Here is a 71,779-nt window from a genome sequence, read left to right on the forward strand (position 1 = left end):
GTATTTTACAGTTTGATAATTGTAATTACATGAGGGAATGTTCTTAGGATTTGTAGACTGAAGTATTTAGAGGGAAAAGGTTATGTATCTGTCATATTTACCTAATATAGGTAATGTTATCTATATTATTATAGGTTATATAGATATCTATATATACTTATAACTATTTACTTTCAACCTGTTGACATGGTTATATTATAGATATATCTCTAGTCAATAACAGAGTTGGCCTCTTCAGTTTAAGTGCTGTTTTTCTTTAGTTCTGAGATGTTTTCTATTAGCGCTTTGAGTGTTCTGACTCAGCATTCACTCTGTTCTCTCTTAAAATTCTTATCAAATAGATGCTGGCACTTCAGACTTGTTCCTCCAAATCCCTTGATTTTTCTTCTGAAACTTTATGAATTTTTGTCTTCTTGCCCTGTATCCTGGCAAAATCCTTCACCTTAGTCTTCTAGGCCACTAATTTATGTTACAGCAATGTCTATTTTGCTGTTCAGCCCATTATTAGTTTTTAATTTCAACAATACATTTTTAACATTTCCTAGACATCTAATTGATTATTATTTATAGCTGCACTATTATTTTAGATTTGTCTGAAAATTATAACCATTCTAAAATCTTCTGTTTGCCCTATTAATGCTTTTTCTTAGTATGTTAAATTTGATGTTATTGATCCACTCAAATGTTTGCAAAATCTTGCCCTGATTTCCTATTGGCCTGCCTCTGTGAATATTTTGTCTGTTTGCCATGGGCCCCCAACATGGTTATGCTAAGTGAGGGGGATCTGTTTGTAAGTGGAGTGGACTATAGCCATGCTTCAGGGCTGGAAGTGTTCACAGGGTGTGTTATCAGGCAAGGCATGCCATCTCCTGGACGTGAGTAATTTCCAATAGTACTTTTGGTCACCATCCTTCTGAGTACGGCCCTGCCTCTCCCATCTGGATGCCAGATTAGTTTCTTCTTCTTAGACTTAGACAGTCCTGTTGAGCACCATCTAGCCCTGTGGAGAAGTAGAGGGGAGGAGGAGTCCACAGTTTGACTTGCCTGTTGCAGTACACCGACCAGTGATCCAGAAGTCACTCCACCTAGGTCCACACCTACTCCTATTTTTACCACCTCTAGGCTGTAGGCACCCATTTACAGAAGTTCCCTCCTACATACTTTCTTATGGTACAATTTTATTTTCCTTCCAATCTACTGAAAACACCTCTTCTTGATTTCTAACCTGATTATGTACTTGGTTTTATTTCTCCTATAATTTCTGAGGTGGTGCAGAGGTTAGGAGAAGTTACAGAATATTGTTAAGAGCCTATGTCTTTCTGAATAGACTTTAAAAACTATTTTCAGTTTTGTTCTCAAAGAGCACAGGAAATCGTGTTGCATTTATTTATTACAAGGAGTTATCTTTATATTCCATCAGTGTTATTTTTCAACTCTTTGAAAGCATATTGCATTATAGAGATGCTCTTGTTAGAAGAGAAATCTTTGAAGAACACCAAGGATTCTTTTGGCAGAAATCCACAGTAAACAGAGCTCTGGCTGGAAAAGATCACAATATGCAGTTTCCCGGATAAATGACCATGTAAAAAGAGGCACCATTTTGCTTCTACTAGCATTGTGTGTGTGTATGTGTGTGTGTGTAAGCACATGTGTATGTGCTTGTGTGGGCTCTTAATAGAAAAGTTTTATTTGCAATTTCAGGTTAATCAGTGGCCAGTTATTGGCCAACACAAGAAAATAAATCAAGAAATAAGTGTAATGAGAAAGTATATCTATCCCATGGGGAACTTAGAAAGAAAAAATAAACTATAACTTCTACCTTTTCCTCCACATATAAAATAGTAAATTCAGCACTAAGGTTCTACTATCTTGCATATGAAGTTTAGGTTTCAAAAGAAACCTCTATGGCCATTTACCCTACAGAGCAATAGAGCACTCTCCTCCTGGACTCACTTTCTCTATGGCTAGTGTTCATTTTCATATTCATCATATTAGCCAGTTTTGCTGGTCGATGGACCACCCCCATCTGTTATTTCTCCAAAAATTTGAAGGCATTAAGAAGAAAAATATCACGGGGGAAATTATAGCAAATATATAGTAATTTTTAATTATTAAATAACATGAGATTGGTCAGAAAAATTGAGTTCAAGACCCACTCCACTGTTTGTTTGTTTGTTTGTTTATCAATGTGATTTGGCACCAATGATTTAGCCTTTTTTTAAGGGATTAGATTTTTTTAACATTTTAAATAAAGTGGTTGGATTAGATTATCTCTGAGGCCCCTCTTCTCACTCCATTACTAGTGAAAACAAATTTGACGTAAGATGGATAAAAACAAGCAAATTTATCTGGAAGAATTTACCAAAAAATTCTTCTGAACCCAACAAAATTATTGAATTTCTATTCCAAGAATATGAGCTCTAAGTATCCCAGGCTTGGACTTTTGATACTTAATCCTCAAAGGAAAGCTTTCATCTGCTCTCAAACTTTCTTCTACCTGTCCGCTCAGTCTTTGGCCAGATTCCCCATGAAGTGGTCAAACCAATGGATTTGAGTTTCACCGTCTTGCCTTGCCCTGCTGCTCTCCCATCCTAGATGAACTTTGATCTCATCGAGGCAGACTGTGTCTTATAGCTTCTTTTTTATTCCTACTAGTTAGTAGAGAATCACATGTCAATCACCAATAAACATTGGTTGGATGAATTGAATAAAATCGAGCTGATTTTCCACACTGGGCAGAAGAAGAATATGTTTCTTCAAGGACTATAACCACGTATGTTTTGGGGAAATGGAAACCAGTGGAGGCTGAACCCCTAGCCCAAATTAAAGGTTTTCTACCTTCAACGACAAAGTGATTTGATTTGCTATGGTTTTGATAGGGGAAAAGTACTTTGCTCTGTAAGATGGAAGAAGCCTTGCCTTCTCCAGGACACATATCAGAGAGTCCCTTCTGTTTGGAATAGAAGAAGGTGGTCAGGAAATGAAACTTCAGCCGCTGCCTGGGCATCACTGATGTGGAACATTAAAGGCACTTGAACAGCTCTTTCAGGTTGAGCTTAGAACTGGTGCAGCCCTCCCAGCAGCAGGGAGGAAACCCATGCCTGCAGCCCTGTTGTCTGCATGTGTGTGCTGCAGCCCTTCTTCCACTAACAGAGTGAGAGCCAGAAGGGACTCAGGGAGGGAAACAGCTCCATCAGATTCACTCTAGAAAACCAGCATTTGGACAATCAGCAGGTGATCAGAGATTTTTCTTAGAAAGTCATTGACTTTCCATCCAAGGTCTGTCATTATTCTGTCCGGGGTTTTGGAAGGATTGAAAACAGAAGATAGAAATAGGCAAACTCATACTGGACTATAGGATTTTGTCCATTTAACTTACATAAGCAACAAGACATTGGTAGCAAAGAAAAAATCCTTGTCATTTTCACTGATCCCCAGAACTATTAAATTTAATGCAAGATAACTTATTGATCAGGCCAGTGAAATAGGTACTAGAAATCAGTCTTACAGGGGAAAAAAAAACACCTGATTTGGTAAAAATTACATTCCAGAGATTCATGTTCATTCTAAACCTTAAAGTGTAACTAGTAATGAAAAATTGAGGCCCTACGCTTCTGATTAATATTGATTTACGTGTGGTCTTCCCCAAAGCCAAGGAAATTCAATAGCAATCTTCATTACCTCTCTTGCATGGTTGTTCTCCAATTAATTAATTAACCCTTAATTGTTCCACATAATACTCCTGTGGCCAAGGAACCTGGTGAAGTAGTGCTCTCTTAATGAGAAGAAACACGATGCGATGAGATGTAAAATGATCTCTTAAGTATTAGAAATCAGCACAGGATGCAGGTCCCCACCCCCCCCAGCTGCTTCTAGGCAGAGGGGCTTCTCCTAGACAGGCAGGTGGCTACTCTTCATTCTTCACCAAGTGCAGCCTCTTAAGTGTGAGGGGGTTAGACTCTGCACCAAATCATCTACAGCTTTTCAGACAAGCAGCTACAATTCCATGTAGGCATGGGGTTTCCAAGTCTTGAATATTTACAAAGAGTTTGAAAGGAGAGAGAAAAATGGTGATGGAGAAATATACAATGATTTATCTCCTTATGACAGGCTGCATCTGAACTGCTTATTTCCCTGCTTTCTAAAGGGATCTAGAAATTTCAAGTTGGGAACACACTTTCAGAGTATTGTTCAGGCAATGCATTGTGATTGCTCAGCCACATTCACAGTCTTTTTAAATATTTTTAAAAGGTTCTTCCAAACCATCTTGAGGGGCTGAAGTGAATGAACGTTTTGGTGGATCTAATGCACCGCTGCATCTGAAAGCTCTTTATTTGAAGATTAAGAAGACTAAGAGAAATTATAATCAGAATAAATCTGGGAAACTGGAAGGAGAAGGTGCTCTTAATAAGTTGACAGACAGACTGTGAAATCCCATCTGAAGAGCAAGAACAACTTGGCTTCAGAGCATTACCTTCATTCAAATTCATGGGAGAATAAATCACAGTGTTTGAAGTGCCTCAGAGCAAGTAGGAATGTGACAAGCACAGGAAAAATTCCTGAAGGCCTGACCCCAGCTTTGTGTAGCAGGGTTACTGAAATCCACTTTGTTCACATTCAGGGGAAGAAAAGAAAGAAAATATAGTCTAAGCAGATGTTTCCTGTTCAGTGTTTTAGCAAACATCTGGCCAGCTGGACGCAGCAGCTTCCTTTGGTCCTCATAAGCCATCCTTGTTCTGCAGTTGGTAGACTCGTGGATAACTAACAGTGTGAGGAGACTGCTCAGGGTAGTTCCTTCATTGCCTGCACTGGCATCCGGAGTTCAGACCTTGCTGTGAATCTTCCTGTTGCCGGGGAAAAGGGACCTTCCAGCTCCAGCTTAGAGGGATGAAGTTAAGGTCCCATGATCTTGACCAAGGAATCAAATTGTCTTCCCAGCAATTATGAGCTGAATCGTGTCCACCCCCCACCCCCACCTCCCTTCATCTCTTGAAGCCCTAACACCCTTACCTCAGAATGTAACTATTCAGAGATGGGACATTTGAAGAGGTGATGAACTTAAAATAACCCCCCAACCCCCAGAGTGGGACCTGATACAGTCTGACTGGACTGAGTGGACTAAGACACCAGTTCCCCTTCTACCTGCTGCCCAGCACTCACCTGCAGCTGAGCAGACCTCCTGTGTCGACGTGCAGGAGGAGCTCAAAGTATTTGTCGAATGAATGAATAAATGAAATGGGCATCCCTCTCTGTCAGCTGCCTTGCTTCTCTAAGTCAGGCATGGTTACAGGGTCGTGGTTGGAAGCACCTGTCAAGTTGTGCCGGCACGTGGTAAACCCCATAAACATGTCTGCTCTTAAGATGCTTACTATTAAACTTTGTATTAATTTCAGCTTTTGGTGGTTTTATAGACAAGTCCTTAAACAAGCAGTGAGATGCATTCTTGAGCACCAGGAGTATTTTACTTCACGCAGTTCCAATACAACTTAGGTTATTTTTCTACATACATCTGATGGGTTTTCAGACTAGAAAGTCACAGAAGTTAGAAATTGGTAAGAACAGTCCCATCACATTTGGCTCATCCTTTAATAATGGGGCTGGGTTGTCTTAGTTGTGAGCTCACACGACTGTCTGCTGTTTAATCTCGGGGATGGAAATGGAGGGTAGAAATAGAAGAAACACATCTTCTTTACCTCCTGCTCTCCCACCTCTGGAGTCCTAGCAAATGCAGGCAGGACTTAGATGCAGGCTGTGCACTGGGGGCTGGGGGGAAAGAGGCCAGGTTCCTACAAAATTGCTTTAAGTACAATAAGCAACAGACCTTTCATGACTTTTGTCAATGACTCTTCCACTATTGACTAGATTTCCCATCTCCTTGCTCAGGTTTCCTTAGCTTCAGTGATTCCTTTTAGTTATTTCCCCTCCCTCAGAAAGAATCTTCCACATGAAAAGCCCCCAGGTAGAGCGAGCAGCACCAACTTTCGTGCTCTCTGTATTTCACAATGATGAAGCCAGCCTGCTGCATGCTCCATTAATCTCTCAAACCAGCCTCAGACTTGGACTGTACTGGAAGTGTTTCCAATTTTAACCTGTCTGCTTTCTATGAGGCTTTGTTTATGTCACTGACACTGTCTTGGAGAGCCCCACACCCCCTTTTGTGTTGCTGTGTCATTTCCATTTCATCACGGCATTATTATTAGAGACTTCATTATTGGTTACCTGTGCATTTGCTCACATCCTGCATGGGGGCACACCAGGCATTGTTTGCATATCTTGCAACCTGTCCCTATGTGTGAGCAGAGAGTGCTTAATAACTTAGAGAGGGGATGGGAGGTGCTGGTCACATGCCCATTTCTACTTTTGATCCTTCTGCCCATCTGTGGCACCTCAATTCTTTATCTTCTCCCCTTGATTATTTTTTCTGAGCAGTCAGCATAGTGTAGCACATCAAAATTAACAAGCATGCCATTAAGAAGTAAGGCAGAGATGGAGAATGTTGTAAGTTTTTAATTTTGAAAAGCTGTGTGCCAGATTAAGCAGTATTGGGTGGCATTGGAGGGAGACACAGCACATAAAGGATGTGTGAGCTCACAGCAGTAGGATTGTATAGAGAATGGAGACAGATGCCAACAGGGAAAAAGAAAAAGAGGTGCTTCTCCAAGCCATCTGTCAGCCCTGAAAGCCAAGTGTGTCAGCCAGAGAAGGTTCTGAGGTGGTAAGACAGAGGAAGATGGAGAACAAGGTTAGGAAGAAATCTGGCCTCACCCCCATACACACCCTACAATCAGTAAAGGATGCTCTGCCCTGCCACATGCTGATTGTCCTCTAGGATTGGGACACACAGATCATAAGCTCAGGCACAGAGGGCCAGCTGGCCCCAGGGCTTCCTCTCTGGCAGTTAGAATTTTCCTAAAGTCAAAGAATTTTTCTTCTAGTCTTCCCAGTGGGCTTTTAATAGAATCATAGAACCATACAATATTAGGGCTACAAGCCAGTTTGGAGATTTTCTTATAAGCCCCTCATTTTACAGAGCCCAGCAGCACACAGGGAAGCTGGGATAGGTGCTCACCTGCTCTATGCCAACCACACAGCTTGCCATTTCTGTATTTGTTTCTAGCATACTTCTTATTTGTTGAAATAAAACATACTCAGAAAAACGCCCAGATCATAAGTGTAAATCTCAGGTTGTGTTTCGCAAAATGAACACACCATACCCATGTAACCAGCACCCAGATGAAGAAATACAACATTCCTAACACCCCAGAAGCCCTCGTTGTTCCTCTTTCCAAGGCAGCCCCTTCCCACTTCAGGTAACCTCTACTCTGATTTCTAATAGGATAGACTAGCTTGCCTGTCTTTGAAAGTAAAACCACACAGTAAGGCCTACTGTATGTTTAGCTTCTTTCTCTCAACATTTTATTTGTGAGATTTATCTCTGTTGCATAGATAGTTTGTTCATTTTTGTTGTGGAATATTCCACTGTGTGAATATGCACTTTATTCAAGCTCTTTATCCATTATACTGATGAAAGACATAAGGGTAGTTTCCAGTTTGGGGCTATTATAAATAGTGCTCTGACCATTCCAGTATATGTTTGTTGTTTTATTGTTGATTTTGCATATATATATGCATTTCTATTCAGTATTTAACTCAGAGTGGAGTTGCTGGGTCAAAAAATATGCCTATGTTCAACTTTAGTAGATACAGTCAAGCAGTTTTCCAATTTCAATCTTTCCACATTTGGTATTGTCTGTCTTTTCATGTTAGTTATTCTGGAATGTGTGTTACAGTTTGCTTTTGAGATTCAAAGACCTGGAGTAAGTGTTTTTTCTTTCCTTAGTGGAAACATCCAATGAACTGATTCGTATACGTTCCACTGGTTTCTGATGCCTAGTGCTAGAGCAATCTACAGGACTCTATCAGCCTGGAAATAATTAATGCCTACAATGAAAGGATACAAAAAAGCATGAGGCCCTTAAAGAGATCATACACACCTTGGACAGGTAAGAATTCTATATATGACACTCACAGGCCACAATTAAGGACTTAAGTGTTTGGTACCAATGTTAAATGTTCTCTTAGTGTTTGTTGCATGTGGGGTAGTAATTACTAAAAACAAACAGTAGAATCAGTCCCTGAGTGAGAGAGGGGAGGGATGCAGAGCACTAATCCTGGGCAAAGCTTCAGGGATGAAAATGGTATTAAAGCTGGCCCCTTAAGTGTAAGACGTTGGCAGGTGGAAAGGAACTAGAAAAGCATTCCATGACATTTTCAGTGTGGATGGGTGCACACATGCATACCTAAGACTGAGCAAGTATCTTAATATCGACAATATCTAAATTTCCAGCATCTCAAGAGAGTCATGATTATGTCAAAAACACAAGGTGCAAAGATAAGCTCACTGAATGTTTCAAAGAGGTAATGTCCTCCCTGAAGTTTCAAATTGCCCTCTAATATTTTACATTAGCTGTGATTTCAGTCATTTAGACGAAAAAAGCAAAATGTGCTTTGAAGTCAGGCAGAGGTTTCAAACATAATCTCTATGCTGTTGTCAACTGTTTAGAGTAGGGAAACAGACCCTACAAAAATCTATTTTCTACCTTGGATTTTGAAATATTTAAGTAAATCTCTCATTTCTTGTAGGCATTTAAAAAGAAAGAATGTTACCACAATTATCTGTCACTAGAAAGGTCTTCATGATACATTTAACTTGGTGTGGATTTTTTTCTCTCTTAAGTAGGAAATTTGACAGAGAAGACAAATACTAATCTTCAATTTTTGTCTTTAGAAAAAACCTCAGGCACTATCTTCTGCTAAGAAACTGCATTTCCCAACATGGTGTGTAACTAGGTAAGCTCATATAACTAAGTTCTGTCCAAAGAAATATCAATACAAGATAATTTAAGACTTCTGAGAAGCCTACCTAAACGGCAATGGGATACACCTTCTTCTTTCTTCCCTCCTGCTGCCTGGAATGTGGACATAATTGCTGGAATTCCAGCAGCCACCTTGGACCATCAGGTGACCTTCTGAATGGAAATGGAAAAACAGAGAAAGAAAATAGAGCAGAACAATAGAGAGAAATTTGATCCATGAAGACTTTGTGGAACTGCCCTAGCTTGCTGATTTTCTAGGGGTAGAGGAATTCCTATAATAAACCTTTGTTAGCTTAAGCCACTGCAAATTAATCTCTGTTGCTGTTAGTTAGACATGCAGATGGATAGAAACGTACAATCCACCCTTTCCCAGCCTATAGATTGAGGCTGATTAGGAGCTCCTGATGGTGCTTTCCTCTCCACAGAATTCCCAGTGGAGAGGAATATGCATCTAGTCCTGTGTTTGGCTTCCTGCCCTACTTGTGAATGTCACTGTCACGTCAGTCCTATTTATTCCCCTTCCTTCAGTTCTGGGTTGATTTCAAGGCTGGTGAAAAGAAGAAGTATTTCCCCTTACCTGAAGACTGCAGAACTCTGCTAGGACCTTCATATTAGAGCCAGCCAAGCCCAGAAAGCTTGAGGCAGCTCGGGAGAGTCATCATTATGCTGCCTTACCATCCCACCTAGAAATGGGGAAAACCGTTCCTCTAGAAAGGGTTTGTATTTTCCAAAAAGTGAACATAAGAATATCTAATTCCACATGAACCTTAAGAAATTTTCCACTTCTCTCAGCAAGAGTGGAGTTGATGTCCCCTTCCTTTAAACCTGGGCAGGTTTTTGTGACTACCTCAATTAACAGAGGACAGCAGAAGAGATACTGTATGAACTCCAAGGCTGAATGACAGAGAGCAATCCAGCTTCTGCCTGGCTCCCTCCCTCCACCTGCCCCTTCCCTCTCACTCTCTCAATATGTGCGTTTCTAGTTCTGAGCTGCCATATATGAAGCCCACAAAAAGTCACTGTGACGGAAAGACCACACAGAAGTGGGGAGAGATGCCCAATAATGCCAGATGCTGCATTCTGCAGCTGTTTGAGGCTCACCTGCCCAAGTGCCAGGCATAGGAGTGAGGAAGTTTACAAGATGACCCCAACCACAGGCACTGTCTGACATGAGGTACCTTGGGTAAGAGCTGCCTAGCTGAGTCTAATCAACTCCCAGGACTGTGAGAGAAAGTTATAAAATGATAGTTGAAGTTTTAAACCACTGATTTTTTTTTGTATCATTAATCTATAATTACATGAGGAACATTATGTTTACTAGGCTCCCCCCTTCACCAACTCCCCCAATATACCCCATTAGTCACTGTCCATCAGTGTAGTAAGATGCTGTAAAATCACTACGTGTCATTTCTGTGTAGGACAGCCCTCCCCACGCCCCCCCCACACTATACATGCTAATTGTAAGGCCCCCTTTCTTCTTCCCCCTGCTTCTCACCCATCCTCCCCAGTCCCTTTCCCTTTGGTAACCATTAGTCCATTCTTGGGTTCTGTGATTCTGCTGCTGTTTTATTCCTTCAGTTTTTCCTTTGTTTTTTTATTTCACATATGAGTGAAATCATTTGGTACTTGTATTTCTCCACCTGGCTTATTTCACTGAGCATAATACCCTCTAGTTCCATCCATGTTGTTGCAAATTTAAACCACTAATTTTTAAGATGATTTGTTCACAGAAATAGAAATAGAAAACCAGAACAGCCCAAGAGGCTGAATGTTAGGGCTTTGAGGTGCTTTCATTCCTGCCCCATATTCCAGGCTTAGAGGCCTTCAGAAGTGTCCCTGGAAGGTGGTCCTCCCATTTCACCCAGGCTCCTCCAGTAATGGGGACTTGCTCCCTCTGAGACAGCCTACAGTTTTCTGCCTGCTCTAAAAGCTGCGATTTGTCTCCCTGTGACTTCCACCTCTTGGTCTTAACTCAGAGCAAGTTCGACTCCTCCTGTACAAGCAACTTTTAAACTATTTAAAGACCTCTTTCTTGATTTTTGTAAATTTTTGTTTCTTTAAATATTGCTCTTTCCTTTCTTTTTGGTTTGTCTTTAATCCCTTCCTAAGAGCTCCCTGAAGAGGCAGGAGTGAGAAAAAATGATGGGAAGTCAGAACACCTCTATAGAGAAATCTCCAGAAGGCAACAATGTAATAGAATTTAAAAAGCAAGATGCAAAATGACATATCACTAGTATTATAATTATGCAAATTATGCAAAATAAGCATATGAAATGGGCCATAAGGAAATACCATCAGAAAGAAAAGGAAAAGTGCACATACCACTTCATATATTTCATAAAGTAACTTTTGGCTAAGTTACACTTTGAAGTGTCTTCATTCCTCAACAAGTTTGTAATACCTAGGAGAGCAGAGATGGAATATGAGACATACTTCAAAAGAACCTTAAATACAACCATGGGAAGAAAAGGAAACCACCATTTTTAGCACGTACTGTGTTTCAAACACGTAGTACTTTCTTCCCCATTACTTTATTTTGTATAATCCATATGATAACCATGTATTTTGACAGTGTCTTGATCAAGTAAGAGGGGCAAGGGAAGTCCCCCGGAGTCCACAGGCCGACTGATTGTAACCATCAGAACCTGCACCCTTTCCCTTAATAGATGATGACCTGGGCCCAGGAACCTCAGATTCCTTTGTCTAAATAGCCTGAGTCCTCTCTGAGGGTCTCCTTGGGCCTCTTCACTCCCAAGGGCAGACTGTGTCCAAGGGGCAGCCTACAGGTGACCTATTGGTGCAGGGGTGAGTAGAAGAGATGGTGAATAGAGCTTGGATTTGCCAACTGGGTTTTTTGTGAAGTTCCTGGGGGTTTGGAACAGAGAAGAAGGGTTCCAGCAAGGCTGGCAGGGAGGAACCAATAGTCTCCCTTTACACTCTTTCTCAGGGCAGCAGATGTTAGGATGGCCCTCAGTTTGGTTTATTACCCTCATTTTAGAGAGGAGGAAACTCAGTCTAGAGAGATCAAGAATATTGTACAAGCTCTCACATCTAGTAAGTGGCAAAAGCAAGATTTGGCTACTCCCAACACCTGGTCTGGAAAGAGACAAATAATTAAGGATAACATGAAATGAATTATGCAGAAAACTTTTAGAATGACCAGCTGATCATATAGCTGTCTGGCTGGAGAACAGAGTGAGTACTGAAGTGTCTTTGACACCAATGCTCAAAGGGGAGAGATGATGGCCTGCCTTAGAGGCCCCAAGAGACAGCACTCCAGAGAGTGAGCCTTCTCCAGGCTTCCTCCTTGATGTGTGGATAAAAGTCTATGAGCCAGGAGCTGACAGGTCACTGAACAGGAGTGGTGTTATCTCTACTTTACCCATTGAACTGTTAAGACTACACTCTGTTCAAAGGCCCCACGGCTATCAGTACAGAACCAAAGTTTTGCCCATGGAATTTGCAGTATGAGAGAGCAGGAAGGGACCTTGAAGAGAACATTCAGAGCAGCCATTCATTTTATAGATAAAGACACTAAGGCCTGGAGAGGGTTTAGTGGTTCAGCTTACACCACCAGTACCATGAAATAGGGCTTTGACTTCAGGGGTGTCTTGGAGCCAGCTTTTATAGCTTACAAAAATAATGAATTTTTAAATATTTTCAGGAATTTTTCAAGCTTGTGACCATGGGAGGAGTATTTACACCATCGAAACTGGCAAACTCTACAAGTCAGAGCTTTCCTTCCCTCTCCTCTCCTTGGAGAGCTAGTTACTGAACATTAACAGCACCCCATTAGCCTTGATTTGCTCTCCTATGTCTTGAGAGATTGAATAGAGGTCCCCTGGGCTCTAGGCATTTCTCTCTATTCTCACCAGTCAGTTATCCTTCCCTTCCTTTCTTGTCACTCAGTAGGGTACAATTCCTGCAACATAAGGCTTCTGTCCAGATTTCCCCTCTGAAATCCAGGGCTTGTCTATGTAACTGCCTGCTTGACATTTCCACCTGGATATCTCACAGTCAACTGACATTTAACATGTTCAAAATAAAACACTTGATCCCCCAGGTACCTCCTCCAGTCTGCTCTCAACCCAACACAATTTACCACTGTTCCCTCAGGTATTCACACTGGAAACTGAGAGGCATCCTTATTATTTTCCTTTCCTCATATTGTGGGTTGAATTGTGCCCCCCAAAAAGATCTGTTGAAGTATTGACTCTTCGTACCTGTAAATGTGACCTTATTAGAAATAGAATCTTTGCAGATGTAATTAAGACATAGGTTAAGATGAGGTTATCGTGGTGAAGGGTGGGTCTTTAATCCAATATGACTGGTGTCCTTCTAAGAAAGAAGTGACACAGAGACAGACACACAGTGATGAGTGAGGCAGAGGATGTGTCTAGAAGAGGTGTCTAGGCACCAAGAATGGTGGGCAACACCAGAAGCCAAGAGAAAGCATGGAATAGATTCTTCCCCAGAGCATTCAGAGAGAGCATGGCCCTCCTGACACACTGATTTCAGACGTCTAGTCTGCAAGACTGAGAGAGAATACATTTCTTTTGTTTTAAGTCACCTAATTTGTGGTAGCCCTGGGAAGCTAATACATCCCATAAGCCCTGCCCTCTACATGTTCAATTCACCAACAAGACCTTTCCGCTATGTCTCTAAATAGAACTCCAAGCTGCCTGCTTCTCTCCTGTGACCCTCACCATCAGCATGAACACTACAACCATTTCCAAACTAACCCAGACCTGACCCCTCCAATTCATTCAAGAAGATCCATACAATGCCTCAGATCATGTGACTCCCCTGATTAAATATCTGATTTCCACTGCTTCCAGAATATAGTATTCAAATGTCTTAATATGTCTTGTAAGATGGTACCTGATCTTTTAAAAACCTCACCCTCTCCTTCACCCTCCATGTTCCATACTATACCTATCGTTTTTCATTTCTTTTATTTTCTTTTTCTTTTGTTCCTCAGATTTGTTAAGTTGCTTTTCATCACAGTGTTGTGGATGGCAAGAAGTATTTATTCTGCCTAGGGAACTCTTAATTGTCTTCCTCGTACTGCCCTTCTAACTGTCTGCTCCTTCATATTTCTAGGTCTATAATGTCTTTCCCTCTATCTGTTTCTTTTTTTTCTCTTTCTTCCTCTGGGAGATTGCGTTTTCAAAGATGGTCATAAAGAAGATCTGAACATCAATCACCTTCCAACAGCCCAAGACACTGAAGCTCTGAAAGCAGCTCAAGTATGGAAGAGTGCCTCCAGGAGAAGTAAGCTTGACCACTACACCGTCATCAAGCTCCCCCTGACTACCCAGTCAGCCACGAAGAAGATAGAAGCAACAGAACTGTTCTGTTCATTGTGGATGTCGAGGCCAGCAAGCACTGGATCAAACAGACTGTGAAGAAACTCTATGACACTGATGTGACCAAGGTCAACACCCAGATAAGGCCTGGAGAGAGGAAAACATACATCTCACTGGCTTCTGACTATGATGCTTTAGATGCTGCCAGCAACTTTGGGATCATCTAAACTGAGTTTAGCTGGCTAATTCTAAATAAAAGTTTTTTACCATAAAAAAGAAAGATGGCCATAATAGTATCTCCCTTCTTACAAGCCTTCTACATTGTGGATTTGCCATTTCACAACAAGAACTGGCTTCCAATTTCCTTCCCCTTGAATCTAGACTGGCCTTATGACTCACTTGTAACCAACAAGAAATCACTAAGTTTTATTGTACAACTTTCTAGGCTAGGTCCAAAAAGGTTGTGAAGTTTTCACCTTATTTTGAGACTCTTGGTCTGGGGGAACCTGGTCCCTGTATAAGAAATCCAACTACCCTGAGACCACAGGCTCAGAGTACACCATGCATGGATGCTCCGGTTGACAGTCCCATGTGAGCTCAGTCTCTTAGTCACTCCTGCCCCCAAACAGGTGAGTGCAGCTGTTTGGGTCCTCAAGACCAACGAGTCTACCAGCTGAGTCCCACTGAATGACTTCAGTTACTCCAGGAGGAGTAGAAGAAATCAGCCAGTCATGCTCTGACTGAATTCCTGACCCACAGAGTCCATGAGACATAATCAAACAGCTGTTGTTTCAAATCATTACATTTTGGGGTAGTTTGTTAGACAGCCATAGTAATGGGAATACCTCATAGTGGTTATTCACAAGCATTGACTTATTGGTCTGACCTCCCAGAGACTGGAAGCTCCATGACAGCAGGTAGCCTATCTGTGCTGCTCACTGTGTCTTGAGCAGCTTGCCCAGAATGTAGTAGGTGCTCAGTAAAGATAAGAGTGTCCCAAAGTCTAAGTACAGGGTTAAGCCATTCAAAGCTAAACACTGCGCAAGGACTTCTGGGATACCCGATGTGGAAGGAAGCAAGAGATGGATTCTTCCAGTCTTAGCTGCTTGTAATGGAATCTGACATTTGCAATTTCAGTCACAAGGAAATAACTTAGAGCTAATTTCTTTCAGGCTTCTAAAATGACCATTCTTTTTCAGAATTTTCTATTAAAATGACAAAGTGCATTATAAGTTATATTAATATCTTTCAGGAGTGCAAGTAATGCGGTAACATTAAATGTCAGAAAGTAGCTTCATATTAAAACTGAAAAAAGACTATGATTAAAGGGAGACTATCCAGTATCAATAAGAGATAAACACTATTTCTTATCTTTTCACCATCCATTTTAATAAACTCATTAACCCACGTGATGATGTTTCTGCCAGTGGATATTAGGGAAATTTACAGTAGTTGAACTGACCCACACTCACTTTAAACAAAACAGGATAAGAAGTACCAGCCCCATTTACGTAATTGTTTTGGATTCCCTAGACAAAGATAATTTTCATAGTTGTCTTGTCCGAGCATAATCTGCAATTCAAGCTAGAGGCTTCATTTTTTTCTTTCTACTTCTTTGTGATAAGAATCCAAACTGTCTCATGATGTTAAATCTTGCCTGAAATGTTTCATACATATCTTGGCCTTTTGTTGCAAGATGATCTGACTACCCTAAAATTAGAGAGTGAGCATGCCATCTCTGTTTTTTCAGAATCCTCTCTGAAGGTATGTGAAAACGCTACCAGCCCCTAATTCTTCTCTCATCTAAGACTCACGGTATTTTCTTATACAGTCATCTTACCTAGGTGCTCCATAAATATGGGATTAAATTACTCATTAAAGGTCACTCAGTAGATGGATCAGATACTTACAAATCACTTTGATTTTTCACTTCCCAAGGAATGAGCTACCTGATATGTAACCTCTTAAGCACCCCCAAAGCAATCTTTAATTGTGAAACTGCTCATGTAAAATTCTTTTGAACTTTCTAAGAATTATTTTTCAGAAGTAGTTTCAGTTGGTGTATAAAGTCAAGGTGAGTTAGGCTATGCTGCATTAACAAATACCCCCTAAAGCTCAGTTAATTATTTCTTGCTTATGTTACATGACCAATTTGAACTGGTGCATGTGTGTGTAGGGGAGGCGTCCTCTAATCATTGTAGTCTCTCAGGGACCTAAGCTTGACAGAGGCTCTATCTTGAGATATGTTTTCAAGATCACAAAAATGGGGAGAAGGGCATTTGACAAATTATGCACTGGCTCTTCATGCTTCTGCCTAGAAGTGATGCATATCTCATATTCTCACACTTCATTAGCCAAAGCAAGTTACATGACCATGCCACTTTTCAAAGAGTGTGGACAAGTGCAAGCTCCTCATTTGCCTAGGAGAGGACAAGCACCAGAAAGTTTGTACAGAGCTTGTAACAACTACCACAAATGAGAAGATGACCCAAAGCCTCACAATCAAGCTCTCTCTTTTCAAGAGGGAACAAAAATATTCTCCAGACTCACTCTCACTTGTTTAACTTCCAAATGCCCTGTACAAGGCAGTTAAAATACAGGAAAGTTTCCAATAAATAGTACCTTCTTTAAAAGAAACAGCCAATTTGTGTTTGCATAAGATAATATTCTGTAGCAGCTAGTAGCTCTGTGGCTCCAGAGCTAACTTTTGTGTGATACTGGCTAATCTACCAAGAATTCTCCAGGAGGTAATGCTCAGGGTCTTACTACCCAAGATATGGTAGGAGACTGGCAGCATTGACATTACCTTGAAGCGTGTTACAGATGCAGATTCTCAGGCCCTACCCCAGCTCTACCAGAAATTTGATTTTAACGAAATCCTGATGTGATCCATGTGCACATTAATGTTTGGGAAGCACTGGATTAGGAGCTCTGGGGTATGCCTATAAAATGAATGACAGCCTTTTGAAATGACATAATCTCAAAAATAATTGAGGTTCAACTTTTCTTTATGTTATCTATTTTAAATTTGGATTTTCAAATGTCATAGGACTTATGACTCAAAAAAAGTTACAGCATCAGATCATAGAAGCAAAATCTTCTGTACTTAAGAATTTTATCTGCCTATTTTGCTTATTAGGTGGGCCTCATGGGGCTGGCATCTAATTTTTCCATTCTTGAAGGTAATGGCAGTTGTGGGATGTTGCTTTAGTGGATGTCAGGAGAGGTCAGATGGTACCTTGCCAAGCACAACTTACACATATCATAATACTGAAGTTATTGAGTACTGAAGTGAGAGGTTAAGGTTTTCCCAAAACTTCTTTGGGTTAATTATCAAGTCTTCAAAAGCAAACTACTGCTTCCAAATTTCATGAATGCACATATTATTATAATCTATCTCAGATTCTATCTATGCTGGGGAGAAGGTGTTATTCTCATGTATGTGGATGATACCTGATTATTCACATTAACACATTGTATATATAAGAGGTGTAGGCACTTCTGTATTTTTCTTACCTAAGAACATTACCAAAAAAGAACAAAACAGAAAGACTTACATGAAATGAAATTATTTCACAAAATTATTTCCTCCCTGAATTGTGGATTTGAGAGTGTTTTTAAGGCAATATCAGCCAACATAATCCCAACCAGCCAGGAAAAGGTAAACCTAATTTGGTGCTCAACAAATAATGCCCAGATTTGTTTAATACTTATGGAAATAATTTCACTCTATATAAACTTCTTAATGTAATCACTACCTGGGAGAGAGAAAGAAGATACAAACAAATTGTCATATATTTTGTGGCTCTAACATAAATAAGCTAAAATTTATCCACCACAGTTTATGATGCATTTTCCTTTAAACCTATCTCCATCTCACAACTACTACAGCAAGATACTGAAAACATTTGATGAGAAACATAAAACACATGCAGATAAGGTAGGAAAATATATGTGTAGTCGGAGGTACCAAGAGACGCCTGTTATTATCCTTATAATTCAGATGTCTTGACACAGTTTTATTACCAACTGTTTATAGTCATTTTCCTGCTATTCCTAGAATAAGTGAGTTTCATCATCAGTAGACATATGAAGCATGGCTAAGGTGTTATAGTGCTGCCTCTGGCTTTAGTTCAATAAAAATCCTGCTTTGCCGGAAACTAAATCATGTTGTTTTACTGAAACGTGAGAGACTGGACTGAGCAGAAATCTGAGTAAACCCACTTGTTCCTCTATTATTTTTAATAATGTGAGTTTTTGGCATCTGATTTCTGATCTGACCCTCAGAGGTGAATTTGGTTTAAAGGAATGATGGTTGTTTCACAGTACATCTGACCAAAGTTTAGACGTTAAAATGCTAATGATATGGTTATATAACCAAGCCATGCAAGACTTCTCACGAGACTAGAAAAGGTGCCCTCGCCCTTCATTCCTTCCCCAGTCCTGCTTTCAGTCCTCCTCAAAATCATCCAGGAAGCCAGTGAGGACCATTAATGGTCCATAGAGGCTACTGGAAAGCCCATAGCAACTGCCCTGAGACAGGAAAATGCACTGGCTCTTTTTAGAAGACCCTGGTAAAAAGCATGCTGATCATTGCCACTGAGTTGACATCAGATTTTGTTCTCACAGTGTATGCATAGCAGCCATTATTTGGTTGGTAATGGAAACCAGCATAGTCTATCTTTAGGTCTTTGTGTTTCCTTTGGCATTTCCTTCCCAGGTATAGTAACCTTGCCAAATCCTACCATATTCTCTTTTAATAGTTATGATGAGCTCTTGGCCAGAACACTTGTATAATACAATCAGGTTATAGCTTATTTTCAGAAAAATAGTTCAGCCATTTTCTTATCATCAAACAGAATTAATTAATTACTCAGATGCCTATAATGATGTTCAGGGCAGCTATCCTTTGTTATTCAGAAATTGTTTTGATTTAGTTTATATTCTCTTTTAATGTGTTAAGTATATGCTCTTCATTAATTCATAATTCCTTAACTGAGACAGGACTATTTATATTCTTCTAATTTTTATATATATATATATATATATATACACACATATAAATATAGCACATATAAAAATTATTATAGATACATATACTTATTATATATTTGTATATAATTTATATGTATTTATGGTTATATATACTTATAAATAAAGCTATTGTATAAATATATGAAAATTAGATATTAAATATATAATTACATATAAAATATAAATACATAAAATATTTATATAAATACATATTATAAATAAAATAAATACATGATAAAATAATGCTTTTCTCTGATTAACATTTCCTACACTTGTGAGCATCTTCATAAAACATCAGTTTTATGAAGTTTTATCAGTTTTATCAGTTACTCTTTCAGTTACTGAGAGCACTTGAATGAACAAAGCAGACAAAAAATCCCACCCTTAAAAAAGTTTACATTATTTTCAAGTTGTTGCAAGTTGTTAGATGATGTTTTAAAATAGAAATCCCATCTTATATACACCTATTTGACCCCTTCCTTCATATGTCTAACTCAGAGCCAGCTATTCGGCCGTCCCAAGGGCGGGACACGGCTCCGACATTCGGAGGGCTCGCCGGACCGGCGCGCCGCTTGCTAACCCTTTCTCACCCCAGGCCGTCCCTCCCGCGAATCCCGGTGCGGACGCGTCCTGGCCCCCGCGTCGCCGGGTTCATAATAACAGTTATGAACCATTTATTTTGTCCTATCAATATGTTAATCACTTTACCTTTAGCTCACTTAATACCCACAGGACCTCCAGAAGGAGGTGTCTTATAATACCTAGTGTACAGGTGAGCAAAGTGAGGCTCAGAGAGATTAGTTAAACGGAAAATACAAGGTGAGATACCCTTTGGCGCATAAATACATTTAGTATTCCAGATAAAGCTTTACACTCCGTTGATTAATGGACGAAAGAATGTGTGCACTTCCTGTTCAGAGTGGCATACACGTCAACAACTTTTATTACTCTAGAACAACCCAGGGTAATTTTATGGGGAGAGAAGTGGAAGGGTGGTAGGGAACTGGGTTTTTTCAGTGAGCATAGGTGGACGATCTTATAGGTGGGTAGGTGTTTATTACTGGAGGTGGTACTTTATCAGTGAGAGAGCCTGACAGAGACATCACGTCTCTCTGCTTTGGAGCTTCAAACGAAGCTGCCTCTGGGATTCAAGCCCATCAGTGGAATGTTGGCGGAGTTTCCTCAGTGCGAGGAATCTGAGACCTGGGGGGAGGTTTAGCTGCCCTAAAGGTGATGTGCCAGGTAGCAGCCCCTAATGTTACACAGAATTCTGAAAGATGGAGGGCACCGCTATGTGGGGCAAAAGCGCGCAGTCGGTGAGGAAAAGGAATCACTGCCAGTCCCTGTCCCTTTGCCCTACTGCCCCGGGTTTAACCGACAAGCTCCGCACAAGCGTCCTCGGCATCCCAGGCCAGCTCAAGCGCTCCAGGTCTGCGCATGAGCAGAGACACTCAGCTGCCCGGGAGGGAGATCGTGACCTTGATCGACTCTGGGCTCCGCTTTTCGACTTCTCGGCGCTCGATTGAGCGGCGTGGCAGTTACTTCCGGCGTCTGGCCTGGCTTCCGGCTTTTGCTGCTTGCCAGAGCCGGGAAGTTCTCAGGTGAGCAGGGGCGCGTGCTGTCTCGTTTCCCTTCCCGCCTGCGGATTGCCGCTCGGTCCGACGCCCCTCTGTGGGAGCCGGGTGTGGACGAGGTGCGACGGGGGGGCCAGGACGCGTCCGCACCGGGATTCGCGGGAGGGACGGCCTGGGGTGAGAAAGGGTTAGCAAGCGGCGCGCCGGTCCGGCGAGCCCTCCGAATGTCGGAGCCGTGTCCCGCCCTTGGGACGGCCGAATAGCGGGGATCGCGTGGTTGCTTCCTTGGGCTTCGGGCTAGGGCCTTGGGCCAACGTACCTGTGTCTGGAGAGGCGGGAGGCTCGCGCGTACGAAGTGATGGATAGCTGATGTCCCTTGGCTTGTGCGAGACGTTTGTAGCTATGCACTTTTGGGTGCCTTCCAGAGGCTCCCTTTTGCACTGGAGAGGCGATTCTGGGTGCCCCAGCACTAGTCCGGGCCACCTTCAGACCTCGCCTGAGCTACTGCAGGAGCTCGCCCTCCGGTTTCCCTTCCTCGGTGTGCCCTTTCTGTCCCTTGCCTCTCATCGTCTTGCTCGCATTCCAGTCTAGGTTTCAGTTTAGGGGTTCGCAAGTTCGAGAAGCGTTACCTCTCACCTGCTAACCATTGTGTACCGCCTAAGTACAGCCCCTGTAAGAGACAATTCCCTTGTCAGTCTTCCTATGCTGTTCTCATACAGTGCGTGTAAGTAATTGTGAAACTAAGGAATATGTGGGGCACCCAAGAAAAATAAAGCAGTGTCACAATCTGAAACTTAAAAACAACGCACAAATGGAACAGGTGAGTGAGAAAGAAAAGTGCAAACGATGTAAAAACAAGGGCTGAATTCCCAGGCCTGCTGCTCATTATGTCGCCTTAGGTAAGTCCCTTAACCTGTAGTAGCTTTCATGACGTCTGCTTTAAACGCTTCAAGAAAGGTGCTAGAACTTTCATCTTCTGAGTTCTATTGGTAAGTGTTCCCATTCCCATTTTACAGATGTGGACCTGAAAGATTAAGGAACTTGCCCTCAGTCAAGCAGCGAATAAGAAGCTTAGACAGGATTTTAATTCAGGCCGGTACTAGAATCTGAGCTCTTAACCATCATGTCATACTGCTCCCTCTGAGCGTCATTCTTTAACATTGGCTAGAGTTAACCTTGGAGTCAGGACAGCTGACTGTTTATATTAATTAAGTAATAGGTATGAAAGTGCTTTTGAAACATACCCTTGGAATAGTGCTTGGCAGATTTCATTAATGTTCTATCTTAAATGATTTTAACTGGGTGTATATTTGCTAAGCTTATTTTTCATTTTTCTTAAAATCTCAATTTTAAAATAATTCCATTAAAAAATAAGTTATTCCATTAGGAGATGGAAAAACAGTATCACTTATCATTAATGAAAAATAAGTACAAAGATAAAAGTACTGCATGAAATAATGTTAGAATCTGGCTAGGGTCTTGGTGCTTCACCAAGTTTTGAGCCTGAGAACAGTTCTTTTTGTTGAAAAAGGAGTGCTAGTGAGTGCTGGAGAGGTTTTAAAGACTGCTATCAGATCGATATTTTCTGACATTTGGGATTGAAAGAGAATTGAAAATCATGCCACGCTACAGTATGAGTTAATCCCCCCTGTTTATAACAGAGTATTTACTGTCTCTTTAGGCTGTTTGAACAGTTTGACCCAGAACATGGATATCAGACCAAATCATACAATTTATATCAACAATATGAATGACAAAATTAAAAAAGAAGGTAAATGCTTTTTAAAAATATTTGTTTGCAAGCAAAGTATATTTACTACAGACTTAAAAATTGTACTGTTTCAAAACTTCTCATCTTGTTCTATTTCTCAGTGTCTAAATAGGTTTTTCTCTTTTTGTGTAAGGATTTTAAGACCTGAAAAAATAAAAATAGGCAAGGCTGAAATTGTGTGGAATCTGTTATCACTCATAGGTAGAATGGTTTCAGATAACCTTTTAAATTAGCCATAGGAATAGTGTTTTTATTAGAATATGTAATTTTGTATAAATATATGGTGGGGGGCACTCAATGCATTATCATTTTATGAAGAATTTTATCATTCCATTCACAAATAACTAGCTTCTCTAATTTTGTGCAGAATTGAAGAGATCCTTATATGCCCTGTTTTCTCAGTTTGGCCATGTGGTAGATATTGTTGCTTTAAAGACTATGAAGATGAGGGGGCAAGCCTTTGTTATATTTAAGGAACTGGGCTCATCAACAAATGCCTTGAGACAGTTACAAGGATTTCCATTTTATGGTAAACCAATGGTAAGTCAATCTTAGTATTTTTGTTTTAATCACTATTAATGGTATGGTATATTTGTAAATAACATGGAACTGTGTTGCTTTCTGTTTTTAATTATGTGTTAGAGCAAACGGGTTTATTTTATTTACATATTTATTTTTATAGAAACACATTAGTGGGAGAGCTCATAATACCTTTCAATTTATGACAGTTCAAGTAGGCAAGAACAAAATACATTGAGAGGTAGAATATTTAAAAAATAACAGCAGTATAGACATAGTCTCATCTCATAAGTAGAATAAATAATGCAGAAGATTAAAAAAGAAACCTTTGTTAACAAACTGGTAAAACAACACAAAAATCATAGGTTAAAGAGGAAATCTAGTCTGAAGTTTCAGTAAATAACCATAGTGAAATACTGCATAGGTTTTATTAATGAATAACAATGAATGGAAATGAAATAGTTAGACCTGGAAAGTTTAAGCTCAGGAGTGACAGTGAGATTGACATTTAGCTGCTGGATGAAGATTGGATTATTGTAGGGCCCAAAGGTAAATAGGGAGCTCAAGTTGGAGGCCCTTGGTGTAAGTTAGAGATGGTAAAGGATTGAATCAGGGTGGAGAGAGCATAAAGCAAGGGTTCGTTCTTGGTGCGTGATTGAGTAGGTATGCTTTGGGCCTGGATTCCAGAGTGCTTTTCTTCTAGCTGCAATATGATGGGAAGGGGTGCTTGGTATAGGGCCATGGCCCAGAATTTCAAGGACCCCCCTTCCTCATTCTGGTTCTGCCATTAATTGGCTGTGCCCATGTCCAGTTTTATTACCTATAATATAGGTAAGCAGATTGGCTATTTTTTGGTCTAATTTAGAGGTCAGCAAAAACTCTATAAAGAACTAGTTAATAAATATTTTAGGCTTTGTATGCCACATAGTTTCTGTTGCATATCTTTGGGTAATAAACCCTTTAAGATTGTTTAAAAAGGAAAAGAAAAGTCCTTAACTCATAGCTATGCAAAAACAGGCCATGGGTTCAATTTGGACCATAGTCTGTAGTGTAAGGGCTAATCCCTTTATTTTACAAATGAAGAGTCAGGTACAGGAAGGTTAATTTGCCTATCAAGGTTATATTAATATAACCAATGGAAGTATGAGGACTTGAAAGCTAATCTAACACCCAGTATTGTGACTTTTTTTTTTTCCCACTAAACTAGGAATCAGGACATTAAAGCAAGTAATTTAGGTTTTGTGAACCAGATAATCTCTGTTGCAACTACTTAACTCTGCCTTTATAGCAGGAAAAACAGCCATAGATGGGATTCCAACAAGATCTAATTTATAAAAACAAATTTATTGGCTGTGGTCAGTAGCTTGAAAACTTTTATACCACGCTGTTTAATTCAGGATGGCATTTTTTGTCTATTACTGGAGCAAGTCTCCTTCTCATCTTCTATCCAGCTGTCCCTTTCCCTGATTGGGCACCATCTTTGTGGAAAGGCGCAAGCCAGCAAACTGGGATTGTGCCTACATACCCTAGCATCTAGTAAAATGGCATTTCCTGAAATCAATTCATCCTTCTTAGTAAGTATGAAGAAACAGCATAATTGAGATCTCAGTTGGCAGGAGTATGAGACTGGGTTTTAGTTTAGATCTAAAATTACATTAATAAGAAGGACCAGTTTCTTCCTGTAGAGGGTTTTAGAGCTGTTTTATTGAGTTGTGATGACAAACTTACATGAGCCTATTACTTAGGTAAAGGAAAACTGAAACTACTTTGGTTGTGTTTGGCACTGGCTTTACCTCGCCAACTAATTATTTTAAATCAATGGAAAAAGTCCAGTAGGCTGACCTTGTATTGAAGGTGTCCTAAAAGGAAGTCCATTCTCTGCCTTCAGGAAGACAGCAGATACTGCCAAATGTCCAGCATCCTGGAAGAGACAGAAGAATGTTCTTTGATCTGTCTTGTTTGAATTTATTTAAGTGGTTTTAGTTGCTCTTGTTTGAAGTCCAACATGCAAGATCAGAAATGAAGAAATATTTATTTTAACTTGGAAGTCAGAACAAAATTATTCTGTGTAATTCAAGGACAGTTGGTTATTTAATGCCAAAAATACCTTAGTAAAGTAGAACCATCTTCCTAAGGGCTTTGTCATGAAACCTTTGACTTAAATATAAATATTGCCCCTTCTCTAGGCTCTGGCTGGACTTTTATCTGTTGTGTGTATTTAGTCTAGACCAGAGTTTTTCAACAGTGACACTTTTGACATTTGAAACTGAATAATTCTTTGTTGGGGACAGGGTGGGCTGTCTTCATTCATTTTAAAGTGCTTAGCATCCTGTTTCCACCCACTACATGCCAGTAGTGTGACAGTCAGCGGTGTCTCCAGTCAGCAGTGCCAGCTTCCCCTGGTCAGAAGAATTACTTCTGGTTGGAAACTATTAAGCTATACCAGCCATCTAAGGACAAAGGCTGGGATTAGAGACTTTCACAGGTAACTGTGTCATAAAGACAGATACAAGGTTACCCAAGATTTGTTCACATCAGGGAGAAGGGTGAAGACCCAGGGGAGTTGGGAGGGAATCTTTGGAACAAAGTTAGGGTTAGTATCAGCCTATTCCTGTGGGTTAGATGATGACATGCAGGACCAGCAGAGTGGCTTGCAGGGGTCAGTACACCTGGAGTGGCTGTGGTACAGCAGCCCAGAGCACTGGAGAAAGCCAAGGTACTAGGTGTACAGGTAGACCTACTCCCCTCTTCTTGCCCCAACACGTTCGTCTCTTGCTGAAGTAAAAAAGGAAAGAATTGCTCTTGGTTTGACAAAATCCCTGCTTTCAAACCCACACCACTTTAGAAAGTCACTTGTTCCTTTTAGACCAAGATCAAATTTTTCCTATATAAGACAGTTTTAGGTAGTAATTTGTAAGACTGTGTTGTGTTTTGATATGGTCAGAGAGGTGATTTCACCTCTTCAGCTCCAGGGAAGAAATGTTTCCTTCAATGGAGGCTGCAGTTTGCATACACACCCTAGATAACAGTTTAACTCACAGCAAAAATATGGGGACAGGTATTGAATCTAGCTGTGTGATAGTGCATTAGGTCTGGCAAAAATGCATTAGGTCTACTCAGTGTGGGCCCCACCATCATCCCCTTTGCTTGTTAGAAGTGCAGAATCTCAAGCATCACCCAGACGTACTCCATCAGAATCTGGTGTCACAAGCTCCCCACGTAGTTAGAATGCACATAAGCTTATGAAATGCTGCCCTAGACGAGTGTTTTTAATGCTTGCCTGTTGTCTCAGTCATACCATCCCTGCCGGCTGTGGCACAGTAAGAACGAGCAAGTGGTCTTACTGCACTAGCTGTGTTGCTGTGTTGCATCCTTTGTTTCCTTTCAAAGCATTTTTTTTAACTTTCCATGTTCATTTCCATGCCTTCTGAAGAATTTTTTTTTTAATTGAGATACATAAAATAAAATGCACAAATCTTAGTTGTACAGCTCAATGATCCTTTCAAAGCATTTTAAAATGAATTTGATGCCACTGTTAGACAGTTCATGAAAAATAATTCTCAATCTTTGGTCCTTTAATTCTGGAAGTTACAAATTCTGTATGGCACATTACACAGCTAATTGACAGATCTTGACCCTTCTATTGAGAGTCCCTGTTGATGAACAGACAACTTTCCAATGCTGTTTTCTCTATTTTATAAAATAGAAGCAGTGGTGTAGGTATTTCAAAGTCCTGTTTTTCCCCATATGAAAACCTTGTTTTTCTTACAGTAAACACAGTTGAATCTAACTTTGTCTAAGCTGTGAACTATAGGCCACAGTTTGTTTTCATTTGGAGCTCAGTGTGTATTTGACAGATTTCCTTAGGGATGCGTTTAAAATTTGGTGTATTTCTGTAATAAAATTTGAAATATTATTAATGACTAGTGTAAACAGCCTTCAGAGTAAATGGGAAGTAACCTGTTTTCACATAACTTAAACAGCGAATCCAGTATGCAAAAACAGATTCTGACATAATATCTAAAATGCGTGGCACTTTTGCTGACAAAGAAAAGAAAAAGGAAAAGAAAAAAGCCAAGATGGTGGAGCAGACTGCAGCAGCTGCAAGCAAGAAGCCTGGCCAGGTAAGACCAGGGGAGATTCTTGTTGTTTCTGGGGTTAAAAATTTGACAGGAGTGTCTGTTTTCTAGCTAAGGGATGATCTTTCAGGTGTGTGTGCACACATGTGTAAGTGTTTAAAAGGTAGATTTTTAAGGAGCTGGAATGGTTAAGTTTTCAAAATTCTAGTATTTATGTTTAAGTACAAGTTAAAATATAAACCTTTACAAAGGCGGATTTGTATTAAACTTTTATTTGAATTTGTTTAAGTTCTGCCTATAAATAATACTGCAGATATTTTTAATCCTGAGTACTATACTGGAAGCTACTTTCTTTAAGTAATTCAGGATTTCAAAATATAATTAAAAATACTATGCAAAAGTTAAATTACCTTCAAAAAGTAGTTACTTTGGGATTGAAAGTGATCAGAAATTAGTTTCACTAAGTACAATTTGACTTACCTAATTATTAAAACAATAAAAGACTGCTTCTTGGTTTTCCCATATATATTTCTCCAATTTTAAAACTTGGAGGTTAAGTTTTATGATATAATCTTTAAAGTTTAGGGCTAGATCTTTCAGAAAATAACTGATAAATACATATATGTTTGAGTCAGAATTAAGATGTAAATTCTTAAATGGAATAAGAAATCTGTTTAAGTTTATGTTATGTTTATGTAGTAATTATAAGCACCTGCTGCTTTTTAGAGCGATTGAATATTCTAACTGCTTCTCTTTCTTTTGTTTAGGGAACACTAAATTCAGCAAATACCCAAGGAAATTCAACACCAAATCCTCAGGTAATTTTTTTTCCATGTGGTGCTTTTAAAATAAAATTACACAGTAACAGTGACATACAACAACTTGCATATCTCCAAAAACAAGTTAATTCCTTCTAAAAGACACACGACATTAAATGACATAACACTTCCATTCCTCACATTTTAATTTTCTAAGGGGAGAAAACAAAACCTGACTTCATTCTTTGCTTTCTAAAATGTATCAATGACAGAATCAAAGTGAAAAATTCTAAACTCTGTGAGGGCTGAGAGTAAGCATTTTTGTATTCCCCACAGTATGTCCATAATGCCAGGGCTTTCCAGACACACAATTTGGGGAACTGGCCAGGTGGCTAGCTCTCTTCCAGTCCAGTTGACTGAGCACTAAATCATCTTTTCTAATAGAGCAAAGTTGCTTTACAGTTAACTCTTGCTCTTACTTCCTCAGAGCAAATATATTTAAGTCTCCTTACATAGGTGTTTTAGAAACTCCTTACCAAGTCTCCCCACTAAAGGCCTCAAAGAGAAGCCTTAGTTTTGTCCTAATGGTTTCCTGCATGGGTCCCTGGATGCTAGTCTGACAAGATCCTTAAGTCCAGAGAATTCCTTGCACCACTTAGCTTTTCCTCCTCTGATGTTGTTTGCATTTTCTTACATTATCTACTTCCTTTCTTTGAAGTCTTTCAACAGTTACAGTACAGTTGACAAATGCCAGCGTTTAATTCTCTAAAGCCTTGAATTGTTCACATAAGGTGTTCTTTATCTCTTTCTGAACTAGCTTGAAGATAGGCTCTTTTCTTACATATAGGATCCTATAACGTCAGGGTAGGGTATTAAATAATTTTATTTCTAATCATAGTGCTTGTTTCTACTTGTATTCAACTAGAGGCTCCACATATCTCATTTACTTGCAGAAAATAATAAAAGTCACCAAGGAATAGGTCTAAGTGGTAATCTTCCTAGTTCTAAATTTCCTTAAATGCTAGGAGGTAGTAAACAGTAATGCAGAGGACTCGAATATCCAGGTGTTACTCCTTGTGTAACCAGCTGAGGATGGATGACATTGCTGCCTTGTCTAGTTTTGTTGGGATCTCTCAGTTCTGTAATCCACATGACCAAGTCCTCCAATTACAACTGACCTTCAGATGCTTAAAACTTAAATTGTTTTAAATACTGTTAACTAAATACTTAAAAACTGTTAATAAGATTTGTTATCTCCCAAATGTGTATTAGGTGTCTCAAATGTCTGCTTTGCTTAGTTACTATTAAGTTTTTTCTGGTGTTTTTCAGCTTTAGTGTTTGATTTATTAAGATTTCATCAGTCTTAATATTGACAGTGGAATGTATCTCTTTGAAGCTTAGATTTTAATGTAAGAGCCAAATGGTTTTTCATACTTTTTTATACTTAAAGCTGACTTTGTCTTTTTTCATTTTTAATAGGTCCCTGATTACCCTCCAAACTATATTTTATTCCTCAACAATTTACCAGAAGAGACTAATGAGATGATGTTATCTATGTTGTTTAATCAGTAAGTTTTTTCATAAACAAGTTTGTGTTGCAAGAGCCTCCTAACAGGACAAATGGCCCTTGTTGAAACCCTTTATGTATCACCTAACAGTTATTCCATACAGGTTCATTGATTTGGTCTGGGATTAATCATGAATTGAAGCTTATTTGCAGAGTTAGCAAATAGAAAACCCAATTACCTCTAATGATTGAATGATTAATTCTAATTGATGAGTAAAACAGGAAACAAAGATTTAATATAATGACAAAAATAAAATTAGTTTACAGTATTCCTGTAGTGCTTATATATTCATTAAGCTTTAGATTCTTTTATTCTACTCAGGATTCTTGACAAAATATGATTCTGGACCAGTATCTAAGAGTTGCTTAACAAATTTGAACACAGAATAGATAATAATGTATTTGATACCATTTACATATTTACATATATATAAATTATTTACATATTTATATAAACTGTTTCTCTTTACAGATTTCCTGGTTTTAAGGAAGTGCGTTTGGTACCTGGGAGGCATGACATTGCTTTTGTTGAATTTGAAAATGATGGACAGGCTGGAGCTGCAAGGGATGCTTTACAAGGGTTTAAGATTACACCGTCCCATGCCATGAAGATCACCTATGCCAAGAAATAATATATAAGATAGTTGTGTTGAAAGGACTTGGTGTTATATTTATAGTGTTTGTTTTGATAACATTTCCTTAGGCCATTGTAACAGTTGGGGATGCAGCAGTGGGAGCTGATGGTGAAATTTTTGTGCGGGATTTAAAAAATTTCCTAGTCTTTGTTTAGCCTAGTGAACTATGAAATATGAAGGCCTTAATTTTGTACAATAAACTTTTGTTTGTATTCTTTACATAATTCCTCATTTATTAGTTCATTGTCCTATCACCAAATGCTTGTGCTAGTCTAGAACTCATCTTAAGGTATATAAAACTAATAGGATGCTCTTCTAGTGTTATTTTGGAGCAGCCTATTATAAAGAAACATTGAACCATACTAATAAAAGTAAAGGAGAAGGAGAATTCGATCAGCCCTTGATTAGATTTTCTGCAATGTTATTTTCTTGTGCATGTGAACTGTTGTCCTGGAGTTAAACTTTCTTTTTAAATGAGTCTTGTATTAATGGTGAAAATAATTGTCTTGAGTATTAGAAGAAAACAAACCTGGTTAGCATCTAAATTTGATTTTTTCTTCTTCAAATAAAGGAGAATGGTATTTTGCTGATACTAGACATTTCACACATTTCACAAATCTTCATTCAGTGCTTAATTGAATAAAGGCCATTTAGGAGTAACTGTACTTACTGTTTTCTGGAAAACAGATGGAAAGGGAATGCTGTCTTCAAACTTCACATTTTAGGTTGTTACTCTGAGGCAGGATTTTCTTAAGGAATACTTGTTTGGTTAGTAACTAATCTTTATTGAAAGACCTCTGTGGGAAAGGTTTTACAATCTGTAATCATTTTTAAGATAAATATGCTGACCCCCAAAGCGTTACCAGTTCTGATCTTGCTGCCTCTAATTTTTAAACACCAATGTTCAAATATTTCCAAAGCTTATTTAGCATTTGATTTATACCTAAGGCTATTGACTCAGTCCCCTACTAGTAAAACCATGGGTATCTTTCGTTTCAAAGTGAACTCCCTTTTGCACATACAGTACACATTACATTGACACTATTGATCATTTTTTCATGTTCCTTGAAACATGAAATGTTTCCTTGAACAACTTTCCCATATTGCACAAAATTTATTGTATACTTATAGAAAGACTACTTATAGACTTACATAGATTTTTAATCAGCACTGTTGCATACATAAGAGGGAAAAGCAAAATAATTTTTATTCTTAAAACTGCCACATTCAGAGTCTGACTCTTATGAATAACATTTTTAACCTAGTAGTCAAGATAATATACTTTTTAACAGTGAATTGCTGGAAGAAAGACCATGCTCAGCGATATTACAGCAATGCCAATTTCTGTTAAACTTTCTAGCTGCTTAGTCTCTGCCTTTCCATAGCTTGGCCTAGAACAGAACATGTTCCACAGACACCCCTGCTTTGAGTGGCTGGATGAGGAAGTAGAAGGGTCAGTGGGTGAGGAGGGTGAGGGAGGATAGGAGGAGTTATAAAGGCTTTTTTAAGGGCCTATACTCCGAAGTGGGGAACTATTGGAGAATTTTTTAAACCGAGTTTTTTACATACAATAAAATTAACGCATTTTTATGTTCAATTTGATGAGTTTGGTAATTGTATACAGTTGTGTTTTAATCATAAGACATAGAGCATTCCATCACCCCTCAAAAACAAGGCTCCCTTTGCCCTCTGTAGTCAGTCTATTCTCCCATCTCTGGCCCTAGAAAAGTCATATTTTCTATCATACAAGCACCTTGTCTAGAATGTTTTTGTGGTTCATCTCTAGCACATGGATCACAGTTTGTTCTGTCACTGAAGGCATTTGGCTTCTCCACAATTTGGGGCTATTATGAATTAAGTGGTTATGAATACATACAAGTCTGTATGGACATACATTCTGTTAGAAGGTGTCAAGCAGAGGAGTGGCACCTGATTACTTTTGAAGACTATTTAGATATAATTTCCAATTTATACAAAAGTTGCAGAAATAGTACATTTGAGTTTCCATAAACATTTTTGCACCATATGAGAGAGTGTGGACCTGATTCCTCATGACCGATAATACTTAAGTATGTATTTCCAAAGCACAGGACCACTCTCCTACACAGCTTCTATATAACCAGGGAAATCAGGAAATAACTTCCAATATGATTCAGGTTTTGCTCATTTCCCAACAATGACCCCAAAATCCAGCCCAGGATCCTCTGTTGCATATAGGTGTCATGTCTCTTCAGTCTTCTGTCAGCTCCTGAACCTGTCCTTACCTTTCATGATCTTAATTTTATATAGTGAGGACTACGCCATGAATATATCTGTACAATTTGCTAGCCTCCCCCTCATTTGCAACTCCTCTGTGGTCCCATTAACCTTGATGGATTTACTCATTTGCCCAAATCCTGGATGTAACTAAACTCCAGAAAACAAGGCTTCAAGAGGGAGGAAAGGGAAGGGAAGAGGAGCTCACTACACTTTGCAGAAGATTTCACCAACCTAGAATGTTTTGGCCTTCCTTACCTCACCCATCTGTGGGAATGGAAATTACTTCCGCATCTTGTTAGAATGTAGATACACATTTAGCAGGTCTGGCGTGGGGCCCACTTTCTGTAAAGTGTTGCCAAAGTTGCTGGTCTGAGGACCATGCATTGGAGGCCAGACCCCAGAGTCTCTGCCCTCACACTTTAAGCCAGTGACACTGAATTTTGGGGATTTTATGAAACTTAAAATCCGATAAAACCGAGGGACTTCCCCCGGGAAAAAAAAGTACGCGTACATGTATGCACCTAAGCACACAGTTTCAGGGACATAATGTATTGGTTCAATGATACGCATTTTTGAATACCAAGTATCTTTCTGAGTGCTAGTGATAGAGCGATGGCCAAGTTAGGCCAGGTCCCCACCTCATGGAGCTGTCGTTGTGTTGGAGAACAAGCCCCCACCAAGTAAAATTAACAAGGCCTGTCGGATAGGGATACTCACTGTAGTTCAGTGTGCCACAGTTACATGACGGATGGGGCTGGAGAATTGCAGGGAGTGGCTCTCAGACTGGTCTGTCAGTGGAGACATCTCGGTCAGAGATCTGAATGCCAGTGTCTGGAGGAAAAGCATCCCAGACAATAATCTCAGAGGGCCTGCAGTGAAAATGAGCTTAGTGTTTTCAAAAGACAGAACAGCTGGTATGGCAGCAACAGAGTAAGGGAGAGAGTGACAGTAGGTGACCTTAGGGGTTCAGAGGGGCAGATCATGCTGGGCCTAGTAGGTCCCAAGGGGAGGCTGCTTCTACCCTACCTGCCTGTCCAAACCTATTTTTAGACCCTAAAGGAGCCACAGCATCCATTGTAAGAGCTTCAGAGTGAGAAGCTAATTTAGGAACTGAAGGGAAAAAATGTGTTTTGGGGATTAAAGGCTCAGAGAATGTATTTGAAAATCCAGAAGAGGGGCATATGCAAGCTCGGGACAGAGCCCTTCCCTGGATCCCCAGTATCTACAGTGTCTTAAGTATGCACAACTGCTTGCTGAGTTACTTACTGTAAGTTTAATTCCTATTTGCAGGCAAACTTTTACACAGAGCGCTCTAGTCTCCATCCCCTCTACCCACTGCAGAACACTAGTGCCTCCCTGGCCTGCTCAGGATGCACTCAGAAGGCTTGGCATCACTTTTCTTCACTTTTCCTCCTTCAAATGGCCAATAGTGGTTTCACGTTAGTATCAGCCATAGTTTGCTGTGTTGTTGTGACAGCTTGGTTGAGACTTTATTCAGCCTGCTCTGGCTGTTTCACTGCTTTGGGAGGCCTGTACATGGTGTGGCCATGGACATCTGAGCAGCCCTCATTTCTGCAAAGTGCCTCTCAAATGGCAATTGTCTTTTAGTTCTCTTATGCTGAGGCTGGCTGGAAACTGTAACAGTCTGTTCAGCAGCTGCCAAATTAGAATTAAAATCTAATCAATGCTTTAGTTTCCCCAGAGATCCTCTTAGGCCCCTAGATTGTAGGTAGGAAAATGTTCTGGCAATCTGCTTTCAGGAGTGATTTTTTTCCTCAAAGTGAAACAGGAAGTGACAAATTTAAAATCCTAGTTCTAATTGGACAGCAGATGGGTGGCTCTGGCCTCAGTTTCTTCATGCATAATGAAGATATTGAATTAAACAAGCTTTCAAATTTGAAGCAGCTATACAAAAGATTCTCCCCTGAAAACAACACACACATGCAAACAATAAGACCTTTTTATTATGCTATGTTTTGCTTAACCAGTTTATTCATTGGAATACTGTTTTGTACAAAGTTATTTTGTAAGGTGAGTGCTTGTCTTTCATTTTGTGAGGTGACTGCATTTGTGGGAGTGTGAAGGAGGTTCTGCTCTGAAACCTTATCATCAGCCGTGTTGCACACGGCACCCTGATAGGGACCTCTATTCTAGAAACAATGGGGAAGCATCTTATGGGAGAGATTGCCAGCCCCAAACATTGTAAAAAGCAGCAACCTGTCTGTCTCTTCTTTGCCCCCAGGTAAACCCTTGGGACCAGGGCCTTTTTCATTCACTGCTATCTCTAGTGCATAGAAGGGTGTTCCACACATAGTAGGTGCTCAATAAATATTTGTTGAATAGACAGCTAGGTGTTAGCACTTAAATTTTGGTGATTTCTGTCAATGACCTCTTTTCATGGAAAGGTACCCATAAGCAGAGAGGGTAACAAAAACTTCCTGCTTTACTCCTCTCTCTGTGATCTATGATCCAAGAGCATCTTGAGACTGAATTTCAAATGTCTCAGAAAGAGAAGGTGGAAAATAGATTGTTCCATTTTTTCCAATGATCCCTTCCTTTCTCCATTAGTAGGTTCTGGATGTGACAACTAGTGTGTTATAATCCATGTCTGCCCCAGGGCAGATGCAAATTCTAAGAATCTATCATGAAAGATATGTACACTTAAGCATCCTTTATTTATCTATTATACAAATCTACATGTTTACTAATTTGATTTGTTTAAATCAAAATTATTTGTACTAAGGATATAGATCTCACATTTTCAACAGTTTCTTTCAGTTAACACATCTTGCTCATAAGTTGAAAGAATATGAGAGTTGAACTAAAAAAACTTCTTAAATAATTCCAAATTCCCCTAGTTGTTTCAACAATGCTCTGCTGGTGAAATGAACTGCAGATAAAGTGGCTTCAACAATAGTGGACCATTCTGGATATCATTTGTATATAAAAAAAACAGAAAGAGTCTTTGGAGAGTCAGATGTGAAATAGCCCCTGGAGCCCAGTAGCTGTAATGAAAGCTGAGGAACAGTAGACACCTTCCCATTGGCCAGGAGGATTTACCCAGATCTCTGGCTTTTACATAAAAGACAAGAACCACTGGAGCCAGTCTCCACTTCTACGTAAAGGGTGACGGCAAAAATAGCCAGAAACGAAGATGGCAAGACTGTTACTACTTCTCCTCCCAGGCCTTGTGGCTCTATGTTCTGTGCATGGAATATTTATGGACAGACTTGCTTCCAAGAAGCTCTGTGCAGATGACGAGTGTGTGTGTAAGGACTTCTCTATGCCTTTCATTATATTTCTACTATATAATTGAAAAAATATCCACTAACGGTATACAATCTAATAGTACTTTGAAGTGAATCTTCTCTAACGTGTATGTTATTAGCATTGTTTCTCCTTGTCTATACCTTTTATTATGGAAAATTCACTTGGCTAAGATTCTGTTGGATGCAGCTTTAAATACCTCAGATATTTACTTCTCTTGAATGGAACGGCAGCTGTAACTGGGAGGGATTAGTCAACCTGATTTCCTGGTTTCCTGATATGCTTTGCCTTTTTACTGTTACAAAATCCAGGAGTCTAAAATGTAGTCATTTCAATGTGTTTTTCTTCTAGATACTATTTCTCTGGCCAGAGCTCAAGAAGATTACAATGCCCCGGACTGTAGATTCATTAACGTTAAAAAGGGGCAGCAGATCTATGTTTACTCAAAGCTGGTAAAAGAAAATGAAGCTGGAGAATTTTGGGCTGGCAGTGTAAGGAGATTATTAAAACTATACACACATCTTGACTTAACGTTGCTCTTCACTTTTCCTCTGTTACCTCTCTTTGATACCTACAAAAACCAAATGTAGGTTTATGTAATGTTTTGGCAAGAAAAGCTGGTCAAACACACAGGGGCTTTGATGCATGGGGTTCTTGTTCATGAAGCCGAAGAATGAGCTTCACAAACCCTCAAGGTAGGAGAGCAAGGTACAGGCTTTTATTCAGAGATAAAGTGAAATGACAGAGCTCCCTGCTCATGCCTGGAGGGGACAGGAGTGTCCGTGGTGGTGCGTTGTCTAAGGGTTTTAAAGGCAGTTGAGGATATATGGGAACATGAAAAAAACTTAGGGGTTTGGACTTGTTAAGTGGTCCCTGAATATTAAAAATTAACATAAGGAATTTCCTGCCTTGATTTCTCTCTGGAATACCGGCGTCTTGGTCTGGGAGCACATCAAAAGGCTGCCTGCCCAGCCCCCAAGGTGGGCTGAGGTATTGTCTATTTGCTGAAGAATCCTGCCTCTTAAACTTCCTGCGTGTTAAAATGCAATCTTATCTTTAAGATGGAATTCTTCCTGCCTTTTACCATGCCGTCTACAGCTGGGTCTGCAGGCTAAGTTAGTTGCTCAGTTTGCAAAAGTACCTCGTCAGATCTGAAGGAGGAAAGACAACACATAGCCTGGGCCTTTTAGCATGCTAAAGTGAATCTTACACAGGATTACAAACGATTAGCATAATAAAAACGTGCTACTCTTCTTTATCTGGGGAATATTAACTGATCTCAATGAAGAATGACTCTAGAGCTTAATGTTTAACACAGAGTTTTGGTAGGGGGTTTCCTTGCATGTAGTTACATTGCTCTGACTGTAAATATCCTGCCTTGCTTTTTCCGGAGGCCCTCACCCTATTCTGTCTAAGCCCATGGTTCATGTCTCAGCTTGAACATCTCAAAGAGTTTAAAGTGTATTAAAAAACAAGCCAATTTTCTAAGAAAAAGGCACGTGTGTTGGCAGTCTGTGTTTCAATATTTTTAAGGAAACATTAGCACCTTCTTGAATTCCAAAGAATCTTTCTTCTTCAGTTAAAACATGCAGGGGTGGGCTCTGAGGAGGGATGAAGCAGGACTGTGTCCTCATCTGCTGACCCATGGATCGGTTCTCAAAGAATGAAGAATTAAATCTTAAATTTACTTTAGTATCTGTCCATCTGAATTTTTTAAAACTGAGAAATACAAGTCCTTTAAAAGAAAAGGCTCTATTTACTTTTTAAGGATTTAGTAACTTTTTTAAATGTATAGGTTCTAAAAAGATTTCAGACAGTTTACAAAATTGCATAAAGTAAAGGGACACTAAAAGTAAGACTAGTTAAGACTGAGCCACAAAAGAATGGTAGGCAATTTCTTTGGATTGGCTTTGTTGCTGGAACTGAACTTCAGATTTGGGTGTGAGCCTCCTGGAATCCAGAGGGAAGCAAGGCATTGACAGTTATGTAATTCTCATTAACAGCAAGGAGGAAGCCTGACAGTTTCTGCAAGGGGACACACAGAGCTTTCCCCTAACTGTGGCACTTCTGGGCACTCAGGTGTATGGAGATCGCCATGAGGATGAGATGGGAACCGTGGGTTATTTCCCCAGCAGTTTGGTCGAGGAGCAACACGTGTACCAGGAAGCCACCAAAGAAGTCCCCACCACGGTAAGCATCTCAGAGGGGGCATAGTGGACTCAGGTCCTAGCTCCCTGGATCACTAGCTCTTTGGCTTCCGGTGTGAACTTGGTAGGTTACAGGTCTTCCCTTTGGTCATGATGTTAAAAGTCCGTTATAAACTTACAAGATATATTGAGTCCACTCCCAGGTGGGACTTTTTCTGAGACAGGTGTGGGGGAGCATTTATACCTACTCTCAATGTGGCAAGATCAGTGAACTTTCTCCACCCACCTCCTTTGTTTTAGTTGCAAGTGACCCTGAGAAGGAGTCTATGTCACAAAGAAGCCCAAGCAGTATTAACTGACTCTGATTGTTATATTTATTTAACTAAAAAACTTGGGCTGAGAAAAACACTGGCATCTGTATTTACCAAAAGCAAAACATTCTGGAAAAATATTTGCCTTATTTTTGTGGTAGATTGACTCTTACTGATGTACGAAAAAGAAATTATACTCTCTCTAATGCCCTGGGGTCTTGCAAACCCAGAACAGAAATAAAAGATCCCCTTTGAGCTACTAGGCAGGGTGGTTGTTTGGAAGCGCTTCTCTGGAGCTAATTGCTATGGGAAATAACTTCAAAACATCGCCCAGCCTACACAAACGGGACTCACTTGTCACGGCTTCTTAAGCATTGAGCTTGAATGTGTCAAATAACCACAAATTAAAAGTGTGTTTGAGAACCTTCATATTAAAGTAGTTTTTTACTTAAAGTGATAATTACATCATACTCTTTGGGGTTCAACATTTACTCATTTTAAATCCAAAATAAAAAACCCACATCTGTCTTCTGCCCTGCCTGATGAATTCAATCTTTTTTTCCCAGGATATTGACTTCTTCTGCGAGTAAGAAATTATACAGATCCACAGACAGGACGGAAACACCAAAAATAAAGAGAAAAGCAAAAATAACCAAAAAATACATGTTCCTCATTTCTGACTTTTGCTTTCAGAGTTTGTTACCATACAGGATGGCTGGGGTTGGAGCTGGAGGTGACAGTTCCAGAGGGTTCACCTCAGTCTCTGTCTGCCTCTGTTGGCCTGGTCTTCCTACCACCCAGGCAGGGCACGTTTGGCTTGAATGGGAGAACTGAAAGCAAATAATGTTTTCAGCCTAGAGAGTCTTCTCTTGCACAAGGATCCATATAGAAAATGGTTTATTTGTAGTTATTTCTAAAGAATAATTCTTGCCAGCTCTTTGGCTCCCTGTATTAAGTTGGTAGGTTATAAGTCTTCCCTTCCCTACTTACTTGTCTCTCTGGCAATTGTTATCATGTACAGGAAGGGGCTGTATCATCATCAAGGCATATTCTAGGAGTTCGGAGTGTTGTTACTTTACATATCTGATGCCTTTCACATGTGAAGCTGTTGGGTTATTAAAAGCTATTTGGAGTCATAGATGTTGGGACTATGCCTCTAAACGTCTCTAAAGTCTCATAAATTATTTCAATTGGATGATTTTATCTTCTAAATGACCCTATTTACCACCCCTCAGATTTTAAATAAGTATGTTTGTATAGGAGGGGTGGAGCAGTTCATGACTCAGTGTGTACTGTCACTGGGTGTTATTCATGCTTCAGGTCAAAGGATACAGCAAAAATAAAAAAAGGCTGTGGATTATTTTTCTACTTCTATTTCAATTTTGAATTTCCTTTTCATGTGCAAATTCTCTACAGTTGAGGTTATGTGTGATGAAACCTGCTGAGGGGTGCAGACTTGGCGGTCCCATAATTTTTCTGCATTTAACTGGAAATCTGCTTTGTGTTTACTAATGTGACTCCTGATATTGCTGTGAGTTTGTGCTTACTCACATGTAATTTTAGTCTGTATCATTCTCAAAAAAATCACAATTTCTCAGATAAGAATTTTTTTAACACATTTTTTGTCCTGGGGATACTGAAAGCCTGGGAGAATGTGTTTGTGCTCAGGTTTCTGTACTCTTATTATGCCCAAAAGGGCACTTAGGACATGTTAAAGGCCTGAACTATACCTCTGTCCACTGTGACTTTGGGTGAATATGTTTTTGCCAAATTCTTATGGAAAAAAAAAAAGCTGAAAAAATCCCAAAGTTTTGTTTCTATTATTTGTTTCTATCTTGCATTATTTCCTGAGGATTCAGACAACATCCAGGGCTCTCAACACAATTTTAAGGTAAGAGGTGCTCCTACCCCTGTTTCTACCTGCCTTCCACTTCTTGGCTGGCCCACTCCAGACCCCCATCACCCTGAGCAGAACTGGCACCCTCACGGCACCCTCCAAGCACCCTTTGCCCAAACACCCCAGCTGTCTGGCTTTCTATATCCAGCCTTACTCCCCAAGCACAAAGTAGCTTCAGATTCCCTGCTGGTGGCAATTAGCTCCCACCCACCAGAGCTGATCTCATTAAGGAGTTCCAAGGTTATTGACTGATTACTGATTTAAATCTCCTTGGAGGGCCTATTGCATTTGAAGAATGAAAGCACTTGCAGGAACTTTAAACACTGTCCAGCCTCTTGTGGGTAAAATTACAATATTTCCCAAATCTCTCTCCTGGCTTTAGTGCATCTCCATATCAATAGGTAATTACTAGGGCCAGAGAGGGACAGGAGAGGTTGGGTGGAGTTTTTACTCTGCTGCAGGCAGCTGGGTCGAGAGAGATGCAGGACAACTGCTTGTAAGGAATAAATGGGTTTCTTAAACTTTATTTTTCTCTTTGATTTTAGTTTCAAAGGTATTTTGCCCTAGATTTTCCTCTGGAGTTACAACTGGCATAATCAGCAGGATTTCTGAACCCAAAATTTGTCTACATGGGTGCAACCCTTGGGCAGACTGCCCCTATACATGGTGGAGAGATGCCCAGAACCCCCTGCCCCACCGTGGATAGTGGCAAGGCCCCAGTGGCTGCAGAGATAGAGGGTACAGCTTTACCTGGAAAGCCCCTACCTGTGGGGCTTCCAATTGCGGAGCCCCTAATGGGAAATTGGTCTAGGGTAAAGCACTCCTAGGGGCATGGAGCCTTCCCCAGAATTGGGGAAGGGTGGAGACACTGGAAGCTGTGGAATTAGCCCTCAGTGAGACAGAAGGCTGTTAAGAAGCCCTGAGTGGCCATGTAGCAGTTGGCATTGTAGGATCTTTTTTCATTGAGATAGTGTAAAGGATTATCAAGAAGAGAGACAGACTTGGGCATTGCTTGGAGGAGCTGGGTGATGACATGTGGGATGCCCATAAGGAAGAGAGAGAATTACCAAAAAGACAGTTCACACTCCTGGAAGATTGCTTAGCAGCGGCCAGGGAGGAGGCGGCAGGAAAGGCTGTGTTGCAGGAGGTCATTGGGGAGGGGAAGGAAAGAACAGTGCCTTCAGCCCCCAGATGGTGGAGGAGCCAGGGGAGAGGATGAGGAGGTGGGGCCAAGGACCAATCTTCTGCAGAGGCCACCGTCCTAGGCCCCAGATTAAAGGCCCACCCAGCTGAAATTAAAAAAATAAAAACAAAACAATGACAGACTCTTCAGGGGGAGGAGCTGTCCCCTCCCTAGGTTGTGGAGCACTCCATGCTCCGTCCCTATACCCAGGATAATCTGTGGACATGAGTACCCACTATAGGCAGAAGCCATTGGAATATCTGCCTACATGGCTTTTACATCTATGGGATATGGGGGTGGAAAACATTGTTATGTCAGGAAATTTCAGGAAATGAGTAGACTGGCTTCCCTCATGACCCACCCCTAGCAGTGGTTGCAAAGTGCCCATCACGCCTCAGGGAATCAGACACTTCTGGAGTGGCTGACAGCAGCTATCAGGGCAGTTTGGCTTAATCACGGTGATTTACCATATTTACCCACTAGCTGGATAACATTTATAGAGCTCCAACAGGTGTAGGAATTAGGCATGAAAAATATCGTCTCTAATATGGCCACCCAGGACTGCAATGAGGAGTTGTTCACGGTAGGAATGAAAAACCTGGTGCTGCATACAGCTCCCCCATCTCTCTTTGGGTCCCTAGTGACTACTCTTGCCTCCCACATAGGGCAACCCATGGGGAGGCAACTCGTACTTTAGCAGATCTGGGGGAGGTGGAAACAATAAGAGCACGGAAGGAATTAAGGGCTATGATGGAAAGGAGAGGTGCAAAGGGCCCTGTGAAGGTCTTGAGGACCCAGATGCGGGTTGATTTGATAAAGGCCAGCGTAGTGAAAGAAAAACTTGATGGGCAGCCCAATAGGATCTTGATAGAACTGTGGCATCAATCAAAGCCAGAGCATCAGTTCCAGCTGCTGAGGTCCAGGACACGGAAACTGGAGTCAAAACCTCATGTCCGCCTGTGTCACTGCAAAATTTCCTGAGGAACAGTACTCAGGATTTGCCTGGGCCTTCACCCCCACAGAAGGAAGATTGGGTATCGCAGTCCAACTAAGGAGGGGGTCAGGGTCTCTACCTTGGGGGATGTGGTGGGGATCTGAACCCACATGTAGAATTAGCAATTCATTGGTCCCCTGTGAATGTACCACATGTCCTGGCACTGGTGGAAGCAGGAGCTGAGTATTCTCTGATTTATGGCAACCCTGAACATTTTCCTGGGACCCCAGCTGTGATAGATGGCTATGGGGGTAAGGCAATTAGAGTGAAGAAAGTCCAAATCTCACTGGGGATAGGGTGTTTATCCCCAAAGGAGTATACCATGTACATTTCTCCCATCCCTGAATATATTTTGGGGGTAGATATCCTGCAGGGCCTGTGGTTACAGACCACTGCAGGATAGTTCAGACTGTGGATACATGTGGTAAAGGCAGTTCTGAGGGAACATGCTAAGCACTCACATGTAGCTCTGCCTGTACCTTGGTGGGTGATAAATAATAAGCAGTATAAATTGCCTGGGGGGCACAAGGAAACTGGAGAAACTCTACAGGAGTTGGAGAGGGTGGGCATCATAAAGCCCACTCACAGTCCTTTTAATTCCTCAGTGTGGCCAGTGAAAAAGCCAGATGGCTCCCTGGCGTATGACTGTGGATTGCATGTAATTGAATAAAGTCACCCCCTTGACATGCTGCTGTCCCCTCTATAGCAGCCATTATGGACATACTCAGTCATGAACTGGGGACATATTATGTTGTAGATCTTGCTAATACTTTCTTCTCTATTGACATAGCACAGGAAAGTCAGGAACAGTTTGCCTTCACTTGGGAAGGCCGGCAGTGGACATTCTTGTCCTCCCACAGGGATACCTCCACAGTACCACCATCTGTCATGGACTTGTAGCCCAGGACTTGGCCACATGGAGGAAACCGTAAATGGTGTGGTTGTATCACGACATTGATGATATTATGCTCACATCTGATTCTTTTTCAGATTTAGAAGGGGCAGTTCCTAGACTGCTGCAACATCTACAGGAGAAAAGATGGGCTGTGAACAGCACCAAGGTTCAGGGACTTGGATTGTCTGTAAAATTCTTCTGGGTTGTCTGGTTGGGTAAAACTAGAGTTATTCCTGAAGCAGTCATAGACAAGGTCCAGGCTTTCCCTACCCCTACCACTGCGGCAGTATTACAAGAGTTTTTGGGTCTTTTGGGCTACTGAAGAGTGTTTATCCCACACTTGGGACAAATTCTGAAGCACTTATACCAGTTGGTATGAAAGGGCATCGGGTGGGACTGGGATGAGACATGTGCAGCTGCTTTTACTGCTGCTAAAATCAGTCAAGGCTGTAAAGGCCTTGAGTGTAATGGACTTATCAAAGTCCTGTGAGCTAGATGTTCATGTAACCGAAGATGGTTATGGATGGGGTCTTTGGCAGCAGCTTGAATGGACAGGCCAACCTATTCAATTCTGGTCAACTCTATGGAAAGGAGCAGAGCTCCAGTACTCCTTGATAGAGAAGCAACTGGCTGCTGTGTATCATGCCTTGCTGGCTATGGAGCCCATCACTGGCACAGATCCAACCAAGGTAATAACCACCTATCCCATTGCGGGGTGTATGTGAGACTGGACCCAAAGGCCACAGAGTGGTGTGGCACAGACTCCTATACCTGCCAAATGGGGCACATATTTACAGCAGCACAGCACCTTCTCTATTAACCCCTTAAATGGAGAACTCCAATGTTTATTGGGGCCTGTGAACTATACCAGTGGAAGGCAGGAAGCACTTGCTTTTGAGCCATTGATGGCTGAGAGTCCTTATCAGGAGGGAAAAACCCCTATACCTGAAGCTGCTTACTATACAGATGGCTCCAGTCATGGGTAGCCCCTGAAGTGGAGGGCTGTGGCTTTCCATCATAAGACTGAAACAATATAAATGGAGGATGGAGAGGGGAAGAGCAGTCAATGGGCTGAGCTGCAGGCAGTATGGCTTGTGATCACCCAGGAGCCCTCCCCTATAGTTGTCTGCAGTGACAACTGATCTGTCTATCCAGGTTTAACCCTGTGGCTACCAAAATGGTACCATGCCAACAGGGTGGCTGGTCATTGGCCCCTTTGGGGGCAAGACTTGTGACAAGACAAGTCAATCAGCCTCTGGTCATGCTAAGACTGTTACCATATATCATGTGACTGGCCATTTGCCTTTGGCATCCCCAGGGAATGATGAAGCAGACACATTGGCCCAGGTGCATTGGCTAGAAAGAAAGCCTGCCTTTGATGTGGCCCAGTGGTTACATCAGTATTTGTTGCACGTGAGGCAAAAGACAATGTGGGCCTTTGAAGAAGTTGGCAGAACCCAGAAGGAGTTCCTTGTGTGCTCTAAGAGGGACTTACACCGAGTCCCACAGCAACATGGGACAATAGTAATGGGTCCGATGCCCCTTGTCAGGTGGCAGATAGAGTGTATTTGGCCTCTGCCCTTACCAGAAGGGTATCGGTATTCCATGACTTATGTGGACATGGCTACTGGACTATTGGTTGCTTTTCCTGCATGTAGTGCAGATCAGCAAACCACTAAGACAGGCCTAAAGTGTCTCTTTGAGCCTATGGCCAGCTGCAGGTGATTGAGAGTGATCAAAGCACCCACTTTACTGGACATGTGTTACAAGAGTAAGTGCAGCAATTAGGAATAAAGTGGAAGTTTCCTGTACCATATAACCCTACTGGGGCAGGCATGAAAAGAAGTACAATGATTTGTTGAAATCTGGCCTGAAGTTGGACACCAATAGTCTATGAGGCTGGTCAGTTCACTTATGGACAGTGCTACAGTGTTTGAATGAGAAGCTCCAAAAAGGAGCCTTAAGCCCTGTGGATACGCTAACACACACTGCTGCCTCTCCTATACAACTGTATGCGCAAACCAAAGAGGAGTTATTGAAGCCAGGATATGGCCAGCAGAGCAACATCCTGCTTTCAGCTCCTACTGCATTAAGCCCTGGAGACACAGTTGAGTGGATGTGGCCCTGGACATTTTGACACATGGACCAGTGATGGCTGGCCCTTCTGGCACCTTGGGGAAAAGGCCTGGAAGCTGGCCTGTGTGTATTCCTGGAATAACAGCAGAGTGGCCCCCAAAGTTCATGGTAGTGTACCCAAAACTTCCAGAGGGTAAGAGCATCTTACAAGGAAGTTTTGTTTTATCTTTATGGCCAGTTAGTGTACCTCCCATAGCCCTATATATTGACCCATCTCTAATCCCACAGGGAGGGGGTGAAAGTCTGGTATACTAGACCAGGACGAGATCCCATTCCTGCCACTGTCCTATCACAGGACCACTCTCTTGCATGTATCCTACCTGATGGACAAGATTTGCCTATGCTGATGTCATTAAAACATGTACCTTATCGCCCTTGAAGTTATTTTCTTCTACAGTCCCTATGGCCTGGATATCCCTCCTGGCTGCCACTACCGCATGATGATCGCTTTGAACTCTCTACCTGTCCAGCTACTGACTGCTTGTGGAATGGGCGAGCTATGGACTTAAGGAATTTACACCCAGCTGAATCCTTTGGCTTGTGGATCATGATTTTATTGCTGTTACTATTGTATGTCATTCATCTGGTTACAATGCTCTAGTTTTCTTACACAGGGGCCAATGTGGAAGATGGGGAATGAGTAGATGGTGATGTGAGATTTCTGGAGGGGTGGCTTGTGGGTAAAATTGCAATATTTCCGGAATCTCTCACCTGGCTTTAGTGCATCTTTATATCAATAGGTGTTTCCAAAGTGTGGAAAGAAATAGTCCATCTCCATATCAATAGGTAATTACAAGGGCCAGCAAGGGACTGGAGAGGTTTGGGTGAAGTTTTTTACTCTGCTGCAGCATCCGGATGGAGAAAGACACTGCGGGACAACTGCCTTTAAGCAATAAATAGATTTCTTAAACTTTATTTCTCCCTTTGACTGATTTCAGTTTCAAAGGTATTTTGCTCCAGGATTTTCCCCTCCGAGTAACACCTCCCCTGGGCCAGCATCTGTGTGGCTCCCGCCCCCGCGCCCCCCCCACCCCTCAGGAGCTGGGTAAATGCAGAATCTCACAGCTCACTGCACACCTGCTGAGTCAGAAACTGCATTTTAGCAAGATGCCTGGGGATTTGTGCGTACATACTAAATGGGAAGGACAAGCCTTCTTCCCTCTCAGGTTCTGTGGCTGGGCCTAGGAGTAAAGCTGGCATAAGACAGATGAACAGGAGAAAATCATATACATTCTATTGAATATTTTTACATATAGATGGGAGACTTCAAAGGGAAAATGAAGACCCGAAGAATCCATTAAGCCCAAGTGCTTATATTCCTTTTTAAACAAAGAACAATTAATCATGGGGGACAAGTCAAAGAGGCTTGGGATCTGGGCAGTGAATTGTGGGGAAATGACCAGGAAATATACCAGAAACTACCGCAAGATAAGGTTTATTCTCAGGCTTGTTTACAGAGGTCCCTTTCAGCAGGACCCCAGAGTCTAGCAATGAGTGTTCTCTTCCTGGTGCCAGGAGGGCCCCTTCCTCACGGGAAATGTTGTGGGCCTGGCTTTAGGCAGCAGGTGGTCAGAGAGCCCTTCCTGTATCTGCTGTTTCTCCAGTGCCTTCAGCTTAAGATAATCAATACAGCAAAGTGGCATCTTTTGGGGTGACATGTTCTGAATCCCCTCAACAGTAAAGGCTGAGAAGCACTGATTTTCTATCCTCCTCTCATCTCACAAGTAAGGAAATCAATGAAAAGCTAGAGAACCTAAGATCTGAAGCAACTGTTCCAAGGTTAAGAAGCAGGATTTTAACACCCCTAAGCCAGCCCTGCCCCCAGATCACAGGCATTGTCTTGGCCTAGAGAAAAGGGGGCTAGATGGTGGCAGGTGACAGTTTGGGGGCAATGAGGCATCTGGGACCCATTCCCACATGGGGAGCCTTCTTTCCTTCCCACTAAGAGCAAGGACATCTCAACACCTTGAAGAGGTTGTCAATCACTGTCATTGTGGGTTTGCAACCTCAGGGATTCGGTAGGTGAACTTGGAAACTGGCCACCGTACACAGAGGGCAAAGGGAGATGGAAGAAAGAAGCAGGCCACTCCAGATTGAGAGAGCGAGGGGACTTGACATAGGAGGACTGTCTTGGCTCTGCACCCTGTCCCCTGAAGAATCTTGAAAATTTATACAGAGATCTGAACTGGTTTCAGTCACCTCTACTGTCCAGATGGTCTCAACACCACCTTACCCTCCAAGGCTCCTTGGCACTCTCCAAGCATGGGACTAGGAGGCCGAATGTACATTCCAAGGACAGGGAAGGCGTGAGGATCCTCCACTTGCCTGGGTCCAGATCTTGGGTCAATCGGCAGTCACATCCACTCCATGACCTCCTCCAAGACATTTAAAAACATTAGGCCTTGGGACCCTGAGGCAGTTGTAACTTATAGATTTCCTTGATACCCTCCAAGCTGAGGGACCTGTATGTTTTTTGTAGTGTTTAAATTTTACTATGTAGTTTGTACTGCTTCCCTATGGGAAAGAAATAGGAAATTCACCATCTGTGATCTCATAGAACAAGGAGACTAAGACTTCTATTTAGGAAGGAAAAAGGAAACAATACAGGCAAGTAGGTTTCATGAGCCAATTTAGGGCAAGTGGTAGACTCTACCTAGGGCACAGCTCTCCAAGTGCTTTCCAGTGCAGGGCAGAGGACTACCAAAACCATCAAACATGAGGCGCTTCCTCACCTGGTAGAGCTGGCATGCCATAAAATTAAATCCTGGTTCAGGGAAGTGTGGAATTGTGGCTCAGAGAAGTTGAGTGATGAGAACAGAACCCAGGGCACCGTGTAATAGTGCCCATGGGTGCTGTCACTTCTCATCTGAGCATGCATGAATAAGGTGCTAACCTCAGTGGACCTTAGTTTTGTTATCTACAAATGAAGCTAACAATATCTGCCTTGCTGAGTAGTTAGGAGGCTAAATGCAATGTGTGTACAAGGTCTGGACATTGTAGGGCCCCTAAGGGACAGCCACTGTTACCTTACCTGGGAGGGTTGGATGCACAATGGCCTTCCTTCAAGGAGCTGTGCACCTGCAGATGCTTCACTGATAAGAAATTGCAATTACTCATTCAGGTCATCTGAAATTTCTAAATCAAAGATATTTATAACACTTTCCAGATTGCTCACTTTTTTGTAGTTGCATTTTTAAAAAATTCACCTGAAATTTTCTAAGAGAATCCCAAGTCATTCCACTAGCAATTTGGTAAGGTGGTATGGAGTGTATGAGTATAATTCTGAATGGAAGTCCCAGGTCTGACCACAACCCTTCATCAGTGTGAACATGTGAGGGACATCTACATCCCACTTAGGGCCATGACAACTCCTAAGGAACAACATATTTGATTTTCTATGTAACTTGCTTATCTGTGATATCTACAGCCAGAGAGGGGTGTCAACATGTATACTAATCATATTTAGGCTCCACGAAGGAGGGTGGTCTCATTTGTATTTAGCCATCCTAGCAGGAAGAGTACAAGACAATACTGCTTGGGAGCCTGATCCCCAAAGGGGAGTGTCCCAGTAGAGTGGAAGCACCTTGAGTCTCCAGAGTTTAAGGGCACATGATATGATTGCAGGGGTGTGTATTGTCCCTCTGTCTTGTCAACAGGTTTCAGCCCTGGACAAGTTCACTATGGATTCAATGAGACCAAAAGTAACAATGAAATATTCTTGGGGTGAAATGTCTTATACCCAACTTTATTCCTATGGTGACAGGTCAACCACTAGAATCCCACCCACTCAGAGCGATCCTGCATGCAGCAAGCCAGTCTTTGCCTTTGGGCCTCTCTGCCCCTGTAGCTATCCCTGTCTGTGTCCTCTGCACTGCCACCACTCCAATCTCATCTCTGCTCTCCTGCCGCCTTGCAGCTGTGCCACTGTGTTGTCCAGAGCACTGGGTGGAGCTCTTTATACAAAGTCAATAACAATGTATTGCCCACACATGTACAGTGAGCTAGCCGAACAGGGCCAGGTGAGAATCCTGGCCATAGAAACCTTCACTTTATCCACCCTTCCAGGATTCTTGCTTCTCAGTCTATGTGCCCTCAACCTTCTGTCATGGTCCCTGTGTAAGGAAGCTGGAACATTGTAACCAAATTTCATAATAACAACAGAGGTCATGACAATATACAAACAACAAAAATTACAACAAATTATAATAACCCTCAAGCTTGAGGAGATCCATTGCCACAAAATGGTCGTCCTGGCTGTATTCAAAGCAGTTCTGTTCAAATGAGTTAACCAAAAGGACCATGGGTGGGCCTTGCAATACCCACTTTCTCCAGCCTCTCCAGCAGAAAGTCTTGCAGACACACAGGCTGCTCTTGTTGCTTTGTCTCTGGCTTCTGCTGCTTTGTCCTCAGCAGCCATAAACACTGCTCCTGTTTCAATTGTTGCCACAGTTCCAGTAAAATTCTATTTGACTTTCCATCCAATTTCTTTCTTTCTGCTGCTGCCTTTATCAAATCAACCCACATCTGGGTCCTCACAACCTTCACTGGGCTCTTTAAACTCTTCCTTTGGGTAGCAGACTGTATTTCCTTCTGTGCTTTCATTGCTTGAGCCTGAGGATAGGAGCATAGAGTGCTCCATGGCCTGGGGAGGGGGCTGCACCTCTCCTGGAGGAACCTGTAGTTGCTGAGTCTTTATTTTCTCTCTGGCTTTCCACCAGCTTTCAATCAGGTGGGTTTTCAACAGAGGAGGGGCTGATGCCTCCGGCACCTGTGGGCCCCTCACCCTCAAATGTTCATCAAACCTCCGCTCCTCCATTTCTGGGGCTGACAGCTCCACTGCATCCTTCACCTGTCCCATGGCACCTGGCAGCATGACTCTCATGCTGCTACTTCTTGTGCCACTGCTTTTTGGGCCACTGCTCCTTCTCAGGCTGCTTCCTATTGGGCTACCATGACGTCCTTTACCATTTCCATAGCACCTTGTAGTGCATATTGCAGAAGTAAGGTACATTAAAAGTTTTATAATAATTAAGTGTAAAATATGTTTTATTTGGATTATTGTCCATCCAGCTGATTATTGTCCAAAGCACTGACTGAATGTGTGAGGACCATTGTTAAATGAGTAATAGATGGCAGCATGTATCATTATAAGGACAAGAAAAGGGACCATGTGCTTTGATTTGCAAATAATGTTCTTTATCCAAGTAATCCTCAGTGTTTCCACTGTCCTTGAATTACAAGATTCTTAAGTACTGTTGTGAAGGAAAGACCAGGCTTTATTGGTGAAAGGCTTCTAATCTTATTTGGGTTGGATCTTCTGGATGTCTCAAGGCAATTCCATTACACAGGAGCAGTTCAATATAAGGTGGCCAAAAAGAATCACTAATTTTGATGTATGGATCATGTGGAAAATCAAAAAATCTATTTACAAGAAACTCTAACTGGACCGGTTCCCTCCAGGTGGAGCGACACTCCCAACTGCCGGGTGGGCGAGCTGTCCACCGTCCACTGGCTGGGAGCATCTGGCCAGCCCTGGCAACTGTGTTGGCCAAATCCCTGCAACTCCTGCAACCTCCCCCCAATGTAACACGTCTCTCACAAAATAAAGTCACCTTCAAAATGGAGCAGCATTAGTCAGGACTCTTCACTTTGACTGAATAGTAGATAGCACCAATTCAAGATCATGTCTCAATTTTTGGAACTCTTCTTTTCCTAATGTTACCAGAACTTCTTCATTCAGTGGAATTATTTCAGGAGTTTCTTTCTGCCATTGACTGAGTTCAGCAAACATTTCATTTGCATAATAATAGTGACAGCTGATCATTTGAATTAGTGTCTCAGTTCCAACAAGTGATAATTTATTCTGACATTCTTTCATATCTTTCCACATTTCTTCACATTTTTTAAAAAGTTCTTTTTCTGCATCTGTAACATCTTCCTCATCTGTAGTACTATCTGGATCTAGATGTTGCTGATTCACTGACATGTGCCTTGTGATTTTCATGGTCTTACAAGAAAACATAGTAGCGCCATGGACTCAGTTCACCTCAGCCTGGCGTGGACAAGGGCAGCCTGTTCTTTTCCTTGGTCAACAATGAATCTTGCTGACTATCACCGATTATCTTGCCAAAGGGCTTTAGCCCTGGACAACTTCACTATGGATTATGTGAGACTGAAAAATGACTTTGGAATGTTCTTGGGTGAAAGAGTTTATACCCAACTTTATTCCTATGGTGGCAGGTCAATCACTAGAATCCCATCCACTCAGAGTGAGTCTGCACACAGGAAGCTGGTCTCTGCCTCTGGGCCTCTCTGCCCCTGCAACCGTTTCAGTCTCTGCCCTTGGCGCTGCCACCACTCCTGCAGCTCTGCAGCCCTGTACCCAAGAGCACTGGGTGGAGCTCTTTATATAGAATCAGTAACAATGTATTGCCCACTCGTGTGTTGTGAGCAAGACAACCAGGGCCAGCTGAGAATCCTGGTCATAAGAACTGAAAGGAAAGGAGCGACACAAAGCAGCAATTCACCGGAGAATTCTGCTTTATTAGGGAAAGGTGCTGGGTTATATAGGAAGGGGCATGAATTGATTGAGGTGTCACTTCTATGGGGCTGTCGGCTGTTGGCTAGGTGCTGGGATTGGGAGGGGGGCGAGAGGTGATTGGGCTTCAGGTGGTGCCGGTGGGAACCGAGGACGCCGAAGAGAAGCTGGAAGTTTGCCATCTTACTGGTGGGGGCCCTTCATTCCCCCCTTTCTCCTCTATGGGGTTGTGGACGTTGCTTTCTCTTTGGCTGCTTCCTGCTGAAAGGGGGCGGAGAAGGGAGTGAGGGCTTGAGGATTAGGAGGAAAGGGTTGATAGGACTCTCTAAAGTAAGGACGAGTAGATGTGGACTTCTTCAGGTTGGAAATCAATGAAGGTTCCCTGTAACCATAGGTCGAGGACCTGTTGATTCCAATGGTGCCAAGAGGATATGGGTGTCAGGAGCCAGGCATCTGCGGCCATTGTTTCCAGGAACAGTTTCCAGTGAAGAGAGGGGTCCATCTCAGCGTGTGGTGAGGAGGTCACGTGAGGGTGAGGGATCTTCTGTGGCCAGAAGCTGGTAGTTCCTGAGTAAAAGCTGGTTGAAAGCTTGATTGGAGATTTTTCCGACTTGGGATTTGATGAACTTTATTATACAGGGTAAGAAGAGACAGGCGAGAAGAATGATTATTATGGGGCTTGCAATGGGCCAGAGCTAGGTGAGGAGGGTGTTTGTTAGTATTGAAGAGAATGGGTTGGAATTGGAAGCAGAGTGGAGGCTGGAGGCAAGGTCAGTGAGTTTGGTGATGTCAGTTTCTACAATGCTGGATTCGTTGATGTAAAAGCAGCACTCTTCCTGGAGGAAGACGCAGGTGCCGCCCTTCTTGATGTAAGCAGATCTAGGGCCCGCCGGTTTTGAAGGGTGACCTTAGCTAGCGAAGTGACCTGTCTTTGGAGAGAGGCTAAGGAATCGGCAGTGGATGTCAGGGCTCCCTCAAGTTTGGCGTTGAGATCTCTAACTGCCCATAGAGAGTGACCCAAGGCTTCTCCCGAAAACCCTGCCCCAATGGCTGAGGTGATCAAAGAGATACCGACCATGATGGGAAGGAAAGCAGCTCTTTTTGTGCACGAGGGCAAGGGAGGTTGGAACTCAAGAAATTCTGCCATTTTGTAAAGTGTAAGCTGTGGGATTAGGGTGATGAGAATGCAGGGTGTATCGCAGTTGAGAGGCAGTGAGTTGAAAAGACTGCCATTACACCAAAAGAAGTGTCCTGGTTGCGTAAAAGTCTTAGAGCCGGAGGTAGGGGTGTAGATAGAGAGGCAGTGAAGTGCGCTGGAGGGGGGTGGATTTGGGCCTACACAGTGGTGGATGGTGAGATTATCTGCGTATTCTGGTTCCCATAGGGGTATGTCTGCCAGGGGGCAGAGGGGTTGTCTTTCTGCATGGAAGGAGTAGTTGGAAATATTAAGGGGCACGACAGCCAGCAGTGGGCGCTGTAGTGATGCGCACAAGAAACAATTGGCGGTGTTAAGGGTGTGGTTGAGAAAGATGGTGGTGTCCTGAATGAGCTGTAACGAAGAGTAGGAGAAATGGGAAGAGGGGTGGGGATAAGAAGATGAAGAGGCGCTGTCAAGAGTTTGGATAATGACTTTTTCGGAATGTCTGATATCTGATGCAACTTGAGAGATCTGGGAATGAGAGGGAACATACTTTCGAGAGATATGAAGGGTACCGTGGGGGGTCGAGGACCCCCCGTAGTAAACTGAGGCTGTGACTCTGGCAGCCCATCGAGAGTCCCAGGGATCTGGGATTGATAAGGAGAATGAGCCGTTGGGATATTTCATGAAATGGTTGGAGGAGTAATACTGTGGATACTGGAAGTTACCCATGTAGTGAATGGCACAAGACCAGTAGGGACATCTCCTGTAGGTGTCTGGCCATCGCCTGCAAAAGGCTTGTTTGTGGTCATAGAGGAAGCAGAGGTAGGGAGAATAAGGGTAGCTGCTAGTGAACACTTCGGTGGAGGGAGGAAAGTGGAGGTATAAAGGCTCAGAGCAGCTTTTCAGAGGGCAGTCTGGTATGGCAATGAGGGCAGTAACTTTTGTTTGATGCTGTGTGTAAGTCTGTCTGACTTTGAATCGCCATACAAAGGAGGCTGGGGTGGCGGGGAAGACAACAGGAATGAGGAAAAAAAGCGAGAGAGCAGTAAAGGAGGAAAAAGTCATGATTCGGGTATGGATGGCAAAGGGGGTGAACGGGGTTTTGGAGGAAAGAGGACAGTAAGGTCAGGAGTCTGGAGGGAGGGAGGGAGAGTCTGTAAACTTTTGTAGGTTAAGAGATCTTTTAGGTGATGTGGGGACAGAATGGTAAGGGGCGCCCTGAATGTCAGTTTATGAGCTTCCTTCTGCAAGAGCTGTCTAGCGGCTAATGCTCATAGGCAGGGGGCCCATCTCTGAACTGTGGGGTCTAATTGCTTGGAGAGATAAGCTACTGGGGCAAAGGATGGGCCATAATATTGGCCTAGGACTCCTAGAGCTTGACTGGACCTCTCATGAATGTATAATGAGAAGGGCTTTGACAAATCAGGAAGATGGAAAGCTGGGGCTTCCACAAGGGCTTGACAGAACTTAAAGAAGGAGTGTCCGGGTGAGGAGGATAATAGTTCTTTAGGGGGGCCCTTGCTGAGGTCGTATAGGGGTCTTGCCAACAGGGAGAAGTTAGGGATCTACACCCTAAAATATCTAGCCAGGCCTAGAAAGGAAAGGATTTCTGTCTTGGTTTTGGGAATAGGCAGGTCAGAGAGGAGCCGTTTTCTGTCTAAGTTAATGGACTTTCTTTGTTGAGAAGGAATCTGAGGTAAGTGACAGGAGGGGAAGAGATTTGAGCTTTGACGGGGGGTACTCGGTAACCTCTGGAAGCTAGAAGGTTAGGTAGGGAGGCAGTGTCAAGTTGAGACTGTTCTCATGAGGGACTGCAGAGTAGAAGATTGTCCATGTATTGTAATAAGGTGGACTTGGAGTGATCATGATGAAACTGTTTGAGGTCCTGAGCTAGGACCTATCTAAAAATATGGGGACTATCTCGGAAGCTTTGTGGCAAAACTGTCCAAGTGAGTTGTTCAGAATGTCTTGTGTATGGGTCCATCTAGGTGAAGGCGAAAAAATCTTGGGAGGAGGGTTCCAGAGGGATAGGAAAAATGCGTCTTTGAGATCTAGGACTGAGAAGTGGGATGCCGAGGCAGGGATCTGCGATTAAAGGGTGTACGGATTTGGAACTAAGGGATGGATAGGGACAACAGCCATGTTGATGAGGCGAAGGTCTTGGACAAGGCAGAAAGATCTGTTGGTTTTTTTAACAGCTAATATGGGGGTATTAAACGGGGAGTGAGTGGGTCTGAGGTAATTTTTGTTTAAGAGATCTTGAATGATGGGTTGGAGGCCTATGAAGGCTGAAGTGGTTAGGGGGTATTGGGCCTGACAGATATACTGAGAGGGGTCACGTAATTTGATAGAGGCAGGAGAACATAGAGCCACGGAGGGGCTTGTAATGTCCCAAACTTTGGGATTTACAGGGTGTATGAGGGCAGAGCCAAAGCTTTCATTGGGTAGAGGGGGGTCGTTGGCTATGAGGGCCATCAGAAAGGGAGTACTGGGGGCTGTGGGAGTGGATATAGTTATGGAAACATGGAGGAGGGAAAGGATGTCCCATCCTAGTAAAGGGATGGGACACTGGGGCATAACCAGGAAGGAGTGGGAGAAAGGTGTGGGATTGTCTTGGATTGTGCATAAAGGGGGGGGGTTTAATGGGAAAATCTGTTTACCTCCTACCCCGACTATAGGAGTAATGGCAGGTGTGGTAGGGCCCTGGTATTCTCACAAGACTGAGAAGGTGGCTCCTGTATCTAGGAGGAAGGAGATGGGGCAACCGTCTACTGTTAAAGTAACCCTGGGCTCCTGTTTGGTGATGGAAATGGTCAGGCGAGCGCCCCCAGGCCCCATCAATCTTCTTCTGCCAGCCCCATTACGGCGGGCTTAGGATGGGGGTTGTTCGTCCAGCCTCCCCTTTGGGGTGGTTGGGCAATCAGACCCCCAGTGGCCCTTTTTGTGGCATCTGGGGCATGGGGTGGTAGGAGATCTGGGGGAGGGGCACGCCCTTGACCAATGTCCCTCTTTTCCACACTTGAAACAAGCTCCTGGGGGGTGCTTGTTTTTGGAGGGGCGCCCAGGTTGTGGTTTTATCAGCTGGGCCAACATCTGGAAATTGGCCTGATCAGCCTTTTGTTTATGGCATTCTTTCTCCTCCTCCCGGTTATGGAAGACTTTAAAGGCCACTGTTAGTATCTCAGTCTGTGGGGTAGTGGGGCCCTGTTCTAACTTTTTGAGTTTAGCTTTAATGTTGGGGTAGCTTTGAGCTAGGAAGTATGTCATAAGGACATGTCTTCCTTCAGGTGTTTCTGGGTCCAGGCTGGTATACTGTAATAGGGCTTGAGCGAGTCAGTCTAAGAACTCAGAGGGGGTTTCGTCTCTCTTTTGAATTATGTCTTGGAGCTTTTGAAAATTGACTACTTTAGGAGCTGCCTTTTTCAGACCTGCTATTAAGTAGGAGGCAAAAATATCTCGAGAGTGGAGACCCATGGCGGTGTTATAATCCCAGTGTGGGTCTTGTTCGGGGACAGCAGTGGGGCCAGGGGAATAGGTGGGGTCAGTCCTGTGGGTTTCGGTAGCATACGTTTGGGCGAAGTCCCAAACTCGTCTACGCTCTTCAGGGAGTTGAGTATTGGCCAGGAGCATGAAAATGTCATGATGCGTGAGGCTGTAAGACTGGAGGGTCCATTGAAACTCCCTGATGTATGTCGTGGGATCAGTGGAAAAGGAACCTAGGCATTTCTCTAGTTGGGCTAAATCTCCTAAGGAGAAAGGGATGTGAACGCGCACTATGCCTTTGGATCCTGCTACTTCCCGGAGGGGGGCGATAATTTTGGGAGGCCCTCGGGACCAGGTCTGAGGGGGACTGAAGGGTTCTGGCTCAGTCTGTGTGGGGGAAAACAGGTGATGGGGGCAAAGCCGCGATAATTTTGGGAGGCCCTCGGGATCGAGTCTGAGGGGGGCAAAGACGGAGGAGGCTCCTGGAACTTAGAGGGGGGCTGAAAGGTTCAGGCTCTATCTGCAGGAGTGGGGGAGGTGTGGGGGACAGAGGAGGAGGGGGTGAGGTAGGGGAGGAGATGGTGGTGGAGTGAGGGGAGGAGGGGGAAAGGAGAGGATGGGAGGCTTCTGCGGGGGGTGGAGGCAGTGGTGGAGGCAGTAGAGGAAGGGGGAGGGGCTGTTGTAGGAGAGGAAGGGGAAGGGAGAGGATGGGAGGCTTCCGAGGGGAAAGAAGAGGCAGTGGAGGGGGAGGAGTTGTAGGAGGGGGAGGGGCCGAAGGGGGAAGCCTGTATGGCGGAGGCTCCTAGGCCGGGTCAAAGGTAATCCAAGAGGGACTGAGAGTGTGGGGAGGGGAGGGAGATGGCTTGCAGGCTAGGAGAACTTGGGAGGGGGCGGGGGGAGGAGGAGGCGGAAAGCTTAGACATAGGGAATCTCCTTCCATTTTTTCAGGCGCTGGCAGTAGTTAAAGAGATCGCTAGTGATGTTAGGATCAAGAGTTTCCCCTGTGGGCCATTGGTTGTTATTGTCTAGGGGGTATGTCGGCCAATCTTGGGAGCAGTATTTACGGAGAAGTTTTGGTTTTATATCAGGCGTCAGGGAGAGGGTAGCCAGATGCTTAAGCAGGCATTCAAGAGGTGAACTTTCAGGGAGGGATGAGGAGGCTCCCATGGCTAAAGGACAGAGAAGGAGACAAACAGGGGAAGACGAACGGAGATCCTCAGACTGGAAGCAGACCACAAGGAGACAAAGGGCGTCCCCGATGATCCTTGGTGGTTTGCGGAAACTCGTATAGAGTCGGAGTTTCTTAGGAAGTGTGGGTCGTCACCCAGACTTCCCTAAGAAGGCAGTTTGCCGGAGTCACGAGGTACCTAGCACTAGGAGTTTTCGGCAGACAGAACAGATTTCGGAGGATGGAACAGAAGGAGAAGGGGGGGAAAAACAGAGCGTTCTCATCTGCAAAGGAGTCACCTCGTTTATGGCTGTTGGAGGAGGGGCCTGAGGGTCTGCCGCTGCCATGAAGGCCTGAGGTGGGGAGAGTTCCCTCCTCATCCCCGAGCATCAGGGCCTTGCCGGACGATCACGGTCAATGGCACTGCGATAGCTCAGGGAAGAGTGGCCCACCCCGGGGGGAAAACTTACCTAAAGGCCAGAGAGGAGTGGTGAGTGTGATGAGCCAGCGCCGGAAAAAGAGGACGAGGGCAAGCTGCTGCTGGTGTCGGGGGGAAGACGGGGCCCAGTTGGGGTGTCCCGTCTCCCGGGTTTCGGCACCAATGAAAGGAAAGGAGCGACACACAGTAGCAATTCACTGGAGAATTCCGCTGTATTAGGGAAAGGTGCTGGGTTATATAGGAAGGGGCATGAATTGATTGAGGTGTCACTTCTACGGGGCTGGTGGCTGTTGGCTAGGTGCTGGGATTGGGAGGGGGGTGAGAGGTGATTGGGCTTCAGGTGGCCCTGCGGGAACCGAGGACCCCCCCCCCCACCAAAGAGAAGCCGGAAGTTTGCCATCTTACTGGTGGGGGCCCTTCAAGAACCTTCACTTTATCCACACCCTCTGTCTACTCTCTGGATGCTGGAAGCTCACATCCCTTACCAGATATTTTGACCCTCACTCTGATGAGGACCTGATATAAAATCCAAAGCACATGACAGCCCAGATGACAAACCAGGAAGATAAAACACCTCCACGAATCACAAAAGGCCCCCATCTGGAGACTGAGGGACCATGGCTTCTACTCCTGCTCCAAAAGATCATGCATGGGTTGTAATGCATACCCATGCAAAGTTTATTCTGGATAGACTATCATTTTATATTGGATAAACCTTTGTTATGTTAAACAATCCTCTAATAAATACACATAATTAAGGTAGACTACATTTGGTGGGTTTTCCCTAGTAGGTCAAAACCAGTGGAATACCTGTAACATGAATTGTTGTAGGTCTCAGATCTCTACACACATCAGGCGGGACCCTCCCACAGGTGGGACCCTCCCACATCAGATGGAATACTGGCTCAGACTTCTATTGTTTGTGTCATTTAACCAGGAACACATGGTTCTTGGGGATAATAATGACTAACTTTGGGGGTGATTATGAGGATTGAATTAAATGAGATATTTTATATAAATAATCACCCAGCACAGTGCACACAGTAGGTGGATAATAAATGGTAGTAAAATGAACTTCAAATAAGACGCTTTCAAAGCATTTTTTAAATCTTTCAAGAACAACAGTTATTTTTTTAACTGAATCAAAAGTATATCTTGAGCATATTTTCTTTCCAGAACGGTTTTGTTTACCTCCATAGCTTTTTTGAAGTTGTTTGCAAGACACATGGCAAATGCTTAGCATGATGAGACACACACACACACACACACACACACACACACACACACTAGCTTGACAGATGTTACATTAATGCCTGGGATGGACCTTCTTCCCAGCCCTCATTATCAGGGCAGTGACTCTGGTGCTCTGTCAAAGAATCATTTGAAAAACACCTGGGTGAAAGAGAGCAAACCAGGGTGGTAATGTTCCCTTTTAAGCCCCAGTGCTCCACTTCTAGTCCTTCCCTCTCGAACCCCCATGAGTCCTCAAAGAACCTTGCCAATGGCTGGAGGCCATCAGACCCTCCCTGCTGTCTGATGTCCAGCCAAGAGCGACTTCACTTGATATCAGCCACTCCTATATCCTTGGGATGACTAATAAATAAGTGGTCAGTGCCCTTTTGAGTAAAACCCTTTCAGTCCTGCAGAAACTGTTAACGTTACCTTATTAACAAGTCTATAGATCTGAAGGACACCTCATTTTCAGAGTTCAGGCTTTTGAATTCCTTTTCTTGGCTACTTCCCAGGAACAAACATTCAGCAAATGGCAAGAAAGGGCAATTTAAGGCAGTGCTTTGATTATCTGCTGAAAGCGCTGTGGGCTTATCCCAGCAAATCAGGCAGCAGATTCCTGCTGGAATAGAATTCCTTTTTGTTAAAATTCAAACCGCTTGTTCAGGGGCAGGTGGTTGGGAGTGCGATTTTTGCTTTTGCAAACCTGTAAGAGGTCAACCGAATCCCCATCAGTTATTAAGATTAGAACCTATCCTTTAAATTCCTGACCATGAATTCATAAGCCCCTTTCCTAAGCAGGCCTAGCATGAGCTTTTCAGACTTGCTATGTGAAATGGCTGACAAACTAAAAACTTTAGAGACTGAGAGATTTCTGAAATTAGAGGGTTTGTTTAGCCTTTACTGATATAGCCAGATAAGGACTGAGTCCTGGGACAGGCAGTCTCTGCTTCACCAGCAGCAAGGCCAGTTCACAGAAACGACTTGTCTGTAGGACTCAGATAACGGCACATTTATGCAGTGTCTCAAGAAAGAAAGTTCATTAAACTCACACTGACAGCCAATAGGGAAGATGGACTCACTTAAAGTAGGGAAAACCAGGTGGTTATTTCAGAAAGAAGGCTTGTGGATTGGCTGTTGATGATGGTCAGACACTGGTCCTGTGTAAGGGGGATGCAGTGCTCCTGGGGACATTCCAGATGACTGTTGAAATGATTTCACCCAAGAAGGTGAAATTTCTAGTTAGCTATAGCCTGTGCTTTTTGACTGATGAACTTCCCTTGTCTCTCTCTCTCATAGTCTTGTCCTGTCACTTTAATTTAGGATAGTTCAGAATTTTTCCTTATCATGGTAAAGTGATACAGAGTAACTGAAGTGATTGTCAATGTCAGACCTGGAGTCCACATTTACCAGAAACCTTCAAGTTATTGGGGTTCCCACCTCCCTTTCCTGCCCCAGATGCTTTTGTGAAGACACAGTTTATAAGAAAAATATGTGAGTCACAGTTGATTTAGCTCATTGTTTGTGGTGTGACTAAATTCAGCAGCAGTTTTGTACAGTAAAGTTAGCCAAGACCCTAACAAATATTCTAGGATATTTAAGAGATATTCTAGAATATTAAGTTTGAGAGAAAGATAAGTTGGTGCCTTTAGCTTCACCCAGTACTGACCCTAGACATGTATGGATTGATTGCTTCCCATGTTTATTGGCTGAAGAGATGCTTCATGGATCCAATTCAATACAGAGAAATATTAACTTCATTCATGTAGCATTTAAACAAATCTCTGCAGGGAGTGGGTATTCAGCTCTGAGTGGAGACAAGCAATTGCAGTGAGCACAAGGAAGAAAATCTCATTTCTTCAGCCGTCAGCCTCATCTATATGACATGGTGAAAAAAAAAATAAGAGAAAAAGAAATTGCATGAGCTAATACCATTCTATGTTCTATCCTTGAAATACAATTTTTGTGGCTTAAAGACCTCCCTGTGCTGTGATGTCTTTCAGCTGCATCAGGCATCAGGGTATATCAGTAATTTAATGAGGAAAATGGCATTGATCCACATGCTTTATATAATATACGCTCTAACCCATTATTAACAAGGCAGGAATGCTCCCCAACCTGTGATTTAACTATTTTTCTAAATTGAAACGACCTTTCTGTCATAGGTGAGCAATTGTTCTAATCATTTTTCTCAAGTGCATGCTATGCTAAAGTCAGAGTGTTTTGGAGGTAAAAGTGAGGTGGTGGTATTGATATCTCACCCACCTTCCCCAACTTGCATCTATCTCTTCTTGCCTTCCCTGTCCCTTTTTCCTTTTTGCATCAGCATGTGAGTTTATTCTGACCAAATGAATCTGTCGAGGTGGGACTGTCCATTTGTTTGAGCAATCCCGTGTCAAGCTGGGGAAAGAAAAAGCCCACATTAGCCTTTCAGTATCTATAAGCCAAAGGCAGAAAACCTGAGGTGTCGCCCCTGGGTGTCCATCCACCTGCCCGGCTGGACGCTCAGTCCCTCACGGTCTGACAGTTCTCTTTTTGCTCTTTCTCCTCTCCCCTGACCCTGTGACTTCAAAGTGATGGAAAGATCTTTTTATCCTCCTATATCTTTCCGTGACCCTTAAGTTACTACTGCTAATGCAACTGCCAGTGGATTAGCAGGCAGAATTGAGCCTTGACTGCCCAGGACCACAGGCAGACAGACTGGTTCCCAGGAGCCAGCTCGGCCAGGCTCTGAGGGACAGTGGACAGAGAATGGGTCCTCTGGATAGAGTTGCCGTGATGGTGTGTCCTGCAGGAGAAGGCAGAGGGGAGCTGGGGACACTGTAGGTGATGTGTTCCTAATCCCATTGTTAGCTGAAGCAGACAGACAGATAGATGGTCATGGGGGAATGGAAACAACGTATTTTGAGCAGTAACTGTAAACCAGAAGCAGACTCTGAGATGAGGATTTATGTACAGTGATTTATGGAAGAATGACTCCCAGGGGAAACAGGTAAGAGCCCGAGGGGCAGCTGGGGAGGGAAGAGCTCACCAGGGGCACACCCTCAGACAAGGCCTGCAGCTGCTCCAGCCTGGATCTTGCCTGCTCCCACCCGGCCCCACCGCAGAGGCTGCCTGGATCCCAGTCAAGGAACTGGTACTTTCTTCTGGCCGGTCAGCGGGGAACATCATCGCCTGGTGGTTCTGGCTCCCTGCACACAAGGCAAAGTGGACCGGAGTGGGCTATGGGCGCTGAGGTGCATGACGACACTAAATCGCATGCAAGGGCATTCAGGGAGATCTCCTCACCACCTGTGAGCGTGAACAAAACCCTGCCACATACTTGGTGGGGCGAGTGGCAGCTCATCTAGTCTCAGATCTCCTCCTTGATGGCTTCCACAGTCCCGAAAACTTTCTGCTGTGCAAATTAGCTGTAGTGGGAAACGTTGGTGGGACCAGAGTGACATCCAGTGGAGAGCTTGGGATCTGGCAGACAGAGAGGTATTTCTAAACTTGGATCAGCAGCCCAGGGTGTGAAGGCCTTTCCCAGCATCAGAATCATCAATGTCAGGACCACCTCCTCGGATGGGCTCTACATGCGCCATGCCCAGTCCCCAACTCGTGCAATCTTACAATCTGCTTGCCACCTATGGCAGAGACAGGGGTATTAATACTGGGGTGCTAATATTAATAATCCTTACTGCTGGCCTTATAATAAATTCAACTGCTTTGAAAATTCACACATTAGGGGGAAGCTGGCATTTCACTTTCAAACCTGTTTTGCCTGTTTGCCTTGGATATGGAGCCCTGCAGAGTTTATATATTGTTTTAGTTGATTTAATTTGTTCATAGAAGAGCAGCAGTAATACCTTGAGCTCAGAGAATGGAAGAGTCTCTAGAAAACAATTAACATGACCCCAGCCCCCTGCATCCTGGGTGACTGGAAGACACAGGAACCTGTGTCCCCTGGAGCAGGTGTCTGCAGCTAGGTGATCTGGCTTCAGGATCGCAAACGGTCCATGACATGGTGTTGGAACGTGGTTAAAGAAAGGACAGTCTGGGCAATGTCAGGAGATATTTTTGGCTCTCACAATTGGAGGGGGCACTAGCAGTATCTAGTGGGTGGAGGACAGGATGCTGCTAAACATCCCATAAGGTACAGGAAAGCCTCCTATCAAGAATGCGCCAGACCCAGATGTCCACGGTGTCCAGGCGCAGAAACCTACTCTGATTCTAACCAATAGTTGAACTTTGAAATAATGACAAATACTAGGAAGGTCTAAGCAATTATCTGGCTGTGGGCTGGTTTTCCAAGTCCAGTCTGGGGTGTATTGTTTTGTAGCAAACTGTCAGGTAGAGATGTGCAGGCTTATCCTGGCACATGAGCATCACACTTCCCAGCGCTGTCATCAGAGAGAAAGGCTTCACTTGCAATCGCCTGCCACAAAGGAGCATCAGCAATTCCCTTTCTTCATGAATTTAAACAGGGTCTTTTTGCTTCAGGCCCTTGCTGTGCCCGCTCTTGCTCTGGGTGTAATGTTTCACCAAGTGCCCTTCATCAGCTCCAAAACGGCTCAGGGCAGTGAAGGGCTGATCTATGACTGCACTGAAGGCTATCTGTATTTCTTCCTGTGTCCCTTTTCAGTCTCCTCTAGGAGACTGCTTAATTGCTTTTCAAACAGCTTTCATGTCCTCCTAGCTTTACAGCTTCTTCCAGAAGATGATTACAATATCCTATTATTTTTCAAGCAGAAACAGCCCTTCCTCACCTCTTGGTGATGTATGCACTGTCAGTTTCTATAGCACCATGTCTCTCCCTGACATGGATCTCTTCTTCCCTTTATTTCTCCTTTTTTGCTGTTGTCATCTTGTTCAGCCTTTCTCAGCAGAGCTTCTAGACACACAATTATATGTATAGGGTCTCTGTACATCTTTGGCTATAGTTGAAGGGGAGCAGAATGCAACACCCCAAAAATGCCCTTTTGTCATACTGATTATTTTGAATTAAAGTAACTTAAGAAATAGCTGATACGAAAAGAATGTTCCGATCCTGCTTTACCCCACCTGCATGCAGGAAATAAATTTCCAGTGTGAAGGGTACCTTCCTCCACCTAGAGGGTAGAAGGTTTCCTTATCACCAGAGACAGGGATTTAGGGCCAAGAAGGCTGTATAAACTGGCTACTTCTTCCCTAATTAGTCATCCCAAGCCCAAACCCCTTTGTGTTATCAATTCTTCACAAATTATTTTGTCTTTGTCTAAAAGCAGGCTACCTGCTTTGGTCACTTCTTTGAGTGTCATATTTCTATGAGCTTCAGTATGTAAGAAATTAAATTTGGTTTTCTCCTATTAGTCTGTCCTATGTCAATTTAATTATCAGATCAGCCAGAGAAACTAGAAGGAAAGAAGGAAAAAATTTTCCTCTTATACACAATTAAAATTTAAACACCACACATTAGGCCAATGTTGACATTTCTCATTCCTTAGAGGAAGGATTTACTTAAACATTAATAAATAAACATGTGATGTGCTTTTCAGTACACTACTTCAATTCTGAGAAGGGGAGAAACATGCAATTCTCATCTATTAGAATTGTGGGTTTGCCTAAAAGAGATATGTAATTGGAGAACTAAAGCTTAATTTGAAATGTGTCGTTATCTCATACTGGAGGCATAAATGAATACAGATTTTGTTAATGAAAGCTAAACTTACCCCCTGTTTTTATGGTTCACAAGCTCACATGGGGCTTGTGTGATTTTTTTTCTGAAGTTGTTACTGAATTTGAGTTTCAAAGAACGAAAACATTCCCACCTTTCATCTAAAACCTCTTGCCCTCATGTGACACAGTATTGCATTTTCCTGAGCAATAGGATAGTGAAAAATGGCCAAAAATACACAGTAGGGGTTGGAATTTGGGTTTGGGTACTCCAAACCCTACACTCATGACTTCTCCCCGCCTGAGATGCCTGACAAGGGAGAGACATCCACGAGGTCACGGGACCAAGGGAGCTCAGCTTAATGAGCTGCTAGGCAAGCATCCGAAGATGCCCATCTCCTAACTGAGGGCTTCTGTGGCATCAGCTGGACTGGGGAGTGTGGCCCAGGCTGGGAAGTCTGTATAAGAGTCCTCAGTTTCTGCTTTGGGTTTCGGTCACCTGGGTCTTGGCAGGTGATTCTGGTAGCTATGAGAACAGATGGCTGATCCCACTCAACCACAGAGGAGAGGTGAGACCTGTAGGGAGGGAGAACAGCAGATGTTGCACCTGTCTCTGCCCGCTGGCCTTTATAGGTACTGGAGTTTGCTCTGCCCTTTCAGGGCAGTCTGGAAGCACCAAGTCAGGAACGCCTCATGGGAGGAGCCCTTAACCAATGACTGATGGGGCTAGTGTGTAATGTATCATCACCCCACCCTCAGGGGATAACCCTCAGGTGTGCACTTTACACTGTCTCCCAGGGGTCCCCAGGGATGCAGCTCAGGTGCCCACCAGGAGGACTTTCTTGATAGCACACCTTGTGTGGGGGGTGTTCTTCTCACTCCCCTATGATGATCGCTGGAATCACGTCCCAAAGAAATTACATTTACTCATATCCTTGTTCCAGGGTCTATTTCTCAGGAAAACTGAACCAAGACAAAATTGTATGACTGGTTCTATCCTGTCTTACCAATGGGTTTCAGCCCCAGGCAAGTTCACTATGGATTCAGTGAGACTGAGGAATGACAATGGAACATTCTTGGGGTGAAAGGGTTTATTACCCGGCTTGTTCTCCTGGCAATAGGTTGAGCACTAGAATTACATCTGCATCCAGCAGTCTGCAGGTCTGCAATCCTGCTTGTCTCTGCCTCAGCCCAGAGCACTGGGCAGAGGTCTTTATATAGTGACTCAGGCAATAACAGATTATTGCCTAGGATGTGGAAGCAGTAGCCTAGCAGCAGGCCAATTATATCTTCAAGCAGTTGAGAGTCAGGGGGAGGTTCCTGGCCATAGGAACTTTCATTTTCCCCACAGGTCCTTAACAGGGAGACCCTGTCCAGGCAAGCTGGAAGCAAAGCAGGCCTGGGAAGAAACTTGCCATGCAGAGGAGCATGAGGAGAGAAAGGAGGAGGTGGCAGCCTGAAAGGAGGAGGTGGTAGGCTGTGTGTCTTCACACCCTTGGTCCCCACTCCCTAGGGGAACTGGGCCCACCAAGGGAGGGTCATGGATTCTGATCTGTAAGATTTGCCATTCCTTCTCCACTGGAGAGATAGGGGGGAGGCAGGGTGGTAGAAAGTTTGGGTTTTTTTGTTTTTCTCTCAGGTTTCCTTCCCATCCAATCCCCCATCCTCCAAAAAAGAGAAAAGTCAAAACCAAAAGATTCTCCTACCTACAGCTCAGGTTTAATTCCCATTTTACTGAGGCCAGCTTTCCAAGCTGCCTATGGCCAGAACCCCCTGCAAGCTCACCTCCCTGTGGGAGGACAGAATACTGTTCATAGTCTCTAATTCATATTCAAAGCTTCTTATACCATTCCCAGCCACCCATCTCATTCAGATTCATCGTGATAGGATTTAACTATTCAAACAAGACAGTTCTTAAATTCCTCCACCTCCTGGTATGCACACAACTCAGAGCTGTAAAGAACTTGTAGTGAAGCCTTTCAGGTGTATTTTATTAAAAGGTAAGATTATGCTTGAAGCAAAGGTTAGGCAAACATTTGCTTAACGCCTTAGTACTCAACTGGCAGGGAAATTTTTCTCAAGTCAGGAAGCTGAATCACGTGGCTGCCAGGTTAAGAAAGGTCTTTACATAAAGGTCAGACCATAATGGGAAAGATAACAACAGTCTGAAATAGGCTTTTTTTTTTTCTTTAAGGGTAACTGGTTTTAAGTGGAGATTTATTTCTTCTATCAAAGTTTTGAAAGTTCCTATGTCAATTTTAGAAACACAGTTATTCTAAAAAACAAATGTGTAATGGAAGGGGTGTGGCTAAACTGGCTCTCAGCATAGACTCAAATTTAAACAAGAGGAGAGTTACCAAAAATTTGGAGGTGCCAATCTCCCCCTTCCCAGCATGACCCAATTAAGTGCCCTGCTTCTTCATGTCACCTGCTCCCCAGGCCACTCTCATGTTCAAGATGGCCAAACCCAGGATCCCATTTCCCAAGGGACAGGTGGGTTAGGAAATCAAGCAGCCATTCTTCTTCAACCTTTTAGTAATCAGGAACTTGACATTTCACAGGTGCAACTAGCACAGGGCCTCTCTGCCAGAAGAAGGAATTGCAGAGGCTGGCGGATTGCTGGGGAGGATCCCTACATTTGGGAAGCTTCTTAGTTTTCCTAAAGTCCTTCGTGTAGAGGGTCACCAATCCTTGGCTCAATCTCCAGGCAATGCATACGTGTTCCATGACCAAATGACTGAGGAGCTGTTTGATGCCTCCCCAGGCCTTTGGCCATGTTCTGCTGTAAGACGTTCCAGCATCTTCGTGCCTCCCCACCTGATTTAATCAAACCCTCTCAGAATATTATTGGGCTTCTTATGCAGCATAACAATGACACTCTAATATACCTGGATTTGACAGATGGTTTTGCCTCTCTGAGATTTATGGAAGGTAGTTCATTTCCTCAAGGTTCATTGGTACAGTTGAATTTTTGAAACACTGCTTTAATGGTTGACACATAGTCATTGTTCTGCAGCCCCTCAAGTGTCGCTTCCCTGCCACCCTGACTCACAGGCCCTTCCCCTGGGATCCCCAGGACCTCCAGTTATCACAGGGTTAATGTCCAGAACAGCATCTGAACTCAGGACTCTACTCCATTCCAATGGCCGGTGCCCATGCAATCCCAGTTGTGCTAATCCAGTGGGTCTCTCCTCTCTGGGAGCTGGCTCTTTAAGCCCTTGCTGCCTTGGTAGCTCTCTGATGGCTCAAACATATTTCATAAATTTTGTTCAGATTTTCTGGTTGTTCTTGGTGAGATGTTGGTGTGCCACGTTAGTCTATCTCAACTGGAAGCAGGAACCATCTGTGGACTTCTTATTTGAGACAGATGAATCACTATTTGTTAAGCTACTGAGAGTTTAGTTACTTGCAGCCCAATGAATTCCTACCTGATAAATTGGTTCTTTCTGGGACGATGCCACGTGTGTGCTCTATGCTTTCTTGATCTGTGTAGCAATGGGGCATGTGGTCTAAAGGAAGGAGACTGAGCAGGCTGCCTTGACTGGGGAAGAGAATCATGAAAAGCAGAATCTAGGTACTTCAGGGTAATTGGAGAAGGATAATTTGAATTTCTTCATTTTGAAAACAAAAAGGGAAGAGATTCATAAATGTAAGGGTTAGTAGAGAAAAAACTTTGGAAACTGCCAAGAGCTAATGTTTTAATCCAAGTTCATAATTTGCTGGAAACCCAGAAGGAAGGCATTTCATCTTAGTGTTGCCACTGAAGGCAAGGCCAAAACTTTTGGCACATAATCCTCAGAGCTCTGCAGATTTCATTGAAAAATACTAAATAATGCCTGACAACTTTCAAGGTGTCCCAGAGCCAGGGAAATGGCGATGTAGAGGGCGTTCTCCAAGGTCAGAGTCTAGGCTACAGGAGCCCATGGATATGAGTAGGATAAAGGAGAAAACCCCGTAAACGTGCACACACAGTATGGGCAGCTGGTGGGAATAATCTAAGTCTCATGCCCTCGATTTTACAGAGATGGTCCCACTAGCAGGTCCCACCATCCTCCACGCTCTCACAATGGGTGTAAACGCTCCATCGTGAGGTGGGGTTGCTGGCCCTTTCCTGTGCATCCAGGTGGGGCTGTGGTGGAAGTGACTCAGTATGACTTCCAAGAATAGGTCATAAAGGGCAATCCAACTTTCACTGGCCCTCTCAGGACCCTTGGACTGGGAGTCCTGCCATCAGCCACATGGAAAGGCCACAGTAGATGTATGCTCTGGCCATAAGCCTAGCTGACAGTCATCACTGAACCCTGTCAGCAATATCAATAGCAGCTGCCATGTGACTGAGTGAGGCTTCAGAAGACTCCAAGCCTCAGCCTTTGAGCTGCTCCAGTGGAGCAGTGTGGACAGAGATGAGCTGCCCCATTGAGTACTTCCCAAACTGCAGGCTCATGGGGAGAAGAAATGCTGTTAAACCACTAAGTTTTGGAGTGGTTTGTTTTGCAATAGCTATGCCTCCCCTACCTCTGAGTGTAATGCTTACAAGAGCTGTTCAGATATCATTCATGACAGAGAACATACCTGAAGAGACACAAGGTCTACCAAGTACGCTGTCTGATACACATGAATGCATGAAGGTAAAGCTCTGGGTCTTACAGCCTCGATATGACATAAGCCTTTGTTTGTGGAGATGATTACCAGAAATAGTGAGTGCAGATCTGGCCCCAACTTCAAATGGTACTTATTTTAGTTTTCCTGTTGGCAGCTTTATTGAAAAAAAAATTAAAGATAAAAGTAGAGGGATGTTTGACAGAGACCACCAATTGATTCCCCAAATCTATTTTCTCCTTCTTCCCTCAGTAGTAAGTTCCTGAATTTCAGCAGTGCGCAGACCACTGGCAACAAAGATCCCTGTTGCAGCTGCATCTTATGCCCCAGGCCACTCTTCTGTGGTCCATCTAATCTCACTATGGCTGTGGAGACAGGTCCATGCACTAATCTTCCTAACTGGTTTCTCCTCTATGCCATATTTATTTTTCTTCTTTTATTTCAATTGAAATAAAAATTCATATAATCTAAAATTTACCATTTTAAAATGTATGACCCAGAGGTTTTTAGTATATTCACAGTATTGTGCAACCATAATTACTATTTAACTCCAGAGCATATCACCCAAAAAGTAACCTTTTACCTATTAAGCAGTAAATCCCCATTCTGCCCTGCCCCAGCCTTTGACAAACATTAATCTACTTTATGTCTTCATGCATTTGCCTATTCTGGACACTTTCTATATATGTAGCCATTTTTCATCCATTTTTTTATTTGGCATAATATTTTCAAGGTTTGTCCACATCGTAGCATATATTAATACTTCTTTTTTCTTGGCTGTATAATATTTCATTGTACGGATATATCCGTTGTTTACCTATTGATTAGTTAATGGACATATTTAGATTGTTTCCATTTGGGGGCTATTATGAGTAATACTCATACAAACATGTACACGTTTTTGTGTGAACATATGTTTTCATTTTTCTTGGATATATACATTGGAGTGGAATTGCTGGATCCTGTGTTAATTCTATGTTTAATTTTTTGAGGAATAGTCACAATGTTTTTCATAGGGGCTGTACCATTTTACTTTCCTACCAGAAATGCATTAGGGTTCCAATTTCTCCAATCCTTTACAACACTTATCATTAGTATTATTTTTATATGATAGCCATCCTAATGTATATTAAGTGATATTTCATTGTGGTTTTGATTTGTACTTCCCTTGTAACTAACAGTATAGAACATCTTCTCATGTGCTTATTGGCCATTTGTGTATCTTCTTCAGAGAAATGACTATTCAAGCAACTCTGCTCAATTTTTTATTGAGTTGCTTATCTTTTTTTGTAGGGGTTCTTTCTATATTCTGGTTTCTGGACACTTACTAGATATATGAGTTACAAATATTTTTCTTCCACTATGTGTGCTATCTTTAAAAATTCATGGAGTGTCTTTTGGTACATAAACATTTTTAATTTTAATGAGTCAAAATTGTTGCTTACACTTTAGTGTCATATTTAAGAAACCATGGCTAATCCAAGAACAGGAAGACTTATGCTTATGTTTTTGATATGAGAAAACAGCTATTTTGAGTTGCTGCCTAGACATTTTATAGTATGACAACCCTGCTCACACTCAAAGTGGTGAGGTAAGGATTAGCTTAGGATTCCCACCCCAAGTTCCCACTTTGTTTTCCTGGGTGCCTATTAAAATAACCACTTAGGGTTGAACCATCAAAAAGTTAGTGACCTCTCTGAGATGCCTAATAAGTAATAGGTGCCACTACCCTGCTCTCTATCTCCTGCTTGCTCATGAGCTGAGATGGAACACTTCCCTCTCCTGGGTCACTGAGGTCCCTCTTCCCATATCTGGGACTTGTAAGTAATAAATCTTATGTCTTTACTTTCTTTGTGTGAGTGTACTGAAACTGTGCCTTCAATCAAAAAGACCCTGGGGTTTCACTTCCCCAAAGTGGGATGCTGAAAGAGCTACGTGCTGACCCTATATGGGTGGCATGTGCCTCATTATTTAGCAGGTTATAGTCTGCATATTCTTTTTTTTTTTTTTTTTTTTTTTTTTTTTTTTTTTTTTTTTTTTTTGAGAGGGCATCTCTCATATTTATTGATCAAATGGTTGTTAACAACAATAAAATTCAGTATAGGGGGGTCAATGCTCAATGTACAATCATTAATCCATCTCAAGCCTAATTCTCGTCAGTCTCCAATCTTCTGAAGCATAACGAACAAGTTCTTACATGGTGAACGAATTCTTACAGAGTGAATAAATTCTTACATGGTGAACAGTACAAGGGCAGTCATCACAGAAACTTTCGGTTTTGATCATGCAATATGACCTATAAACCATCAGGTCAAATATGAATATTCATTTGATTT

General features: G+C 42.7%; 2 protein-coding genes across 3 annotated transcripts; both read left to right on the plus strand.

Moving 5' to 3' along the window:
* The first annotated feature begins 20,689 nt into the window (after nt 1-20,689).
* On the plus strand, nt 20,690-30,531 carry SNRPB2 (small nuclear ribonucleoprotein polypeptide B2). 2 transcript variants are annotated; one of them, XM_017663846.3, is made up of 7 exons: nt 20,690-20,820; nt 22,475-22,564; nt 22,932-23,104; nt 27,067-27,207; nt 27,930-27,980; nt 29,400-29,488; nt 29,960-30,531. In XM_017663846.3, exons 2-7 carry the CDS (start codon nt 22,501-22,503, stop codon nt 30,117-30,119), a joined length of 678 nt encoding a protein of 225 aa, XP_017519335.1. In that variant the 5' UTR covers nt 20,690-20,820; nt 22,475-22,500; the 3' UTR covers nt 30,120-30,531. The 2 variants fall into 2 exon arrangements, with proteins under 2 accessions (XP_017519335.1, XP_017519336.1); XM_017663847.3 differs by having other exon boundaries at nt 20,770-20,912.
* A 5,004-nt stretch (nt 30,532-35,535) lies between these two features.
* On the plus strand, nt 35,536-38,696 carry OTOR (otoraplin). The gene is made up of 4 exons (XM_017662498.3): nt 35,536-35,650; nt 36,000-36,139; nt 37,728-37,838; nt 38,673-38,696. Exons 1-4 carry the CDS (start codon nt 35,536-35,538, stop codon nt 38,694-38,696), a joined length of 390 nt encoding a protein of 129 aa, XP_017517987.3.
* Nucleotides 38,697-71,779: the final 33,083 nt, after the last annotated feature.

Source organism: Manis javanica, chromosome 5 (assembly GCF_040802235.1).
Source record: "Manis javanica isolate MJ-LG chromosome 5, MJ_LKY, whole genome shotgun sequence".
NCBI lineage: Eukaryota > Metazoa > Chordata > Mammalia > Pholidota > Manidae > Manis > Manis javanica.

Bases quoted from the DNA above. Each gene is read 5' to 3' on its own strand.
- SNRPB2 (XM_017663846.3), top strand. From the start codon at position 22,501: ATGGATATCAGACCAAATCATACAATTTATATCAACAATATGAATGAC. The intron at 22,565-22,931 runs GTAAATGCTTTT...AATTTTGTGCAG, and splicing joins TGACAAAATTAAAAAAGAAG to AATTGAAGAGATCCTTATAT. The intron at 27,981-29,399 runs GTAATTTTTTTT...CATTTTTAATAG, and splicing joins ATTCAACACCAAATCCTCAG to GTCCCTGATTACCCTCCAAA.
- OTOR (XM_017662498.3), top strand. From the start codon at position 35,536: ATGGCAAGACTGTTACTACTTCTCCTCCCAGGCCTTGTGGCTCTATGT. The intron at 36,140-37,727 runs GTAAGGAGATTA...CTGGGCACTCAG, and splicing joins GAGAATTTTGGGCTGGCAGT to GTGTATGGAGATCGCCATGA. The intron at 37,839-38,672 runs GTAAGCATCTCA...TTTTTTTCCCAG, and splicing joins CCAAAGAAGTCCCCACCACG to GATATTGACTTCTTCTGCGA.